Genomic DNA, 56727 nt, shown 5'->3' with positions numbered 1-56727 from the left:
AGTTTTCGAATTTATATTAGTCATTACTATATTCATCTAAAGCTGTGTATTAACTTTACAAGTCCTTATATTCTTTTCTTTGAAGGTGACGTTCAATCGAAATGTTGCAATGGTCACACACCTGGAGGGATGCATCCTGATGTACGAGCTGGGTAATCAATTAACATTCTTTATTTGCCACACTTAATCATTCTGTTTTTGTTAATGGAAATAACTGGTCGAGATATGTGAAATAAATGAATCTGAAATAATAAACTTTAAAATTACGTGACATTGTATACATGCTTATAATTAGGATTAAAGGGACAAAACCTTTTCCATGATTATAAAAGTCTACTGTAAGATTCCGACTACATCATAAGCATGTGTTTGTGTATCATAACATATCATAACCATTATCATATCAATGGTTGATTGGAACTGGGAAACGTGTTAATTCTTTTGGTATTTCACTGTTCCAGCGGTCCTTGTTTCCCAATCACCATGCCAGTAAATGAAGGACATTTCCAAAAGAACTGCATGGAGTTCAAAAGATCAGCCCCAGTACCTGGAAGGAGTGAGTATATGAATACAAGGCTGTGAAGGTTACCTCATTTCAATGTAGGATTGTTCTGTCATTATTTTTATGCTCATCTTATTAAGTAACGAAAGCAATAAACAACACTGTATGATAACATCCATATTTAATTTAAAACCATGTCACTTCCAGATACTCGAGAACAGTTGAACCTACTGACGTCCTTTGTGGACGCCTCTAACGTGTACGGACTCAGTCAGGATCAGATCAAGCACCTCAGGAACGGACGTGGGTTAGGCAATTTGTTTGTATTGATTTTGCTGATAAAACAAATATTTTAAATTTTGACAGAATACCTTAGAGAGTAATTCGTACATACAAATATATGCCGTCATTCAACTTTTCAGCCTACATGAAAACTAAGGGAGATGACCTTTTACCAGAATCCAACCAAGGCAACTGTCGAACAAGCAATACCAACGAATGGTGTTTTGAAGCTGGTAAATACAACTTATTAATGTATTCGTAGTACTATTTTCAGAGTCTGTTCATAATGTATTTTACAGAAGACTATTTGGTTCAATTTCAAATGATAATGATAAGTTATTTCATAACATTGTCACAACATCTTATTACTATTTTCATCTTCAGGAGACGACCGGGTGAACGTGTTCCCTGGCCTTGCAGTGCTACACACCGTGTTTGTCAGAGAACACAACCGATTAGTCAAAGAACTTGCTGATGTCATGCCATCGACCACTCCTGATGATGTCTTGTTTGAAGAGGCCAGAAAGATCGTGTCAGCCATCATCCAACAAGTCACCTACCGCGAGTGGCTGCCCATTATTGTTGGGCCCTTGGCCATGAGGAAGTACAGACTGACCCCTGGCTTCAGCTTCAGGTACAACTTCACCCAAAACCCCACCATCTACAACGTTTTCGCCACCGCCGCCTTCAGATACGGCCACTCCACCATTCCACGTTTCCTGACCCTCGGAGATCGACATGTACCCATAGAACAGCTCTTCTTCAGACCTTCTGAGGTCATCAAAGATCTGGACACCGTGCTCAAGGACAGACATCAGGAGGTTAACCGCTTCATCAACAGTGGGATGACTGAGCATTTGTTTGAGACATCGGGCAATAACGGCTTTGACATCGTGTCCTTGAACATTCAGAGAGGTCGTGACCATGGCCTGCCATCATACAACAACTTCCGCAAGGCATGCCAGCTATCGGAAGTGACTTCATTTGATGACAGTGTATTTGGTAAAGCAGGACCTGCTTTGAAAAGTATATACAGGTTTGTGTAATTTAATTCACTCTTTTATATGTAATTGTAGTAATTGTAACAAATCTATGAAATAAAGATACTTTAACCCTTATCTGACATTTCTCAAGATCTCCTTACATGCATATATTCTTGCTTCAGTTCCCCTGATGACATTGACGTCTTCGCCGGTGCAGTAGCTGAACAACACGTGCATGGCGGCGCAGTGGGCCCTCTCCTCGCTTGTCTGATTGGTCAACAGTTTCATGACCTGAAATATGGCGACTCATTCTGGTTCGAAACATCCCACCCAAAGAAAGGCTTTACATCAGGTACCAACCAATCGGTTTTGTTTTGTTAAAATATTTTATTGATGTCAAGATATGTACTTATCTAAATAATTAAATATGCCTTTAAGATGAGAATTTTACTATAATATCAATTTTATCGAAACGTTTACTGTTTCACTGACGATAGTTTAGAAAATGATACTCTCTTTTTCTCTGTAGTAATATATAAATATTAATTGCATTTTCTATTTCAGATCAACTGTCTGAGATCCGACGAATGCGCTTTGCCAAAGTTCTTTGCAGGAATTCAGGGTTGAAATCTATCCAAAGAGATCCTTTTACAGTGTACTCAAAAGAAAGGTAGGCAACGAAGTCATCCCGCTCCTTAATTGTCATTAATTATAATTGATCCCAGTCATAATACAGCTTAATATAAGGCAGAGAACATTGGCTTATTTTATGCCTTGATAAGAACGACATTTAGTCATGTGGTATGTCATCAAAACATATATCAGTGAACAACAATGTTTTTACAGTGTACTCAAAAGAAAGGTGGGCAAATTTCTTTTAGTTCTTGAAAGATGTAAACATGAATCATTACAAATGTTTTAGATATAACGGTTGGTTGGTCTGTTGTTTAACGCCGCACTCAGCAATATTCCAGCTATATGACGGCTGTCTGTAAATAATCGAGTCTGGACCAGACAATCCAGTGATTAATAGCATGAGCATCGATCCACGCAATTGGGATACGATGACATGCATCAACCAAGATTTGCTACTTTAATCGACTTGTGTTAGTGCATCTGATATCAAAGGTGGGGTGAAATAAGGTTTAACGTCGTTGGTATCAGATTCTTGCACTTTTTTAGCGGCGTGTGTGTGTGTGTGTGTGTGTGTGTGTGTGTGTGTGTGTGTGCGTGTGCGTGGGTGCTTGTACTAGTCCGGACTTAAGCCGATTATAGTGCTAGTCCACTGAGATACCATGCGGCAGTTTAACATGAATACCCCACTGAGACATGGTATATTGACTCCGAGCCGACCAGTCCTTGTTTTAGCCCCTTTTTGCCCAGCGCCAGTCAGGGTAACAACAAATACCATCTTTTAACGTCCTTTTGGGATCGAACCCACGACGCTTTTCCACTGGACCAAGGTGGCGGTCTATATCAAAGACTCTGGCAATGTTCTCTAAATATCCGTGTAACGGAATCAAACATAGCCGTTGTCTATCAATGGAGGTATAATCATTAACAATACATGTCTCACCTTGTTTTATGACATAAGCTCTTCGAACCGTTTTGTGGTACAGAGCGTTACAAGAACGTCCTTGTAGTGTATGTTAAGAGTATAGAATCCCAACTGTTAGCGGAAGTCTATCGTGAAATTTATATACACAAAATTAATAATTTAAAGAGAAACGTAAACAACATTTCTTAACAATTTTGAATGCAGAACGTCAACGCCTGAAAAAAAGTCTCAATTATCAGACGAATCTGATTCCATTGAGCTTAAAAGGCAACATAGCGGTGAAAATGATATGAAAGGATCACTGAACCTATCAGTGATTAATAAATGTTGGGACAAAGTAGATGTTGGTATATTGCGTTAACAGTAACGATAACTTTCTTGGTCATGGTTACCCTTCATGGGAGTCGAACCCTGACCATCGGCACTAGGAGCGGACGCTTTGGCCAAGTGACTATCATCTGTCCGTGCAATACATCAAGTATAAATTCATTATAAATTCCACCTTCTTTCATGTTTCAGCAATCCGAAGATTTCCTGTAACGATCTTCCTACAATTGACTTAACACAATGGCGCAGATGAACAGCTGTTCGATTTATTTGTTGTTTAACGCCCATAAAAATAATCGTGTATGGACCAGACAATCCAGTGACTGACATCATGAGCATCGCAATTGGGATACCAAGTCCGAACCTGACCACCCGATCCCGTTAGTCGCCTTTCACGACAAGCATAGTCGCCTTTTATGGCATCTTCACGGGTCTACCAGCTATTTGGCGGAATCAAGGTCGAACGGATCATATGACTTCCAACATATCCTGTTATCTTGTTATCACCTTTTGACAATAAACTGCCGGGCAAAAGAATGTATACACTTGAAAATTTAACCAAGAATTACAAACGGTATCAAAACGTTACAAGGCTGAAAACAGTTGCCGAAACACTGCAAACGTAAGGTCCAAAACACCACCGTGAAACCCGTAGATGTATAAAATACAACACTCATTTTCATCCACCAGCCGTCTTCAGCAACCCATGCTTGCCGTAAAAGGCGACTACGCTTGTCGTAAAAGGCGACTAACGGGATCGGGTGGTCAGGCTCGCTGACTTGATTGATGCATGTCATCGATCCCAACTGCGTGGATCGATGCTCATGATGTTCAATCACTGGATTGTCTGGTCCAGACTCGATTATTTACAGACCGCCATCATATAGCTAGAATATTGAGTGCGGCGTTAAACAACAAACCAACCAACCAATCCAATCATCCACCAGCAAACATAAGTGTACTTTGTTTTGCCAGGCAGTTTACGTAGCAAGCATTACTGTATTTTATTACATAAAGTATTTTGCGTTATCAACCCTGCCTACCTCAGAAAGGTGGGATGAAGTAGGCGGATATCAACATCATTATTTCTTTGTTGAATGTCTTTTTTTGTCCCCGTCTATAACGAATGTATGAATCAAAATACGTTCAGATTCTGTGAAGACATACCTTTTGGATGTAAAATCATTTCATATGAAAAATATTACTTTTTTGACTTGGTGCATCTGAGGTTAACGATGAGTATGCGCAATAAAACGACTTCGATCACATTCATGTCACCGTTACATGGGTGTTAGTTGATACGTAGTCGACGACCTTATGTGATCCGATTCTTGTCCGATGCTGAACATGCATGGGTCGGACGAATTATTGATTTTATAGATTTTATAGATTTTATAGATTTTACAGTTTTGTTTAATAAACACGTTTTGTATGACATAGTCTGTAGATGTTGTTTTCTTTCATAGACATATCAGCGCTAGATGTGAAGTTACTTCAACGTAAAGATCTAGCCTGTAACTTGATACTAGTGCTGGTAACAAAGTATCGCTTTAAATACTGTAAGTCATAAAGCATTTTTATCTGGCGTGTCTGAGGTTATTGTAGCCGCAGGTTTACCGCACGTGTAGCTTTTCAAAATATCGCACCAACTGTATTTACCTAGGGGCGTAGCAATACGAGTAATTTGCAAGTCATTCCGTTTGGTTGGCTAACCACGTTTATGTATCCTTAAACCGAATTGTTTTACACCACGCCAACTTACAGTATACTGTTTCTTGAATGGCTGATAACATAATGGGCGGGGCGTGTGTCTCATTTGTGTGTGTTAATAATAAAGCAGTCTGTAAACTTATTACTTTTTCCGTATTGTTTAAGAATACGCTTCGTTTTTTCGTTTATAGAGTTGTTAACGTAAATATCGGTGTGAAGTCTGCTTTTGAATAAACGATGAACGAAGGAGGGTATTCGGTATGCGCAACTACATGTGAGGCCGTCTGTGTGTTTCTCATCTTCCGCCAGTTCTAAATTACCGTCCCGCCAAAAAAATATTAAAAATATGTCTTAAATGCGCCCTCTTATATTATTATCCTGCCCTTGAGAAAAATAAGAAATTTCCCGTTTCATAAAAAAACTTTTGAAGGCTTACAAGCTATCTACGTTTTCCGTCTTTAAGCTGCAAACACAAATACGGGATATAGCATCCATTTGGTCAAGAAGGTCAGAACCGTGGTTTTTAATATTTTGTCACAAACAAAATTGTTATACACGGACAAATCGGTTACATCCCCTTTGCTAAATCCAATGATTGTTTAGGTAGTCCTTTTAAAACTCTATTGTTCGAATTATCAAATGTATTGGTCCTCGTCATATGTCGAATGGTGAGTGAGTATGGTTTTACGCTGCTTTTAGCAATATTCCAGCAATATCACGGCGGGGGACACCAGAAATGGGCTTCACACAATGTGGGAATCGAACCCGGGTCTTCGGCGTGACGAAGGAACGCTTTTAACCACTAGGATACCCGACCGCCCATTCGAATGGAAGAAAAGCCGACCTCAATCGTGGAATATATGTACCATTTAGGGTGTTATTTAAACAGTATTCATCTACCCTTTTGTTGCCCGTCAAATAACCATAATTCAGGTGCAAGTTTGAACTTGCACTTAAGATGCACATATGAATATTGACATATTCAGGAAAGAACAATTATTATATTATAGCGCTCGTATACATATGCTGAATCCACGATATTAAGATCTCAGCAAAACTTTCATGTCAGATTTGTGTGTCCCAAGTACATTTCGTATACCGTATTTCCTCTATTTGATGAGTCTATAGATAAATTTCGCGCAAGTCCTTGACTCGGCTTCTGTTCTGTTTAAACAGTGGCAACCCACTACCTTACGAACCCCAAATTCGTGCCACCCAAAGGGTACATTTGCAGAAATATCACACAAGAGTCCCGGCCGTCTATATTTTGGACAGAGTGTATACCACCGTGATACTGCTGAAATGGTGCTAAAAGCGGCGTAAAAAACACTCACTCACTCGTCAAATCCCCCCACCTCCCCTGCCACCCAACAACGCGACTCTTTCAAAACGTATTTCAAAGCATCCTTTGTATTTGAAACGGTCGTAAAATATCTGAACGAGCAACGCGTGGCAAGGGAGGTCACTCTAATTTCTAACCCCCAACTATGGACTCACACGGAAGCTATGACAACTAATCAACAACGCGACCATATAGTGTGTGATTTCTGTGAATACACGACCTCAGGTACAGTGATATGCGAGGTTTGTCTACTTAAGTACTGTGACGGCTGCTTTGAAACGTATCATCCGATGAATGGGCCGCTGTCCGAACATCAAGTTACTCGGACCCGCACAGACACCGATCAGGAAAAATGTCCTCTTCACAACGAAAGATGTTTACACTTCTGTGTCACCTGCTCGAAACGATTGTGCCCTCATTGTCTGGTGATAACGGGCTCGACCATAAATGAGTTTCTGATGCGGCCACACCAGTTTCATGACATCCTGACCACCGAGCAACACATTGAGAAACAGAAAGTAGGTGGACGTGGCCCTTTTGTTTTGTTTACTTTCGTTTCTCGTGAAAAGTATTTTTTTTCCGGATGAATTATATAAAGCTAACAGTAAGCATGATACGAATGGCACACAGTCATGTTTATGTTTTAATGCAAAGACAAATCTAATCTCAACGACAATAACACACTGTTCTTGTTACTGATTCACTGTGTTGATAAATGCCTAGGCCACCTAAGATACATATTTCGTCTGATCTTGAAAATGACTCAGTAGGGCGAATTACATTTATTACATTGTTTTTATGTTTTTTTAATTTTCGGTCGCTCTTTTCTTTTAATTACCAAAGTAACTTACCTACGTTCGTCAAGAATACGTATGGCAGTACACACATGCATTGATGATCAGGTACCGTATTTAGAAGAGAGGTTACATGATCTAGTTTTCCTATCTTACCCCATATCAACCCACCCCCACCCCACCATATAATAACCTTTTTATCATACACGAAATCATAAAAGTGTAAATGTATCTATTTGCAAGTGAGTGTTGATTGTACAACATTCACCTTGTTTGGAAGTCATTGTCACGGGAAACCAAGCGGAGATGACGAGCAGACGACGCACTAAGGGACGTAACTCTAATTTCTTACCACCCGGCTGATATCGATCGGCAATTCAAAATGCAAAAAGCGGGGAGGGGGTGGATCATTGCATAATTTGGGGGATTTGTCTTAAAGATGGAGATGTATTCTAAGACATGGTAAACCTCATTTGGTGATATATTTTAACAATACCAAATTACAAGTAACAATGCAAACGCTTTGTGTGTTGGCTTGTGATCCAAATGTGTCTTTCCTTTCTTCGCTTGTTGACATATCTTCTACTTCTGATTGCCTTCCGATATATTTATACACTGATGCAGGGTTTTAACTCGACTTACAAATTAGGAATCCACATGTCTCCCAATAATTAATTTCAAGGATCCTTACTGGAAAAATGAGGATCCTCATAAGGAATAAATTGGTGTCCTGTACAGTACTGATGATTTGATAATGCTTCAATTACATGGTCTCTATATTTCTTGTGAAAAGTCTGGTACAATGAATACTTTTGTGCATCCCTCGGGAACCAACATATTCTATTTTTGCTCCCATTCTATACATGTGTGCTTACTGGACGCATGCTTCTGCGTTCTGTCATACCCTGATGGTAGCTGCATTGTGTTGTTCTGCAAAACGTGTTGGGAAGGGCAGGATGAATGATTAAACTGTTGGGGGCCATGGTTCCGACTAACATGTACTTCCAACAAATTTATTAACTTTACGAAATGCACGCGGGAGACACCTATGTCCGCCAGTTCCAAGTTCATGGTAAGGAAAGATAGTTGAATGACGTCATCTAACGATGACGTCATTTTATTTTCTCTGGAGTGACGTCATTTGCTTCGAGGACCTCAGTATCCGAAAAAGGCTTACGTTTCTTGTTGACAAGACTGCACATGCACATGCATCAACAATGCCGACCGTTTTCACTGATCTGGATGAGTTTGAACGGAAAGTCTACCTGATGTGTTCCGTTACTGAGTACTGGTTCAGCGAACAGAATCAAATGTTGACGCAGGATGATGTTCTGGCTATGTTTCAGAAAAAACTCCTGGAACAGATTGAGAAGGTCAGTCACGCGATTGCATTGGCCGAAATTGACGAGAAAAGCATCGAGGACAGAAGGATTGAGCTTGAGGTAGGGAGGGGTTGCGCCGATTGCATCTAAGAGATTGCCGTTTTGGTAAGGGATACGCGCGAGCGTTGTCTTAATATGACATATAGATCTACCACAGAATTAGCACTACGACACGATACGAAATGACCATGGTATCGGCCATTGAATCATTTGTAACAGGGCTTCAGATACTATTTTGACATGTTGATTATTTACTCATTGGGGGTTGACAGTTTTCTTTGGGTATTCCTAACATTATACTCCCTTGGCTCGCTTTCTTGGGTATGGGCGCACGGGGGACCAAGTCGTCTAAGGCGCCGTGCAGAGTTACGTACCTTGGGAAAACCAGAAACCTATGATCGTCTGTTCAAATGCCGGTTCGCCCCGATTATAATTTTAGGTTTGTCAGCACCATACCGTGCTCGTGGGTTTTGCTCCCGGATCAAGCTGACATTCAGTGCTAACTGCATTTCTGTTCAACGCGGCGTTAAACCAAACTGACTCACTAACTCTTTTGGGTATATTTAATGTTATGAGTAGACATTTCTTTCAAATACTTCAACATGAACTACTGTTTCAGGTGACTACTAGTTTGTTTGACGTGATATACACGTCGAAGCTACAATAAGCGCCTTTGTGCATTAGTCACTGCTGTAAAATTCATGTGTGTGGTGACTTCATAGGATCCGTAAATGGAGATCTGTAAAGTAATACTGGAAAGCAACTTGAAAAGGCTACATTGAGTTATAACGCACATTGTTTCTTATATTTATTCTTTCGTGCGTACGCAAGGAAGTAATGGGGATTTCGCTTGCGTATTTTACGCAAAAACGAAGCTTACCTTGATCTCTGACAGCTGTTTTTAGAGGCGGGATATTTTTGCCTGAGAAAACCTTTTATGTCAGGACATGTCAATCAAACAAGTTTGTGTGTGTTTTTTAAAAAAATAGGAAAAAATGTTTGAAATCAATATTTTCATAAACTGTTAATTTTTTTCCAAAACATTCCTTGGCCACACACATAATAAAGGCCCAGAATATCAAATGGTCAGCCCCTTATGTATTCTGATTATTCACGCAGCTAAGGGGCTCGGACACATACAGCAAAGCTAACATGAGTGTGTTCTCCTTCAGCTATCATGGCTGTCGTACAAGCAGCAGGTGCGCCAGGAGTTCGTGTCTCTCCATGATCTCCTCTTAGACAGAGAGAAGGATCTCCTGGACAAGATGCAGAAGGTAGGGGAGATCATTCCGGGATGCCAATAAAAACCAAAGCCGGGTTCCATCTGAAACACACAGATTGACTTCAGTCCCTCTTTTCCCAAAACAAAATGAATCGGAGCCCATTGCATTTTTGTTTTCCCGCATGCATTGAATCATCTTAACTCCAAAACCATACATTATTTCTTTTCCTATAACTAAAGTGGGTTAACTGTGCTCTAATCAATATAAGACTTGTACTTGTTATATATGTCTTTAACTTGTGTTCATGGCATTAAAAGGACCGCCACCGTGGTCTAGTTGTAGAGCGTCCGCCCGGAGAGCGGAAGGTCCGGGGTTCGATCCCCGGCCACGTCATACCAAAAGACATTAAAAAATTGTACTTGTTTTTACCCTGTCTGGCGCTGGGCATAAATGGGCTAAACCAAGGAGTGGTCGGCTAGGAGTCAGTATACTGTGTCTGAGTGGGGTATTTATGTTAAACTGCAGCATGGTATCTCAGTGAGCTAGCACTATAAATCGGCATTAGTCCGGAGTAGTATAAGCAGCCACACGTACACGTGCATGTACGTCGCTATATAAGTGTAATAATCTTGGACGCGACGTTAAACCCAATTTCACCTCACCTCGTGGCATTAAAGAATGAACATTTCCAGTTTTTATTTGTCAAATGGAAATTCGAGAGATAATTAGCAGCTCCGGAAATTTGAACATGTCCTGTATGTATATGTCATTGTTCAAGGATTCCCCTGTGATATCCTTTAAGCTTTAGTGTCTCCTGTAAACTGTCACCATGTAGGATCTCACATCTAGCAAAAGGGAAACTATCTACCAGAACAATGCATTCGTGCATTATCTGGGTATGGCCACATGTCATAAACAAACACATTGAACAAACATCCTGTTGCTAGATGTGACAAGGAAATCCTGAACATTTAACAATGAAGCATACACATTCAGGATATCCCGCAACTGCGACGCTCCAAGCGAGCAAAATCGATAATTTGGGAAGGAATGTTATGGGTTTGTATGTGTGTTTATTGTCTCACGCCGCACTCAGCACAATTCCAGCAATATGACGGCGGTCTGTAATTAATCGTGTCTGGACCAGACAATCCAGTGATTGACATCATGAGCATCGATCTACGCAATTTGGATACGATGACATGCATCAACCAAGTCAGCGAGCCTGACCACCCGATCCCTTTAGTCGCCTCTTACGACAAGCATAGTCGCCTCTTACGGCAAGCATGCGTTACTGAAGACCTATTCTACCCCGGATCTTCACGGGTGGAATGTTATGGGGATCTCTTAGGTATTGCATACACCACAGGTTGGTCGATCACCATAATGATTTGTAATGTTCACCTTGTGTTGTATACATAAGTTATTGTGTTATGTGTCAGTGTGTTGAGGAATCATTGGAGTCGATGACGTCACTGGAAGATCTGCAGAAGACGTTCACGGCGCAGGAGGCAATCTTAACGGAAGAAAATATCAAACTGGTCCAAGACAGGTCCAAGGTCAGATTCCTCAATGTACGTGAAATAATTTACCAGCAGATTACCGTTAAAATCGACCCCGTTCACTTGGCGAAACGGGACCGCTACCCATTCGGGTCCACTCGGCTTATTCCGCCTCGTATGTAATACACCGGACTCAAGGGAGTAGAAATACTGCGCGCACTCTGTGTTACCGCGTAATGCCAGATCCCTCCGCATATAGTTCGTATAACATCATAGCCAATTTAAAGACATGTGCGTAACGGATATCAGTGTACACTTGAAGACAAAAGCGGAAACAATTTTAACAGTTATAATAGGTTCGTCGTTGCGGGACAGTTTGTGTTGTATCATGTGCTAGTGACGTGCACGAACAAACTCCGAGACAGTGATGACCATCACACCACTGCCACAAGTTAATTTGCATATCACGTGACAGAACTTTTTTTCTTGTTTGTAAACAAACGCGCTCATTCTTGGTTTGCCTGTTGTTAGTGTACACTGCGGTCAGCAGCATCCCAGCTACTTGTGAAATCTCGGCCAGGCAAACCATGAACCAGTGGGTGATAGCACGATCATCTGTCATCAAGGTATGATGACACACAATTAGCATTGAGGGTGTATGCCACTCTAGGATTGTTACTAATAATTAAACATTGTTAAGCAAGTGAAAATCAGTGTCAGAATTGTTTTGTTTTTCAATTGCGAGATTACCAATCTAATCATTTTCTCTTCTTTGTCCTCCTTCTGACAACTTTTTAAAAAAACAACGTAAAGTTATCCACCCCTATGTTAAAATAAATTGTTTGACTCTCAACGAAGAACACTTGTCTCTAAAACATTAATATATTCCTGCACATGTCTGACACAGTGTGGCTTTAGCCATGGCCAGATATTATCGACCCGCGGCGACGCAGGTGTTCCTCGTTATAACACAGGCACTAATTGTTGTCTTCTCTGTCTTTTTTTGTCAGTTGTGAATTTCCTGCAGGAGATTTACAACGCATGTTAGGATGAAGTGTCACTCTCTCAAAGGCTTTACATACGACATACGAGTTGTCTCCCTTAGATCACTTTTTAAGTTCCAAACGTGTTATTCATCACAGACACACTAACTGGGAAATGTTTTTTCCCCGTTTGAGTTATATCTCTTTAAGAGCGAGTAAATTGGGATATAAAGGTTATGTTTTCAGCTTTGCTTGTGTTATGGAGTATTTCTGATTGGTCAGAATAACATTTGATCAGGGCCCACTTGCACAAACCGATCTTAGCGCTAAGACTATGGTAAGCCTATGTGAATAGTCACGATTATCTTAGCGCTAACATCGCTTTGTGCAAGTGGGCCTAGGTGTCTAATTCATTAGATACCTCAAAATTAACAAACACAAACCTGCGTGATACTACATCAATCTATCGATAGCCTAAATATCGATACATATGACATCAGAACTGTATACGCTCGACGTAGGAACATTATCAGCTGTTTTTGTCCCTGACTGTTACACTCGATTGCAAATTGTAACAAGAAGTATCTAATCTACAGGACGACTACCATTTATTTCAAAACACAAATACTGTATGTTTATCTCGTAATTGGACATACGTGAATTTTATCTGGAACCGACGGCATTCTTGTATGTTTCTCCACATTGTAAAAAAAAATATCAGTACTTTTCCGCGGCACTGTCTCTCCAAGTGAACTCACGTTCACTCTTGAATGCTGTAGACCGCCACCGTGGTCTAGTGGTAGAGCGTCCGTCCATACAGCAGAGGGTCCGGCGTTCGATCCCCGGCCGCGTCATACCAAAATACGTTAAAGGGCAAGTTCACACGAATACAAACCTATTTTTCTTGTACTTTTTCATCATGAAAAGTATTTACCTAGTAGTTTCGGAGGCAAAACAATTTAAATATCACACGTATCTAATTTATTTTATTCATAAAATCGGTTCATATTTTTCACATTTACAGAGAGTTCTATTTCCATAATAAACACACCATGGCTTATGCCCCTTGCAATATGACGTCATTGGTGCCAATTGATAAAGGAATGACGTCATAAGACTTTATTAGACGCGTTTCACGTGGTGTATGTAGGTGTGTGGTTCTATCTTCTCAGATGCGCAGCCTAGCTATTGTTTTGTTCGATGCCGAGTTGTCCAAGATACAACGCTAAGCACAATTACTCTAAAATTATTTCGTTTTCCAAAATCGCGACTGAGAAGACAACAATGCACTGATAACATACTGTAAGATTCGCGATTATGGTTGGAAGGGTCCGTTGTATGAATTCAGACACCATATATATATGGTCTCTGATTAATTGCGCTTATTCGTTCATTTATGTTGCGCATATTGGCTCTTGCGGAGTTGCTGTCGTCTTCTATGAGAGTTTAGATACCTGCTGGTTCTGAAACCACAGGACCATATGTAACTAATAATAACAATAAAAAAAACTCGCCAAAAAATTATAGACGAGGCCGAAGGCCGTTTTTGTTACTATTATTAGTTACATTTGGTCCTGTGCTGAAACTGATCGGAAGCGGATGGTGTACGATCCTTATATGGAAACGGGCTAAAGGGACAGCACTCTCATCAAGACCCTGACTGGGATGTTTTTGTAAACAAACGCCGTAAAGTTGAAGTAACTCGATCAGGTAAGTTTGCTGTTTTAGTTTATTCTAACCACAGTAGTATTTAAAAATGTATTTTAGCAGGGGTAGGTTGATATTTGTACATAGTTTCACTGATAATCATGAATATCCGCGATGTTGTCTCGTTCACATGTTCACTTCCTGCATGGTTATGTCGATACTCCTGATCAGCTGATCGTTGCAGTATGCAGCAAACTCCTGTTAATGGAGTAAGTTGTGTTACGTAATGTTTCAGTTTTACAGCCATTCCCGTCTGGAATTAACACAAATCATCTCATTTCGGTAATTAATAAACCTTATAATAACACAGGAAAACAAATGATAAATTATAAACTCATTGAAATTCTGTGTGTGTGTGTTTGTGTGTGTACCTAATCTTTAAATAATCATGTACAATAATTTTGATTCAGACTGTTGAAGCAAAAATACATTGTTGCAACATGTTAATGTTTTATATTTAGGCTTTATATATTTTTTATTCAAAAAGATATCTGGTTTTGCTGGTTTGTAGCTGACAAAATATCCAGTCACTATCCAAAATCATCGCCCACCTACCACCCAAAATATTCAAATTTCATGTTCAATGCAATTTACTCACATATACAATTTATAGCACATTTATACATGAAAAAAATCAAGTTACCATTTTATATTTTGTGATAGTGAGATATAGATGACAAAAGTGTTAATGTTTCTATGTTGTATCTTTCAAATATGAAGTTTCGAGCCAAGTCATGCCAGTCCATCATGGTGTAAAGTCGCTGTCCAATGTACACCAGAAGCATGGCACACCGTGCTTCACAGTATGAGGTACAAAATAATATTTTGACAATGAATAATCACACAATGTAAATACTATATGCAAATAATTTCTGTATTGAACTATTTTGTGTATCTATTATATTCTATATTGTTGTCTTTTGTTGTAAAAGTGTAGTGTGGATGACAAATGAATGTATACTGTGAATGACATAAAAGTTTAGATCTGATACAATTTGTACACAGTTAACTGATGATATTTGTATTCAGGCACCCAGTGACATGCCTGACACTGCTGCAGATTATTACCACCTTCTTTTACAATTATTTAGTCAGTGTACATATTATTTTGACAAATCTATGTTAAAATTATTAATATATTTTTCAGGTCCCACAATGATATGGAAGAGTATAAATGTGACAAAACCCTTTCCATATTCATATGAAATCTCTGTGAAAAACAGTTGATGGTACGATTCTGACTAAATCATGAGCACGTGTTAATGAATCGCTATCAAATAGTGATAATACCAGGTGTTCGCGAAAGGTGAGAGTATCCTGCCCCAACGGTGTCACAAGAAATCCCTGGTGTTGAGATCCATTTTCATTGTGTGCAAATTGTGTTTATTTTCATGCAGTTACAAGTCATAAAATATTAGAGTGTCTTGTGAGGTACAGTGCTTCAGACAACCAGAGAGCTGTACTTTTGAAATAGTCAACCAGTGCACTAACAAGCTGCCACTGAGCATTTAGCCAGTGCTTGTGATATTTTCTTCAGTCTTTTCCCCGGCCTTTGCCCTTGCCCAAAACTACCTGATCCAGCATCAGCCATCCTGTATTACAGAAACTTATCAAATGAAACAGCAAAGGCTGATTGTTGTCAGAGACCATAAAACAAGATTTCAATTAAAAAAGTTTATTTTAATGAGCATAGAGAAAAACATTACATACATCAGATGGAAATCTTTCATGAATCACCTCGACAACACAAGATGGAATAACTTTTCTCTGATTCTTCAACTATTTCTGCAAATCCCCAAAGTGAACCTCTTGTTTATGAGGTGTAGATAGATTCTGAAATGAAAAAGTGTCTTTTATTAGTCAAGCTATGCACAACATTACAAAAAAATATCATACCATTTACATATATATTTTTGTCATTAAATCTGGAGGGATGCTTATATAAGAAGTAACTTGTATTGATGATATATGCATAATTTTTATTACATGTTAATAATTCAATAAATACCAAAACAGTATAGTTCTATCATGTTGACATGATGTGTTTATTACTGTAGGTTTGAATACTTCTTGAAATATTGTGGGCATGTTTCAATATCACTGATGTAATTTAATAACCTTGCAAGTTATATATGCTTTCACAACTTGCTGGCAAATAAACATTTATGGTACTCGAATCTCTTATTTTACTTGTCAGATTTGTATGTTGTGCATGATAGATCTTAAAATGCATAATAAAATAAATTGATGAAAGTAAATCATATTATATGTTTTCTAAACTTTATTTCAAGTGTTAATATTAAAAAACGGTGGTGGGGTAGCCTTGTGGTGAAAGCGTTCGATCGTCACACTGAAGACCCAAGTTCGATTCCCCACATGGGCACAACATGTGAAGCCCTTTTCTGGTGTCCCCCCAGTTGTGATAATGCTGGAATATTGCTAAAAGGGGGGTAAAATCCTACTCACTCACTCATATAAAAAAATGATTGCATATTTTATTTGCATTTTAGGGGGTGGTTGTTACAGACGTTTTGCTCAAAAGGTCAGGTTGGGAGGTCCAAATTTCCAAACAAAGATTTACAATTTCAAATATTTTTCACTAATATTCAACAAGTTTTACTTATAGTTTCTTAGATAATTTATATATATTGATTGTGACTGTAAATGAGCTTTTTGTAAACATTTTACATATATTTGGTCCACTCAGTTTAGCAACCCACTGTTTTTAATAATTAATTATATATTAGATATTTCTTCTTTTTTATAGTTTCTAAACATTTTTTTTTAAAAATCTGGCCCCATAATAGATGATAAATAGTTTCCCTGCAAAGTTGCAATGCATTTTCTATGAATGGTTGTCAGAACAAACCAATAACCAATTATCTATTAAATAGAATAAGATACTGTAGGCCTACTGCAGTAACTGGTTTCAAACACTAAACAAATCAATTGAGTGATCTATCTTTTCACTTTCAAATGGGGACGGTGTGAAGTTTGAAGTACGACATCCAATTACTTATCAATAAATATGGCAGGTATTTTGAACTCGGATGGGAAAAAATCAAAGAGAATCTTTCTTTCCCCCAGTACGTTTCCACTCGGCAACCGTCTTTAGAAACGTACTGGGACGTACCCCATTTTCGTGTTACTCTAAGCATATGGTCTCGTCATCAGCTGGTAGGCCTAATGTGTAATCTTGTTGAGACAACGTTTGGCGACAGATCGTATTTGTTTCTTGATATTGGCAAGAAGCATTGATCTGTAGCCTATAGGTGGTGGGAATAGTTACATCCAAACAGACAAACTCAGATTGACGACAATGCCGATACCGGCGATAGGGTCGTAACAGGGTGGGACAGGATGAATAGGCCTTCTGACGAAGCATGCGGGTCACCCGGCGTGACAAAAAATCTCTTAGAATATTACGTTTCCGCTTCTGAAAACGTAATAATGAGCATGTAGGTAATTTAGGTATACACACATCAAAGTGTTATTCTTACCACGTTGTCACTGGTAGGCCTAATTGTGTAGATGTCGAGTCGGGGTCGGGTTACAAATTAGGTGATGTGGGTCTTCTCTTGTTTCCACTTGATTTTCATCGTTTCCATACAGCGAAGCTTGCTCGTTTTGGTTCAAAATCGTATGGTTTTGCGAATTCTTGAAGGGTCAAGGGAACTTCTTCGGACCAGGCAAGGTATCGGATGCCATGTTGTCTCACCATAAACTGGTACTTGATATCTTTTGCGTTGTGACAAGACAGGGACCCAGTTAAATTGGCACCAATTACGTCATAATCTAAGGGGGATAACTCAGGCCTGTTTAGCTCGGAAAACGAGGGCCTCGTAACGGCATGACATTTTCACACTTATTGTGAGCTCGCTACATTGACTGAGAAAAATGAGTGTATATTTTCAAACACTGATACTAACTAATTCTAAAATTCCGTTTTGTTTAAAATAAGAAAGAAAGTGATTTTTGCGTGTACACTTCCCCTTTAAAAGATCGTACTTGTTGTTACCCTGTCTGGCGCTCGGCATCAAGGGGATAAAACAAGGACTGGTCGGCTGGGAGTCAGTATACTGTGTCTCAGTGGGGTATTCATGTTAAACTGAGGCATGGTACATGTATCTCAGTGGGCTAGCACTATAAAATCGGCATTAGTCAGGACATGTACAAGCGGCCACACACACACGCACGCACGCACGCACGCACGCACACACACACACACACAGAGTCAAATATGGGACCGAGAAAAAAACGATACTACTTAAGAAAAGTATCTTTACGTTGTGAAAATTCCGATAGGCCATTCAACGCAATCAGATTGCACTACTCACTCCAATTAATTTTGCAGTTAGGATTATCACAATTACCAAGTTAAACATGCGTATAAGCTAAATATGGTAGTCCCTGACTCACCATGATCCCCAGACTCACCATGATGAACCGCCGTTATATTTATTTGTCAGCACCATATCATCGGTTGTTTCACCAAGTGGTAAACGTCTTAAGACCTGCTGTGCTTCCTCCAAAAATTAAACTCACACGCCGTAAACAACTAAAATCACTCACTCATGTAATTCAGTATATTCATGAATAATTTATCAATAAGATACATTCAGTCTTCGACAAGTACTCTTCACAACAAGGCGAATAACAGTTGACGAATTATCAGTTGAGCTGGCTAGTAAAGAAGATCACTGTTAAGATAAGTCAACAAGATTACTGACAGTGTTAAGATAACTTAAGCAACTTAAAAAAGTCGACTTGAAAATGGCGTTAGAACAGAAAAGTCCGTTTCTCTGAGCAGAGAACTGCGGTTGTGAGTGACGCGGTGCACGTTGATGTATGTGTAATTGTCAATGCGACGCGTCGACTCCACACTATAGGCAACGATCAAACCTTCCATCCGTGCTGTTATTATCGACTGCACGCATTATGCAGAGTCGCGGGTTCTTAAATGCGTCTCGCGGTATGCAGGACTATATCCTAGCATCCTTCCTCAATCTGTATATACATCTATACTTCACGAACTGACAAGAGAATCAATATCTGTCTTCAGCATCCTAACTGAGCGATGTTTCCTTGCTTAATCAGTTATTTATCTGCTCAGTACTTTCTTCTCCTCGTGTAGAGGTATAGGCATGACCTTCAAGGTGTGTTTAAATAACTCCCCGACTTGTAACGTTCTTATGGGCCTTGGTGCCTACCAGAACGCATTGGGAAGCGTTGAACCCAGGCTTTCGATGAGCTGTCTTGTCGCGTGTGAGTGGATTTTATGCCGACATTTGCACTACTCCAGCCGTATTATGACGGAGGATAGCGAAGATGCGATTCACACATGTACCCATGTTGGGAATTGAACCGGGTCTTCGAAGTGTCTAACCAACACTTCAAGCCCTATTCTACCCATTTCGCCTGAAAATAAGGAGAGCAAATATCAAGTATATGATGTAGAACGTTGATCAGATGACTGGCATATTCTGTTGATATGATGATATAAAGTAGTTGCAGATTTTAAATATCCTAATGTTGTATTTTATTTTTTCAGGAATACAAGAACACTATCCAACGGTACGTGCTTCACTTCGTGAATTCGTACCTCGTTCTTCGTTGTTTTAGAAAATACACGTCCATGTCTTTGTCAGGCATTTGCACGAGTGGTAATTACAGACGTCAGTACATGTAGGCATTTCAGGATTCTTTATAAGGACACTTTATAGCACCTTTTTAACGACATGTAATAATTGAGTGAGTGGGTGAGCCACTTTGGAGAAATTAAAAACGGGCATGGTGTCGGCAAATCAAGAAACATAAACAGGGGGCATCTGGGGATCCCCCCTTTCTTGTCCTTTTGTTTTTTTCTTCTTCTAGTAGCCAAACGAAGGGCAGTATAACATGCTGCCAGTAGCCAGTAGCCAGTAGCCAAACGAAGGGTTGAAGGTATGGCAAACGTGCACAGTTAATAAGACTTCCACGGCAGGTTTGTATATGTGTAGGTGCGAGGAGCTGTATGACAACGCCCGACTGATGCCGAATGTAGATGACATCACACCAACCTTCCTCAAGATGCCCTTCAGCCTCCTGGAGGAGAAGCTACACTTGGAGAACGCACTCCAGTTTCAGGCTTACGGTATCTAAAATTCCGTTTTTTATAGTGTTTTTGCAATGGCATCATAACCAATAATATTACTGGCATCTACTGCATGATGTGTATTGCTACTCAGTCTGAACGTTTCCTTCTTTGACTGGGAAACCCAAAGGCAGAGAGATGCTACTTTGGTAGGATATGTTACAGTAACACTACGTTGGGGTTACATTTATTCATGGCATAAATTTGAAGCGCCATTTTCAGCACATAATATTAGCTGTTGTTGTTTTGATGTTGACCCCTTGGAAAGAAAACCGAAGAAGATAGATAGATCGTATCACGCGAGTGTGTTTTGGGATGGTAAATATCCTGTATTTGGAATAACGGTATTTAGCGACCTTTGTCTTATGATGCCATTCATAATTCGTACCGTTGAAACAAGTATTCTCATCCCTTACTAACGGTTCCCTAAACATGGCAAGTGTTCCTGGAATGTGCTCATTAGTATATTACGTCACAAGGTCAGTTCAGTCAGTCGGACAGTGACAATAATGTTTTATGATGAAATAAAGAAGGAATAAGCAGTGACCAAATGTTTACTTCGGGATAACCGTACGTTCGACACATCAAAGTTCGACACAACCGTGTTTGACTGGTGTTTGGCCATAACGGTGTATATTTCATTTAGGTTCATTTTTAAACGCTTGCAGACGAAGCTTGTGTGGAACCCAAAAGCCGCATGGCGTATGTCGATTCGAACGAGCTGGAGAAACCCATGAGGTGTTTCGACTTGTGGGACCCTCCTTCCAGCGTCCCCGCCTCCACCGTGTGTGTGTACAACGTAGAAGTCAGGACAAATAACTGCTCTGAAGCCATCAAGTATACGAACCTGCCCATCGACGACTTCGTCTTCAACAGTATCGGCAGGGTGGACTTGCAGCCGAGGCGGAGATACGTCCTGAAAGTAGTCCCGGTGTACACGTGTCGCGGCTGCGGAGGGACGGAGCACACCATGGATGGTCTTCCGGTTTATATCATGGTGTTGACAGGTGAGTGAGTGATTTTTGGAAGTATAAGACTTGATTCAAAATAATCGCCGAGTCACAGGCGTCTTATTCCTTTAGAAACAAAATAGATAATAGATTATTCTATAGACAGGACATTGTGACAAGTTGTCCGTTTATGAAATATTTCATGTTTATTTCATGTGGTTTACAAATGACTTTTAAAACTTTTAGTCCTCCAGATCTCCGATCGGCCCCCCTATTGAATATGACAAACATTTTGTGTTTGGTTCTTAATTTTGTGTTGGTTTTTCATGCATGTATGCTGGTGTTTTGTTTGGATTCTTCATCGCCATTGTCAAGAAATCTGTGAACATTTTTTTCCAAATCTCTAAAGCTGTATGTATATACGCTATAGATCACACTACATTCTGCAGTCTGGCTCAGTACATACAGATATTATTGATGAATAGCAAGACTCTGTGTCTCCAGTACATCAAGATGTTGAGCACTTTTATTTGGTGTTGTTATTATTTTACGATTAAATATTAATGGGAAGGTTACAGAATATTCGAATTTCTGATCGGCCGAGAGGTCAGTCACATGACCTAGAAAAAAACGTTCATAGGCCTACGAACCGCACATTTTGACATACATACACGTGCAAGTGAATGCAGACCTATGGCCCCAGCGTTCAGAGGTTGTATTCTCCTGAGGGAGCTGAGAATACTCTTTTGATGCACACTACTCCGTTGATGGGATAAAAATATATCAGACGTATAACGGAGTATCCCTTGTAGCGATTTGTACGCAGACTGTCAAGTTATATTTGGGAATTGTTGGCTCAGCTTCTAAATCTATTCCAGGTCCTCCGCCCCCGAAGTCTGATCTTCTGAAGAGGATTTCCTATTTTAATACAGTGAGATGAATAAAAGTAGTCAAATTATGAAAGATATATTTCAATGAAATATGATACAAAATTACTTTGTCGCAACCTTATTAGGGTCACGAGTGACCTAGAGTTAGTGAGTGAGTTTGTTTTACGCCGCTCTTAGCAATATCCCGGCGGGGGACACATGAAGTGACAGAGAGGTCAAAGGAGCTGCAATATTCTGTGCATCCCTAACGTGCCAGAATCCCGTGGTCATAGGTTAGAATCCCCGATCTGTCCTGTTTGTGATTCTTGGTTTGTCAGCACCATACCCTTTCTCGTGGGTTTCCCCAGTGTTAAACGTCTACAAGGAGCATCACTTCGGGCTTTCCTCCCACCCCATGGTGACGCCGTGTTATTGCTGTAATACTGTTCAAAGCGGCGTTAACTGAGCTTACTCATAACGTTCAAGCAACGTTGTGATAACTTTCTTTTTTGTCAGGGTACTGAATCCATCTGAACCGGTTGTGCTGTAACACTGTAGCCTATTGTAAACAATTAGTCGTAAATGCGTTAGTTCATATTGTTCCCTCAAACATATATTTTGGTGGGTTAACGAAACCATCTTGTGCTAAACACATAAAACAGTCTTTTACGCCTATCGATATTGATGTTGAAAGGGAATTCATATAGGCTATCGATCAACCCCGAGTTAATGCTTGTAATCGGATTCAGAAAATTGCCTTTCTGCCAAAGAAAATGTTTGTTCTTTGTGAAACATGTTTGATTGTTGGTGACATTGATTTGATCGCTATGTAAGAGTTCTATCGTCCAGACCTGCCTGAAGGATAAGGATTAAACTAAGCAGACATACAAGTATTACAAATATTGCCCGGCAGTGTTTCCATACTCCATGCCCCCATCAGATGTCCAAGTGGTCAAATCGACCAGGGCGCCACAACTCGCTACCGAGATGTTTGGTTTGGATTGGTTTAACTGCCAAAGTTTCGTTCGTTTGCTTATTTGTGTTTATCGCAGAATATTCCAACTATATGACGGTGTTCTGTAAATAATCGAGTGTGGACAAGACAATCCAGTCGTTGTTTGATACATGACATATACCATACGTAGATCGATGTTCATGATGTCATTCACTGAATTGTCTCGTCCAGACTCGATTATTTTACAGACTGCCACCATAGAGGTGGAATATTGGTGAGTGCCTCGTTACACAACATGCGAAAAACAATACAAATGCTATATATGATATAATGATATATGTTGTGCAGCATTGCTTGAAACCCAAACCAGTGTTCGGCGCCCCAGCCCCCAAATGCGACACCCAGGTGACGCCCGAGGGCAAGTTCCAGAGCAAGTCGTTATTTTTCAACCACATTAGCTTTGAGGTATATATGGTAGTTTGAAGCACCAGTGTCAAATATCATTAACATTAAATAACCCTGATTCATCGATCATGGTTGAACTAAGACAAATGTGACCATTGCGAACTACGGGTGGGTGTGATGAACATTAAGGGTGTTAATTATAGTAGCGAGGTCACTTGGATCGACAACACGTAATTTAACTGAGAGTCATGATGGTTAATAACAGTTGGTAAACCTCAATACGTATTCAACGACAGCAATACTGTTTTAAAGTTAATGGTTGTTGATGCTTTATTATGTAAGTGAGGAGAGGTTTTGCACCGTATGTGTATACCAGAACTGTTCCTGCGTGCGTTAGACTTACCAGGAACCTATGATCGTGGGTTAGAATACCCGTTCACCCTGATTATGTTTCAGGTTTATCAGCAGCACCATGCACGTGTTTGTTCTCTACGACAAAGTGGTACATGTCTAAGAACTGCATCACTTCTTGCTTTCCTCCCACACCAAGCTGACACGTCGTGATATGTCTGAAATATTTCTTAAACTGGCTTTGAAAAAACAATTCACTCCCTCATTCACCTTTCCTTAGGAGGCGCGGGTTAAAGAACAGGAGGTCGTGGGCCAGTCTGACACTGTCACCGGATGTGACGTTGATGACAAGTCTGGAACAGTGTTAGATGAAGGACGATTCCAAGTTTCTGGTAGACATATTAAGGATTTTAGTTTTGAGGTAAGACAGCTGTGCTGATATCACAAACGTTTAAGTTCGCTTTTGAATGAAACATCATCATTTCTAGACTTGTGTCATTGTCACCCGTCTAAGGTATCTTGCGGGTGTCTGTTTTGGTGACATTCAAGGGTTCTTTTCTTTTTCAAGGAAACACGTTTCCATAACACGGAATCTGAAGCAGGCGTGAATGGCCGCCATGTCAGTTTTGTTCTGGACGACAACAGGTACCAAACAGAGGAACAGTTCTTGTCTCACCACAGTTTTGAGGTACACACACGTGAGTGATCTAGATATTGTGTGATTGTGTGAGAGAGAAATAGAGAGAGTGTGATTGTGTGAGAGTGATATAGAGAGTGTGTAGTTGTGTGAGAGTGTGATTGTGTGAGAGTGATATAGACTGCGTAGTTGTGTGAGAATGATATAGAGAGTGTGATTGTGTGAGTGATATATAGACTGCGTAGTTGAGTGAGAGTGATATAGAGTGTGATTGTGTGAGAGTGATATAGAGAGTGTAGTTGTGTGAGAGTGATATAGAGAGTGCGATTGTGTGATATAGACTGCGTAGTTGTGTGAGTGATATTTAAATACTGTGCAGTTGTGTGAGTGAGTCATATAGAGTCTGCCTAGTTGTGTGAGTAAGTGATATAGAGACTGTGTAGTGTGTGAGTGAATTATACAGAAAGCGTGGTTGAGACAGAGGATGGGCTCGAGGAGTAGGACATCTAACCAGCCTTTGTCAGGACCTTATAATCTATGCGAAATCGAGATTTGTGTGATAATTAATTGTTAGATTGATCGACATTAAACATATTTGAATTCGCTAAAATTGAACTACTAAAGTGGTGTGTGAATGACTAGGGAAGAGGCTCGCTTTTGAAATGAATGTAACCTGCCCAGAACATAATCCCAGAAATATAATAAAGTCTATTCGGAAACAAGGTAACGACTAGCTGTTATCAGTTGAGGGTTCGCCTATTGTGTTGAAAATCTACATTTGTGATAATCATACGTTATCAGAAGGAACCATGCCGTAGTTTCATTTGGATGTTATGTATTGTGTTACAGGAGTGTAGGTATCACGACCTCGAGATGCTGGCCTCTACTACACCCTCTGCACTCCGAATTGGATATCAGGAACAAGGAGGTGCTTCAAGCTAAATGTATGTGATGGCATCTGTCTTTTCAGTACAACATCCGATAGAAGGAAATCTCCGGGAAGGTTTCTGGTCATAAGCAGCATCAGCCTCAGTGCCATCAGGTACACGTGATGAAGCTTCATCCACCCTCAGTACACACTGCTCATGGCAACGTAACGGCATGGTTATGAGATACGGAGATTAAGGATGAACCGGAGATCATGGTACTAAAATGAAGAGAACGTGATAGCGTTATCTTGACAGTAACCATTAGAAACATTTTTCAGCTTGATATCGGAAGAAAGTACAAAGTAACACACGATCACGGGGTGGGGTTTCCACAGGGTGGGGTTTGTCGAAAACCACTTTTTTTGTTCTTTTCTTTTCTTGGGTACTGACAGCACATGTTATTACAATAGAATAGTACCTTATGTTGGTCAGTATGCGTATGTGAAGTTAATATATTGTGGTACATATTAAACACATGTAGGATAGGCAGATTTGTCAGTACAGTATGGTTTTGCAAAAAGGTTGTGGCATTACGACCGGAAGGTCTTAAATTTATCGTATTCACATTTCGTGTATGATACATATTTTTGAGTATGATATAAGCTTAAGAGATATTTTTAGTTCGGAAATATTAGGGAAAGAATTTGAATTTTTTAAGTAGATATATTGCTCTGTTGCAATATAAATTATTTTCAAGGCGTCATTACGTTTGCTTTAAATTAAAATATATTGTGATTTTTATCAGTATAGTACTAGTTCTATTCTCCTCTTTTCCTTGTAATCGTCGAATATAACTATATTGATTAAATGAGGGCCCATATTTTGGAACAAAGCTTGTCAATATTTTGTTCAATATGATATGTATGTATGTGTGATCAAAGTAAACTTTTCACATTCCTGGCCGTTAGACATAAATCATGGTTACCATAGCAGCATGTACATCCTTTTTACCATATTCGTTACTTCAAAATGTGATTCATTTCCAAATCTCATGTCTTCTCGCACTGAATGTGACTTACCCTTTTCTCGAATACCGGGTGTCATCACTGATTGTCAGTGATCCATTCATACAATAGTCACCGTTAGTTTGCTGTCTACGCCCAGTGGCATCTGTTTCGGCGGATAATTGAGACTGGATATTCTCCAGCGTTAACGTTTAATTTCACTAACAATAGGTTGTGACGTCATTGTAAGTTCTGTACATAATTGAAACACGTTAGGATGTCACAATTGTTTATCAACTTGATGTCCCCCAATCTTCATCATGACCTTGAGAGCGATTGCGCTTGTCAAAGTAGGGTCGGGGTAAAGGATGTATGATTAGATAGAGCCATTTGTTAAACTTCCCTTCCCTGTAATGAGGCCGTGGGGCCTTTGGAACTTTGATGATACAACTTGTGATATCCCCTGACTGCAGTTTAAGGACCTTTGTCGATACGAACCATTACACGAGGAATGGTAACGTTACAAAGAGCCAAGGGAACATCCAATAAATTAGTTAAGTGTTTGAACAGGCAAAATCGTGGATTAGCAATAGGTCTCGCTTTGAGACAGCGATATCAATGAAGCTAGGCTTTCAAGTCGATTAAGAAAAGGGCTACTTTAATATATACGTCAAAGTAAGGAGTCTTTGGCAAGTTCTTCTAGAAATGTTGGGTAACATGGCTCTCTTAAATTAGCCTTTGGGTTGTTTTGATTATTGGAAAAGAATGATGCAGTTGTTGTATAAACTGAAGAAAATAAATAAGGGAACAGTTGTGAATGAAAAATGTTTTCGGAATACATATATGCATGGATAAAGCACATGATCTGTTTTGACGTCGTACTGACTGGCTGGTTAGCTACCAATTGTTCCAATGCTTTCATCTTTTGCGACGGTATTGTGACGCCGTATGAACACATTGTCGCAAAAGTTAGAGATGACTTTATCCATTCTTTATGACGTAACAAGCGTCATGTGATTGAGTTGTCTACACTTGCGATCAGGAAACTCACATTTCTTTTCATTTTGTTCACAAAAAGACCATACAGTCGAACCTCGTTGTGTAGAACTAGTGGGGACCTGAAAAAATGTTATCTGTGGTTCCCAAATGAGTTCGAGACAACCGGGAATTCGACACATCCATTTGGACAGATCCGAGTATAAATGATGATAAATATTGAGGAAGTCACAGGTACAGGAAGGTGAGTTCGAGACAATCGGGAATTCGACACATTCATTTTGACAGATCCGAGTATAAATGTTGATAAATATTGAGGAATTCACAGGGACCGGAAGGTGAGTTCGAGACACTCGGGATGTCGCAATGTCCAATTTCGACACAGCGAGGTTCGAAAGTACATAATATTGAGAATAACAAACTCGCAACTCGTATGATCGCCCCCTTCTAATTAAATGCAAGAGCTCGCAACTCACAAAATGAATTCAACCGGGGCTGATAATCTGAAAATCATCGTGGCTCATAAGTTGTCCTCTAAGCTTGTCCCTGTACCGCGAAGAAAGGCAGAACTTGCTTGAACACCTGCTACGAACATTTCACTCGGTGAATTACATGGTTGATATGAAGGATTTCTGTTGAAGACATACTGCAATAATATTATGTGTTGCCTTACTATTCTTCATCAGCATTATGTAAATTAATGATTTTTATCCATGTAGGCATGTCACTCGTTTCATTTATTTATGTATCTATTATCTGTATATTATGATATTAGTTTCGCTGGATATTCAAATATACTGTTGTTTACATGGCAGCTCTTTTAAGATTATAACAGTATAAAATTACGTAATCTGAGTTTGAGCTAGAGTTAATGTATGGTTTGTACATCATTTTGGCGTCACTGAGACAATGTGACTCCAATAAACAATTCATGGGACATGTTGCTTTATGTACTCACCGTTTCAAATGAGACATCTTTATAAACAATTTATTTTATGAAGTGTTTTTTTCAATGATTGAATAAAAGTTCACAAGTTTGTTGGGTGTTTATCTTAAACCATAACACCACGTACGTCCTGTCTGTTGCTGGACAGTCCCGTGGGCACTCCAGGTTTCAAGGTCCTCAGCAACCTGTGTTAGTCGGAAGAGAAGACTTGGTGGATCGGATGGTCAGATTCAGCGACTTGGTTGATTGCGGGTCATCGTACCCGGTACCATGGACGGTTGCTTATACTATACATGAAATTAATAATGATTTTCTGGTCTAGAATTGATTAGCTATAAGGCCGCTGTCTAACCCTGGGATAAAGTTGAGTGCGGCATGTTACTCGTACAATACAGTATAATCAATTTTATCAGTAAAACAATCATCTGTTTTTACTTGGAATTTTCCCCGTGAAGGTCTTCAGTAACCCAAGCTTGCCGTAAAAGGTGACTATGCTTGTCGTAAAAGGCGACTAACGGGATCGGGTGGTCAGGCTCGCTGACTTGGTTGATGTATGTCATCGTATCCAAATTTCGTGGATCGATGCTCATGTTGTCAACCACTGGTTGTCTGGTCCAGATTCGATTATTTACAGACTGCTGTCATATAACTGGAATATTGCTGAGTGCGGCGTTAAACAACGAACACACACACACACACACACACACACATCCACACACACACACACACACACACACAATAAGTCACCAGACTGAATGTCAATCCCACAACAAAGAATTACAAAACTGTCATTGGCGTAGTTTGGAAGGAACTCATGACTGCAGCATCATTCCAATCTGCACAATCTGAATTTTAAAATTAACTGACATAAAGTGCTAACGTGGACACCAATGACGTCATAATCAAAGATGGATAACGCATGAACTGGTTTTGGAGTTCGGCGAACGCTATAAATTGCTATTATGCTTCCTCGGTTCCAAATTTGTGTGTTGTTTAACGCCGCACTCTGTTATATTCCAGCTGTATGACGGCGGTTTGTTTGTAATCGAGTCCGAGTCAGACAAACCAGTGATTGATATCATTAGCATCGATCAAGGTAATATTGGGATGAGATGACATGAAATCAACCAAATCACCGAGCCGGTCCAACCAATCCGTTGAGTCGCCCCTCACGATTAGTCACACACGTACATGCACGTCGCAACATAACTCAACTCAAGGCAACTCACGAACCGGTTGACATTACGATCACCCGTCAATATCTCCAGGGAGCGATGACACACAACCTGCCAGGAACGTGTTCGCAATCACTATTACACAAAATACAAAAGTGGTAGCCAAAGGATTCTGATACGGAACAGTGTCTGAGTCACTGCTTAGGGCTTCCAAATTGGATACACATCCGACCATATTTTTGTGTTCCTCCTACCGCTAATTAAATCGTCCTTTCTACAAGCATGAGGTCCATTGACCCGTTCCGCAATACGACCCCCGCTCTGACTGCCGTACCGCTTCAACGTTAACATAGATTTAGTGCCGTCGCAGCGTTCAACTCGTTTTGTGAAACGGGTCCCCAGAGACGCAATTTGCCCCCAGAATCCTCTCAGGAACTGATGATGAGTTAAGGAATAGGTTTGTTGCCGTGCGTGCTTGTATTGCCAGTCCCCGAGCAGAAGCCCAATACTCAAACCCGGGCATTATCAGAAACCTCTTGATGTCCAGATATTTCAGAAAAATGGGTATCACAGTACCGATTCAGCCTGTTTGTTTGTTTGTCTTCTCGCGATTGAGGCGCTGGGTGGTGTAGTGGTTACAGTGTCCATTCAGGATAGAGCTTGAATATTGCTAAAAGCGGCACAAAACCATACTCACCCATTATCTTGTTGGACAAGCCTGTCTCCAAATCAGGAATATACTCTTAGTTTAAGAGTAACGTATTATTTGCCTATGCATGTGTTTGTGCCGGGTGCTACCGGTCTGGAGAACCTTTCTCGAACACCTTGTATCATGACTATTTGATAGAGATTAATAAACACATACCAACGAAAACGTACAATGGAATCTGAGATTTCTTATGATTATAGAAAGAGCTTTGTAGCTTTTATTGTCATCCTTATTATTTACAGATTAAAATAAAAAAATGCAGCAAAGAGGGTTTGGGTGATCCTGGGACAGTCAGAGTGGTTAGGCTACCCTGTTGTGGATAAGTGACTTGTGATTTCTCCGTCAGTAAAACCATAATCTTATTTATTCATAAGATAAAGTTGTTTGATGACAGTTGATTTTGTCTATATTTGAGTATATTTCAATGACATACAAAGCAAGTTTTCAGATTTTTTACTCAACCAAACGTTGAGTGACAGATACAAAGTTTTCTTTGTTTGTTTGTTTGTGTAACAGCGAACTCAACAATATTATGTTCCAGCTACATGACGGTGGTCTGCAAATAATCACAATCCAGTGAGTGATGTCATGAGCATCGATCCACGTAATTGGGATATGATGACATGCATCAACCAAGTCAGCGAGCCTGACCACCCGATTCCGTTAGTCGCCTCTTACGACAAGCATAGTTGCCATTTATGGCAAGAACGGGTTGCTGAAGACGACCGATTATATCCCGGATCTTCATGGGTAAGATATACAAGTGTGAAAGGGTCATTTATATAATCATATTGAAGTGCAGTCGATACAGCTAGAAGATGTCTTCTGGCGGCGAAAACAACTTTTAATGCATTTATGTGTTGGTCGTCTGTGACGTAAGAACACTTGGGTGTTAAATGTGTCTGTGGTGAATTTGTCATGCAATTACAACAAATAAAAGAAAGTGACATTTGCGACTGTCTTGACACTAATTTCTTTTTAGAAAAAGGTCATCCAACCCAAAAAACACCACTAGCAGTGTACTGCTGCAATTTACCAACTGTCATCGATCCTGTATTTTTTTACTCTGAGGAAGTTCACCATTCTTTACACCGGGACTGAAGATCCGACTTCCGAAACTTTTAACGAAGGAGGGTGTCTAGCTCCCTAACGGGACTCAGATTTGTTTATGGTATTAAAACATAATCTATTTGTTTTAGAAATAAATCGTTAAACTTGTAAAGAAAAGATATTTAAATTTCCAAAGCATACAATGCCCAGCAACCCGAACCGTCGGAAGGATATCTATCACTACAATTGCATTGATTCAGTAATTGAAAACGTCAACGCCAGAGAATAATGATCAGTCTCGATTATCTGCCGAAATATATTCCATTGGGCGAAAAAGTGATGAAAATTATATGGATGGATCACTTAAAATCAGTTACGACACCAGATATAATAGCGAAGATTGCAAGCACCTGATTTCATTAAAGTAAGTGCCAGTGAGAGAAATGTCTACCAGTAACTTTCAGGAATGACGTCACCAAGCCTTAGATGGTTAAACCTTGATTAAAGATTAGCTGTGAGCAAAATGTGTCTCTCCATGAAATTTGTATAATATGTGCATGCTCAAGCAACTGAGAAATGTGGACGCCTTAAGCAGGAGATGGTGTACATTGCTCGACAAAAAGGGGACATTCACGACTGGAAAGTCAAAATCATTCCTCATGTCATACATATAGAAAACTAAACTCGCTTCCGTGTATATATGCAATAATACGAAACTCGTGAATAGTTCTGGTATCTGACACGTATTAATTTAATACTGCACAACGGCCTTCCTAATTCAGGTGTCCGTTCCACCAAACCATCTCACCGCTAAGGTTATAATAACTCCCATTCTTTAAAATAGACTTACGATTGTCGTTGGGCTACGATCGCCTTGTGCAACGGGACCATGCATCACAAAGTTTACAATCACGTCACAATACCCTATGACGTAATTTGTGGAATTTTGTTGCAATATGCACAGGCGAAACAATGCCATGTAAAGTCAGCCTAACAATAGGGTTGCCGGGGTCATCGAATCTACATAAACTTCTCATAGTGACATATCATCTCTACACGCAATGTCGTTGAATAAGATCAATATTTGTTAGTGAAACTTGTTCCCACAGTACACAAGCACGCACTTTGGTTTCACACACTGCCAAATGCAGCTGTATGTTTATCAAACGGGTGATCTCTTCCTCTTCACGAGTGAGTAATAAAGCTTCGCACAGTTGTTGCTATCATTTTAAATGTCCGTGCCTTATTGAGATATGACGCCGAATATGTTATTTTGTCAGTTGTATCTTTGATTTCAAACTGTGGTGGAGAGATCAGGTGAAGCTACTCATCTATCTGGGTATATTTGAAAGAAATAAGGCCGCCTTCATGTATCTGAAACTGAGGTTGATTCAATTAGTGTAGGGCGGTCGGGTAGCCCAGTGGTTAAAGCGTTCGCCTGTCCCGCGGAGGCCCGGGTTCGATTCTCGACATGGGTACAATGTGTGAAGCCCATTTCTGGAGTCCTCCGCCGTGATATTGCTGGAATATTGCGAAAAGCGGTGTTAAACCATGCTCACTCACTCAACTAGTGCAAAAGTCTGCTGGGAAAGGGTCACACTTAGTACCCAAAAGTTGTCAGTCAGGAAATCTCGCAACTCATACATTTTGGGTTTATGAATATTTCTGAGTTTGTTTGTTTGCTGTTTAACGCCACACAATATTCCAGCTATATAACTGCGGTCTGTAAATAATCGAGTCTGGGCAAGATTGTCATCATGAGCATCGATCCACACAATTGGGACAACATGACATGCATCACCCAAGTCAGCGAGCCTGACCACCCGGTCCCGTTAGTCGCCTCTTACGGCAAGCGTGGGAGTACAGTTCCTTTCTCTTATAAGAACTTCTCGAACATTCTTTAAAAAAATTAAAAACATGTTTCCGAACTTCATGCTTGGAAACTGAAGCCCTGTTGAAACAGGAATGTCATTTCTCTTTTAATTTATCATGAGAGATAGTTGTGTAAAGGGTGGAAAAGTAAAAAAAATAAATCGATCTTTGAATTTTTCAAGATCCTCATAAGAGACAAGGAACTTAACTTGTCTCAAGCAATCTCTGACTATATTCATTTATGCCTTGCTTGCTTGGTATTTTGATTGAGGATCGACTTGGAGGAGGATGGGGTGGGGGTGGGGGTTCTTTGAGGGAGAGACAATATATACTGATGTTCAACTGTAATGATAGTAATGACAGGTTTCTTTAAGGCGTCATCGTTAGGACTCACTTTGGGAATCGTTGATGTTCCGAAGTTATTACCTGTTCATATTCAGAAACAGCCATTATGTTACATTTTGCATGAATAATTACCATATCATTTCTCCGATTGATATATGCCATGTTTTTCAAGTAGATCACGTGGCACAGCTAAACCATTATATCTGAAGAATGTTCAACATAACAACCACACTTTCGATACTTTTATCTTATTCTCAGCAGGCACAGCATACATAAATACATGTCGTGCCAATAAAATGGTGGTACATGTACATGGTATTCAAGAAGTGTAGAGCTATTCATACATATAAATTCTTGCCTATAAAGTCAACGTACTGTATCAGTGTATATTACAGATTGGTTTTGTGGTAGAAAAAGCAGAAACCAGAAACTAAAAAAGTTAGCAACGTTTCAATTTGTAAATGACATTACCTTTGTAGCATTGTAATAACTAATTATCTCATACTGTGTGTGTTAAAATGTAGCATTAATCTTTTCCTACATTGTCTGTATATTACTTGTTTTGTTTTTAAAAGTACAATATTCAATAGGTTGTTATGTCAGCCTTGAAATCCAAACAAAACATTTTCTCTATTCAAATCAATGATTCCTTCCACAATGGTTTTTCATCCAAATGTACAGTTTCTCCTAAATCTTTCTTACATGTTTACAGTAATATAACATATGGATTATAGTTTCAGGTTGATTTGTACAGAAAGTACACAAAGGAGTATCAACATATCAATTTTTGTTATATAAATATTTGTTAGTTGTAAGAATGTAATGAATAATCTTAAACTGAAACCATCTAATATCTTTACTTTGAGTGCATCTTTTGCCATCAATAGATGTTCTTGCCAATCCGTTTCACAAAATGTCTTATTTAGTATTCTTTCCCATTTTTCAATACCATGAAATTTAAGAAATTCCGGTGCTGATAGAGTCTTGTAGTGAGTGAGTGAGTTGGGTTAAACGCCGCTTTTAACATTATTCCAGTTATATCACGGCGTGTCAGCTTAATGTGGGAGGAAAGCCCGAAGTGATGCAGGTCTCAGACGTGTACCACTTCGGTGAGCACGGGTATAGTACTGACAAACCTACAAACATAATCGGGGAGAACCGGGATTCGAACCCACGATCATAGGTTTCTTGCGTGCCCAAGGGACACAACTCTGCACAGCGAATCGCGCCGCCTTAGACGACTGGGCCACCCGTGCCACCAATAGGGTCTTGTTAAATTCTTTACTACCTATATTTTGGTTTAGCAGATGTGATATATTGAATGGCATGGTTGGTCGGGGAGATATAGAATTGAAAACATTGTATTCCATTACCTCACAAAATTATTTGACTGCATTTACAACTCCATAATATTCTATATACTTTGTTTCGAGTCCATGCACATGCACAAAAGTATCAAATACTAGTACATACATTTTACCTTTGTCATCCACTAGATCCCCAATGACGGTTACACCTCTGCTTGACCAATGTTCCATTTTCTTTTTGGACAAGTATGTTGCCCAAGCTTCCAAAACATCCTTCCAAAGTAAATTCAGTTTCGATACTTTTGTGGCCGAACCAATCACAATGTTCTAACGCCTGTGGGCATATACGAGGGGCTGAAACGTTTTGACCTGAACAACGAAGGATGTATAGTACACCCTTAACAGTTTGCATGTATTAATAACAACATTTTCTATCCTTATCCAATAGCCGGCATAATTTCCTTTGATGTTTTAATGGCCATTAATGTCATACTCGAAAACATTAATGTCACATATGTTATATCTGAAATATCACCACACTTTTAGGGCATCGGTAAATGGTTACTCACACAATACATTGAAACAGGATCAAACGAAGTCAGGAGAAATAGCAACATTTGTAGAAATAAAATGTAGAACAATGTTGACACAAAGAGGTACCGCCATTCGTGATCTGATTAAAATGTTTGGGCACTCCATGTCAGACATTTTGAAATGAAGAATTAGATTCCGCGCCAGAAAGATTTCGTGCGGGTGTGCCGTTCTCACAGTGGGGCATGTTCGTCAGCCATTGGATAAAACAGTTACATGATTGACGCTAGACAGTGAATAGAAAATATCAGCAAGCCATCGTACGACTTGTGGCTCCGCTCCATCGTGCGCGAGAGCTCGCTGATATTTGAATACACAGCCTCGTGTCATCATGTACATGTAACTGTAACTTATGGACTGCATTTTAACAAAATACACAACCAGGGATCAAAGTGACCTCGCTGTCACCAAATATCTTCAACTGAACGGGTGAAACGCCACCAGCCAGCCATGCGTACATGATGTTAACTTTAGGTGTGATGCTCCTTCCTTTGCCACTGTTAAGACGGCGGAGTTCCAAAGGAGAAAGGGGAGCCTCGAATATTATCCAAGATCAGAAAGACCTTAAACCGCCGCCTATAAGGAATATATTGATAATATACATGCGATGATCATAGATAATCAATCACTCACTACATACCACTTAGCAAATACAGTTGGCATATCTCATGAGAGATATAAACAAGCAAACATTCTGAGGAATGAATTGGGAATGCAGGGTTCCAAAGCGTCCGACTCCTGATCAGAACACTCGTAGTTCATCAACTCTCGAGAGAATTTACGTCTTTTTGAAGCAGACCCAGCTGATTTTATTTAGCTATTTGTGACCACATATGAGACTCGGTGTCATCACTGTCAGCCAAACAAGACTAAACAACAGTCAAAACTCTCTCAAAAAAAGGTAAAATCTGTTCCATTAGTTGGCAAAGCGATGGCTTCCAAAAGATCCTTCTGATGGAGCATTAATGGCCAATATTATCTTAATCTTCTAACTAGGCAACGAGCATAGCAGTGCTGAACGTCATGGTTAGATTTACACCCATCGCAAAGTTAATGAAAACACTGTCAGACAAGAAATATGCAAATGATTTTAGCGTGTTTTTGCATCTAGGCACTACAACATCGTTGGCAAAAGTGTATGGACCTCGGACGGGGGTATGCTAAAAGTAATTCAAAACAGTCCATCATAGTTAGACTCAAAACATTCAGCCCCTCGTATAACCATTCGTCCGAATACATGTTTATGTTTATAGACTATTTAGTCCACGGGACTGTGTGGAGTCCCTCTGAACAGTAGGGTCCACAACAGGGACGTAAGCCAAAGCAAAACTGTTCATGGTACACATTGCAAACGTCTATGTGTAACAAAAGTTCTTGTTCAGGTGCACAGTGAGGATCCGGTTTAGAATTGGCCTTCAGCAGCCCATGCTTGTTGTAAGAGGCGATTAACAGGCTCGCTATCTTGGTTGATGCATGTCATTGTATTCCGATTGCGTAGATCGGTGCTCATGGTGTCAATCACTGGATTGTCTGCTCCAGATTCTATTATTTAGAGCCCACCGCCGTATATTGCAGAGTGCGGCTTTAAACAACCAATAACCAATCAATCATCTAAAGTGACGGTTTCATCTAAATATAATTATACAGAGATTAATCATTATCGAGGCATATATCCGGTTATAAGCAATCAATACATTAACACTGAACAAACTGAAAATGTTATAACAAAGAAATATGAAAATCAGTACGATGTGTTCGCAACATATCCATATCAAATATGATGAAAACAGCTATTAAATAATAATTGAGACAACTAGAAACAGTAAACGCTCCAGTCAATATCTGTCCATGGTTATATTTAGCAAACCACATTATAAAAAAGTATTCATTTGTAACCAAACAATAGGTCTCTTTAGACTGTCACGACTCACATGAACAAGAATAATTGGCGTTCTTCTACTTTTGCAATATGTAGAGAATAATTATTTCACTTACACTATTATCAAATGAAATCTAACCGATCAGTTATTATGTTGAAATTACTAATACCTAATAAAGAATATGTATAAATATTAAACGTCCACACCAGAGAATGACCAGTCTCCATTATCCGCCGAAACACAAACTGTTTGGTCAGCATCAGGTGAAAACACCTATACAAGCATCACCCTTCAAATAAATGGACATCTCTTTGCCACCCACACTTCACCATATCGTGATCTGAACCCATGGGTTCGAGATTCGCCCCTTGAACATACATCTTTCTCGCTATATCCATCAAAGTACGCGTGGAATCTGAAATAGACAGGGATGAAACACAGACGTATGAAAAGGTCCACGTTCGTTTGAAGTGCTTCATTAACTAACAGGGACCCTCTTGCATCTAACTAGCCAATCAGAAGGCCATGGATTTTCAGGCCGGAACACGCTTCCTGGATGTACATCTCCCTGTCATATGGTGTTTACCGTAGTGAGAGTCGCTACCGACCACCACGAAGTATGTACACACCGTGCCGCAAATCAAGCATATTGGAATCGGGTTCATTTGCTCTCATATTGTCACTGACCACACTTCAGTTCTTGCATTTTCGTGGCATAGCTCAAGCGGACACTTTGACTCAGGTTACACAAAGGGCATGTTATATCTATATGAATAACTTATTTTATGTTTTGTTTTCATGTTTGTATTGATACTACACATGTAGTACTCCACAAATGCCATAAACCTGTATTGATAAGCTACACGTACACCTGGAGAAAACAACATATCAGCGTGGATTGTGGCGCGAAAGATTCTTCGTTGCGATCACAATTCGATACAGTCGCGTTCTGGTCGAGTTGCATATGCCTTTCGATCGCGGTATGGTCGCGTTCCGGTCGCGGTCTGGTGCCTCCAGTTTGGCTTCGGGGAATAGAGTGATTTACGCTGGCAGTCCAATTATTAAGAAAATAACTTACGAGCTACGAGGACTTACAGATTATCTGTCCCGAGTGATGGAATGGTGAAAGCACCGAGCCATTGGGATTCCGAGTTTCGAGTAGGCGATCAATGCTGATTGTATTACAATACTTATAGTAATTTCAGAAAGAAAATGATATAAGATATGAAACGTAAACTCTGTAGCAAAAAACCTCACTCAAGTCTTCCTGTAGTTCAGATGGCCGATGGATAACGTAATATGGTATAGTTCTCAACAATGACGCAGTGTGCAATATATCATCTCGCTCCAGTTTGCCAATCAGGATTGATTATCCCAAATATTCACTTTGCAAATATCTGAAACCTTGCTGATTAATCATCACCTGAAATGCTTACCAATAAAAATTTTCAGGCTCCCCGGACTGTGTTGAATTGTCGCTAATCACAATAAGAAATCACACCGCAATCATCGTAGATGAAATATAATACAGCAACACCAATAAATTGGACTGCAAATAATGGAGCCTCGGCTTCATAAAGAGGTTTTAGGCCTTGTTGAAATTTAACTCACTGTCTGAATTATGTTTCAAATTCTACTCAGTTATAAAACGTAAAATGTAAGTTGCTCCATTATTAAAGTTAAATACACAACCCTTGCATAATCCAATACATTCACCAAGAATAGGGTACTGGTTATGTGAAGTAAAATGCCTTGCAAAAAATGCATCAAGGATATTATCGAAACATCTGCATTATTGTCAGACAACTTGACAACCTTCAAAGTTATATCATTTCCTTGATGCAATTATGCCATAATCATAGGTCAAACGCATTTACAAATTGGAAAAAAAGATTACATTAATCAGCGCACGATGGCTATATTTAACTGACAATAATTACAGTTTTTCAGTATTCTTCATGTTGATGAATAGTGTTTAAGTAATGTCCTTATTGCCCAACTAGTGCAATTCTAATCCCCAGCTATTGAGAAATGGGAATGCCAATAGTAGGCGTAATGCTGAAGGCTCACATTGATGCACTATTTCAACCTGGTAACCACCACTGTAATTTCTGGGCCGATGAAAGGGATTTAATTTGAGGCTTTTGACCTACATCATGCCCCGGACGTTTTGGAGTCCAAGTACTTGACCTTTGAACGGTCATCAGCCATCTTGTGAGAAGCAGCCATGTCGGAAGTCCGCGATGAAGCATGCAAAGTGATGCTAGATTTAGATTCATGGAATGATATGGATTTGATATATCGAATGTTTTATAACATTGCATTATAGATCATTGTGAATTACCTTCGATTACACATGATGCGGCTATTCTGAGACGGAGGACAGCCATTGGGAGAGATCTATGGTTTGAGTCGTGCTGTAGCGAGGAGATCTCGTGAAACGTGGTCAAAGTCGGCAGATGCGGCACTGTTCAGGGAACTGAGGGGATTATCTGAAGAGTGTTCAGTCTCTTAGACTCCTGACAGTTCCATTAAGGTTCTTTAAAAGAAAACCATTCCTTTCTTGTTTGTCTATGGGAATCGTTCGTCCATGTTCTCAAGCAGTGAACGTTGGCGAGTGTTTTCTTTGAAATAGGAAATAAGAGAATAAGTTGAAATACTGTACACATCAGGTGCTTTGACTTTGCAACAGGACATCTTTAATTTGTAATGTGAATAAAGCGTGGCTTTTAAAACGATTTAGTTATGTCTCTCGTATGATCTACAAAGATTTAGCTGCTCAAGCTAAAGTCGGTTTGGCTCTCTGTACAATATATATACTAACCGAAAAAAGAAACGCGAATACCATATGTAGTTTCATATACGAAGAATTACTCATATTCAAAAGATATTGGATTGGTTTGACGCACAAACGAACATACTGGTATGTTGTGTGAACCGACGTTCATCAACGCATCACATGTGACGTCATAGATCCATTTGACTCGTGCAGGATTAGCGTGTAAAGTTTTTGAAATCTCGTGCAACACATCGTGATAAGTTTTAAGACACTGCGGTGACACTTTACTGATTGTTAGTTTTATCATTAAGTGGTACGTACACATTGGAAACATCCCTTCTTACCGTATATTCCTCGCTATATGTTTCTATGTTTCGCGTTTCTTTTGTCGGAGTGTGTGTTTTCAGTAAACCTAACCCTAATGGTTCTTCGGCGGCCAGTAAATAATCAAAACTGTTCTCGGCATAGGTTGATAACGAAAGCAACGATCCATAGCGTAGAGGTATGAAGACACATGAACAGCCAGGACAGACAGTGTTAATATCCGATCCTCATTTATTTCAACATAGGTTATAGTGACTTGATGCATTTTGGACATTAAAGCTCTCTAATTTGGCAAGTAGTGTTCTTATTATTGATTATTTAGTGCTATTGATTGATTGGGTTCCTTCGGTTTAACGCCTATTGGAACAGCATTTCAGTAATATCATTGTGTGTCAGGTTGCTGTGGAAGGAAAGTCCGATGTAGTTCTTATACGTTTTTCACTTCTTTAGATTCACGAGCACGGGCATGGTGCTTAGAAACCCATTCACATAATTAGGCCGACCCAGAAGTCAAACTCTCGATCAAACCCTCGGCATGCTTAAGGGACGCAACTCTGCATAGAGAATTGTGGCGCCACAAACGACAGGGCCTTTTGTACCCCCGTCATATTTATATTTGATTTCAACACATAAAACACAGAACTCACACTAACGCTTGCTTGATATCACCTGTAAGAAATTCTCACGGTGTTTCGCAGGACCTTGACAGACCTGGATTACTTTTTTTAATACTCGATTCGCCCGGCATACAGAGCTATGCATGAACGTAGATTATGCATTGTATGATGCTGTAGGAATCGTTACGATTGAGTCAGCTTTGAAATACGGATCCTTAAAGTAAAGAAAAGCATGTTGTTGGAATACATAGCCCACAGGGTGATACAGTACAACCGGAAGTGCTTGAGTTATCTCTCTTTCCCCTGTTTTGACGTAATGTTCTTGAGTTGGACGTTATTGATATCATTGTCATGGTTGTGGACACTAAGCAAATGTTGATTCCGGAATCATTATAGTGTTAAGATCATAATCTGACGTATAGGTATTTGGTATGAGCAAATATGTGATAATAATGATCAATTCAAACGAGGTGTTTCATCAACTATAGTTGACAAGTGGTATGTTTACTGTCAACTCATCCTCTGTTGATCGTAAAACGTTCAGCCTATAACCTGTGAAAGAAGCCTATCAAAACCTTGTGTTCTCTGTTTGTGGTGATCTTGTGACGAGGTCTGTTTTGTTCTGTCGGGAACATCACACACCTGTGTAAATGAGAGCTAGATTATGCCTTTAGTTGTAACAATCCATGGACACTGATCGAGTATCGTTTAACAGTTGTGATAAATAATAATATAATTATTAGGCTTTAAAAACATGCTCTTGGAAAACTAATCCGGACGGGCGGCCCTTTTTTAGGTCCAAACTTGTCCAAAATTGTGTACAGTTAACCTCGGAAAGGTCTTGCTCACATGAATGAATTTCTTGATGAGTAAGGTCCTGATACATGTGTACTATTGTAAATCAAAGAAGTTAACTCATAGAACCTTCATGTTGTTCAAGAGAACTAAAAACATCTTCAATGTTTTATAACTAACCACATTTGTGTGCTTTAATAGCCAATCCATATATCTATCACCTTTGCCTCATTTTTAATAGCATTAGTATTACTTTTCACAAGACATTATTTACAATCTACCTCAAAATACCCTACCTCATTTAACATCAATAAGAGTTATTCAAGTAAAATAAAAACAAAAATGGGTGCGCTGTAATATTTGACATCGGTATTTTGTGTGCACTTCCAAATTGTTACAGCTGCTTGTGGGTGTGTGGATGTATGTGCGCATAATACATAATATATACAATGAGTTACGACTTTGTTTCATCAAAATACATCACCGTGAGCACGTAACATCGGAAATTTAATATTTTCATTGACCAAGTGTGACAAGCACACACAACATGCTTAACTCCACGAATGTCTGATTACTGAATTCGTAACTGCGCGTTACATTGAATCTCGTTATTTTACCATTGCAGCATTTCATTGCCGAGGTTATGTATTCAAGACACTGGAATATTTACCGATTTCCTTCTTAGACATGTTTTTTTTAAAGTGAAAATAGAAACGAATCTTGCTGCGCACTTCATAAATAGCGGCGTTGCCTGAGAACCAGGACTATTGTTTTAGCCTTATTTGCAGGTTGGTTTGAATAGAACTACATTTTGAAGTTTAAAAAGTTTTTTAATTTTTTTTTCAAACTTTACACAACTATCCTTCTTAATAAGTTGAAAACGAAATTACATTTTCGAATCAATTCGGCTTTTTTTTCCAAGAAAGGAGTTCGGTTAGTTTGTTATTATAAAAGTAATGTACTCTTTTCAGAAACGTTATAAGACGCCGAAATATTTGAGTTGCTGGATTTCGTGATTTGACAATACCATTGTCAAATTTAGGGATAGAACATTCAGACAAGTTGAAAGAGTTCCCGTGGACACTACATGTAATTACGCCCCTCTCCTAGCTGATCTGTTTCCCTTTGCATACGAATAGGATTTTTGACTACTTTGGTTAATCAAAGAAATGACACGTTGCTAAAAAGTTCAACCTCAGTTTAAGATGTACAGATGTCCTCATTTCTTTCAATACTGCCAAGATACTTGATTATCTTAACCTCATCCATATACCAGAGTTAGAAATCAAAGAAACGAACTGAAAAACCGTATCCAATGTCCTATCTTGATCGATACATAGACATTAAGAAAATGTCTGTGTGACAAGAGGGATAATTTCGAATTTTCAGAACTGGAATTTCACCTTCATGTCGAGCAATACACCATCAGCTCCAGCTAAAGGCGTCTGTATGTCTCAGTTGCTGAGGTACTTAAGGGCATGAACATGTTACTCAAGCTTCATGGAAAGACGCATTTTGCTTACAGCTAAACTTTCCAATCAAAGTTCCACCACCAAAGGCCTGGTAAAAATCACTCCAGATATTTTAAGATAAGCATTTTGTTTTACAAAACAGGACTCGTTCCTTGTCAAGGTGATATACGATGCTATCCAATTCTAGAAGCATTACCGTTTTTCTACTCTTTATAATTACTCATTGGCAAATGCTTTAATGGATCGACTGGTCAGACTTGGTGACTTGTTAGTGATACTTTTCACTGGATGTCTGGCCCAGACTCGATTGTTTACAGGCCGTCATCTTCTGGCAGGAGTATTGCTGAGTGCGCATTAGGCACCACTCAAACACTTTTGTGAGGACATTGTGTGATTGGCGGATGGTACCTGTAGAGCAGGAAATGCTTTCCCTTTTCGCGAACACCTTGTGTCATCACTGATTTTCCATGTTCCATTCATAAAATTTGCATAGCTATTTTGCCTTTGGGGCACGATGGAATCTGTTTCGGCAGATAATAGAGACTGACTTTATTTTCTGGCGGTCGGGAATTATATACTCCTCGCCACAAGAAACAGAGAGGTATGTACGTTAAGAAGAGATGTTCCCAATGCGTACCAGTTCAAGGCAAAACTTACAATCACTTAAGTGCTATCACGAATTTCTGCACGTGATTTCAAAACTTTACACGCTAATCCCGCACGAGCCAAATGGTGCATCTCGAGTCATGGATCTAAGACGTCACATATGATGCATTCCTGAGCATTGGTTCACACAACGTATCAGTTTGTTCGTTTGTGCATCAAACCAATCTAATATCTTTCGAATATGAGTACTTCTTCATATATTATACAACATGTATGGTATTCGCGTTTCTTTTTGCGGTGAATTTTTAAACTGTACAACAAGACATTGATATATTTTTAAAGATCAATACCATAAAAGCTCTGTTAGACATAGACAATGAAAAATATATAATGCAGTTCAACAGATATACAGCTTAACGTGCAAATTAGCATATATATATATTCGTATGAGGAACATATACAATAATGGATCCCAGTTTTGTTTAAAAAGACTGACGGGTCAACTACACATATAATATAGTGATAGACAAGAGGGCTGCGGTATTGTTCAGTTAATCCACTCTGAGAAATTTGACATTTAAAATTTCATGATTAATTTTCTTGATTTCATCCTTTAATATCGCACTCGAGGACTTGAATTAAACTCCACAGACGGAGTGATATTGATTAAACTGTACAAAGAACCAACACATATCCAGGAATGCTAATTCCGCGGGGATTATGTGTAATTGGAGCCCACCAAACCAATCTGGTACAAGCAACAATGCGTTACCAAGCTGAATCTCTAGAATGAGGGCTAGACTATCACAATAATTGAATGTCTATCTAAAACGTGCTAGTTCTCTCTTAATGCACATTAGCTCATGCTTTCGTCTGGAAAAAACATATACGACATTGCTGTGACCATAATATGATCAAGGCATGCACGTAACAGTACATGTGTAATGCGCAGTTAGAATGCACTTAAAATAATATTGGTCTTCAGCAACCCATGCTTGTCGTATGGGGCGACTGACGGGATTGGGTGGTCAGGCTCCCTGGCTTGGTTCTTGCATATAATCGTATCCCAATAGCGTAGATCGATGCTCATCATCTCAATCACTGGATTGGATTGTCCATACTCCATTATTTACAGACCGAAGTAATATTACTGAAATATTACTCAGTGCGGCGTTAGACAACAAACCAACTTAGGAAACCACAGGTCGAAAGCACTTAAAATTATAGCTGCTTCGGAACGAAGAATGCGAAATACTTACTTCAGATTTGAGCGTGTAAAATTGCCATGAATGAGATTAAGAATGTAGAATTTCTGCTCGCTGATCGTCCACCTTTATTTCAGAAAGTACAAAGCGATTAACTGCGGATAGAATGAAGTGGGATAAAACCAATATCGGTTATAACGGATAATATTTCTACCCCCTAAAACAAAAGTAAATAAATCTATCCTCATGATAGATAAGTGGTTTAAAGTCCGTAAGAGTGAGTAGGGTTTTACGCCAAGTAGGGCTGTACGCAATATCTCAGTCATATCAGGTTGGTGGGACAATAATTGGGGTTCACATATTGCATCCATGTGGGAATCGAACCCAGGTTTTCGGTGAGACGAGCCAACGACTTTATCACGAGGCCACCCCATCGGCTCATATCGTTCATGTGGAATTCCAAACATTGCGAACTAGGAATGACCTTTGAGCTGCACGTTGTCTTTGCACCTCCTAAAGACTTGAAGGGGCGGTCGGGTAGCCTAGTGGTTAAAGCGCTTGCTCGTCAAGTTGAAAACCCGGGTTCGATTCCCGACATGGGTACAATGTGTGAAGCCTCGTTCAGAAATACAAAATTTCGTCTAAATTTAGTTCAGGGTATGTCTTGTATTGGGACCTTTTATGGCGCATATAATGTTTTTGACATAATTCGCACTGATTTTGATCGTTGGTCTGTCAGTGCCTTACAGGTGCTGGTTGCTTTCATGGAAGTGGAAATGACGACATGTATCCCATCGGATTTTCCTCTCACATGATGTTGTCTCGCCGAGACATTACAGACTTACTGACAAATACAAATAAACAGCGTTAATCTCATCACTCACATACACACTAGCTATTGCCTCAAGGTAGCAGAGCGCACATAAAGAAAGACATATACACGCGACGACTATGATTGTCGTCGCACTACGATATGTTTGTGTAAGTGGTTTCAGTTTTGTATATATTGACTCTGAGATATTTCACAATGGTGAATTCCATCTAGCTATCGCTTGGACCCCAAGGAAGCTTTCATTTGAATTGAAGACCATGATGGCACCAGTGGTACACTGAGATGAACAAGATGTTTCAAAATCGATTTTTACAATTTTTTGCCTAAAGCCTAAGGAATTCCGATAGGCGTCTATTAATGTGCATACATATACTCACCATCTTCGGTTCTCGAGTTTTTTTATGGCCAAAGTTTCATGTTGTCAGGATATCTGATATATTGGATATATTTATATGAATTCAAAACACTCAGCTCAACCTTCTGAAGGGGCGGTCGGGTAGCCTAGTGGTAAAAGCGTTCGCTCGTCACGCCGAAGACCCGGGTTCGATTGCCTCCATGGGTACAATTTGTGAAGCCCATTTCTGGTGTCCCCAGCCGTGATATTGCTGGAATATTGCTAAAAGCGGCGTAAAACCAAGCTCACTTACTCACTCAACCTTCTGAGCAAGGATGTCGAGGGAACCTTGAAACACGAATCCGCTTTTTCGTTAAAGATAACGTAAATCAGTATTAAGCTGGTCATGTATTAGGGTTATTCGACTTTGTTACGGCCGAACGTAATAAGAATAGAAAGTGACAACGGTACAGCATTCGTGTATATGCATAACATATGTTGCACACTCGGTATTTCATCCCAGACAGATCAATTTTCCAAATGCATGTCAGTTTCACCCGAGGAGTGAGAATAGAAAAAAAGAATTCGGCGCATCAATGCTCTTTGTATCGTCAAAGAAACATCCCACCCAAATAATTCCACATAATAAACGTGTACTTTATTGACAGACTGCAATGAAAGTAATTGGTCATGATTAAAGAACGCTGGCTAACTGATGATAAGGGTTGTGTCGAACTCAGCTGTGATACATTACACATAGCGTATTCCTAACATGACAGTTAATATGTCAGGCAAAAGGAGAGATAAACTACAACTAAAATCATCCTGCTTGGAACTACTGGTTATTCAAAAGTTTTAAAATGTCCATATAAATCTACATAAAAACATTTCCTGAATCCGTTCGGATTTCTATGCCCTATAGCTATTAAGCACCTCGCATACCATAATTAGCAATTCGATCGCACGGGAAAGGGATGCTTTACTGATAGTCAGTGTCCAGATTTCACTGTAATACCATCAGATGGCTCCATGTATGCCTAATGTGCGAGTCAGTGGATAACAGGCATATTCCTTTGGGCTCGGCATAAGGGTATTCATTGACTCTTTCCAGGCCATTACCTTCTTATATGGCAATCTGGTCTTAACATTAGAGTCCATAAAAATATCCTGTTTCTATTCATTACTGAAAAGAGAGTGTAATGATATGACTGCGTGTGTTGTTGAATTGCTTCCAAACGAACCATGTCCGATGCTTGAATTGACGGACCAAGTAATTTCTTGATTCTGTGATAGTTTATAATATGATTTTTTCTCTACAACTGAAGCTTTTCGTGGTGTCCTTTGGTCCATGGTTCTATTTTGATTGATCGTGGTCGTAATGTTTTTAACAAATACTTTCTAACTGAAAGCCATTGACAGCTCATGCCCACGCGGACCAGCACCAATTCTCCATCAAAGCAACAGAAAAGCTTTGTTGTATCGTTTTCCGACCTTGGACCTAAATTTAACAGCTGAGAACCCAATGACATGTAACGTCATAATTCTTCTTTATTCACTCATAAGGCCAATTGTGAGTGAAAACCGATAAAATTGATAAAAAATAAGATGGCTGTGATGTCATGAAACGTTAAGCGGTAATGGGATCGGATACTTTTATACCGTTGCAAAACCAACACGTACAGGAACAAGTGCAGGACATAATGTCAACAGTATTATGCATTAAGTATTTAGCGTCAAATAACCGTTGCCTATTTTGGACTGGCGTATGTTGTCAACATCTTATGCTTCATGGACGTGTGTTACTTAATATGATTCTCCTTACAAAGGCTTATGACAAAATGATTGCTTACATGGCCTCTGAATGTCTCATGTTGAATGATTCAGGTGTTCAAGCGGTCTAGGTGAGACGTGGAACATTTCTCTGACTCATCCTGTAAATATAAATATGTTTCGAAAGGCATCTAAAGGAATGTATTGATTTTTTGTGTGTTTTGTGAGTGTTATAAATCACACATGTCTTGGTTGTCACAGATACACGTACTTGAAAGACACTAATGGTTTGACTGAATATGAGAAATTCAGCACTCTGTACGATCAAAATTTCAGCTAGTTCGGTTATTTAGGGTTTGGCGTTGAACAGTCTCCTGTGCAGTTAAACCTTGATATTACCATGTACTGTGGACGATCGAGTTATCCGTAGTTCGTCAAGCGGCCATAAGGCTGGCAGGACCATATACAGTTGTCTTAAACGACATATCGAGTTTTCGGTGTTCGAGTTAACTAGATTTGTAGGTGACAAGGAGGATAATTGTTATGCCTCACAGCTTCTTCATTTTACATCTGCATTGTTTCAGGGCAACGTTTTGCCCTTCATCACGTGAGTAGGGGAACATGAAATGTATATACATACAAACGAGCAATATTCTTTGATTTTCATTGATGAAGAATGGCAAACATATGTAGAAGAAACACAATTATGTCACAAGGAGTTTTTGAATTACAAATCCATTTATAAAAGAATAAACCAAATATTAATTGATAAATTCAATAATTAATTGCGATAGACTTTTTGATTAAAATATAAATGGAGATACAACCACTGGCTATTCTTTGAATTCTCTTTGTCTTGTTTAGCATTGCTGTTCTTTCTTCACGATATTAACATAATATTCATAATGCTTTAACGACAAATCGTTAGATGTGTACATGTCCTGGTGGCATGCACAAGCACGACTTCATTTTTAAGGAAACAAGCAGTGAATGGTCATGCCCCAAGGTGCATCACTGGCCCCTTGTGTATTGCCCAAATCAACTTTGATCGCCCCGTTACACGGCTGAATGATAATTAAAGTGTCATAACAGATGGAGATGTTGATTAAGCCGTCATCTGTAACGTGTATGACAGCTCCGTATCGACGCGTATTCACCACGAGGGTTCTTCTATACCATGACAAGGTGGCAGAACAAACGCCCTATCCATCTCCAAGTGTCTACTTCAAAGCTGAGACTACTTAAAAATACATGACGTTGTTGGTAGGCTTTAAATTGTGAGAATAACAAGCAATTACACCAGCGTTAAACACAAGCCACATGTGTCTCGTCGCCGGTGTTGCAAGTGGTCGGTGTGGAGATCGATATCGCTGCTCACGTTGCCTGGAGCTTTGATTCTTTGCTTGAGGACGACTAGCCTCTTGTCGACTGGTCATCTAGAATTGGAGGGGGTCGGGCCAAGTATGGATGACCGGACTAGTCGGAACATCAATACACAAGTAATACCACAACCGGTGGGCGATCGATTGACCAAACAATACTGCCTTATTGACCGTAAACTTATAAGACAAATTGGTAGCGATTGATCCCATGAAGCTACTCATTGTAAAACCTGCTGCCATATTTTGTCCATGTGTAGCGTTGTGTCAGTCGTGCTCGGCTCCAGACCAGGAAATGTCGGCAGACAAGCCTGAGAACTAAATCCCACCTGCTCATTTCCGTATTATCGACCCCACAATCTTTCAGCTATCACCAATCCGTTTGAACCATGGAGAATCCATTTTGAGAGTGTGACGTCATCAATACGTGTGTACGTACACACTCTTGCCAATGCCCGGTGTTGCTATCTGCGAGTATATCTCTTGCTCTCCCAGTTCGTTCATTTCCTGACCAACACTGACTTGGAGATTCCTCAGGGAATAATTAAACGTGTGAATGGAGTAAGGGTGCGTTATGTGGTTGGCAGACAACGATATTGGAAAAGTTTTGCTCTCTTAAACGAGTTTTAATTCGCTCTTGCTTTGGGGAGCAAATATTTGATACAGTTAGTCGGACGAACTTTTCAATTCTCGGCTGCCACGGAATCGGACCCCGAGGGTACCAATGGCCCGAGTTAGTCATTCCGAAACTGGATTACTTAAGAAAATACTGGAATCAGACGAAGTTCGCTATAGTTGACGGATCGTTGCTTGGAACGTTAACAGGTGTCATACTGGATTAACTAATCTGGAATCGGTTAGAGACAGTACATACTGACTGGATACATAGACGAGATTATATTAGTCACAGCGATGATTCTAGAATCGGTTTTTAACTCTGGATTGTGGTGTGTGCAAGCAGACGACGGTTGAGATGATGAGATGTTTCGAAAGGGCTATTGCCGATGTTATCTGTGTTTCAATTGAATTAACAGACGGGACAATCGTTCTGTCCGCTACCAATTTCCCCTTTTGATGATGTTCGGGGTGCCCTTGATTTGATTATTGTGGGACCATGCCTTTCACTTGCTCAAAACACCGCAGGATAACGCTCGAGATTAAACTGAAGATTGAGTTTCTCCGATCAATTGTTGGTCTCTCAAGAGCGGATCTGGAGGTAACCTTATAGAATCTTCCCAATAAAGATCTACAAAACTGTCCATTTACCCCGTCAGCTGTGCACAACCTTCATTGTACTCCGGTAAACATGACGACCACGTGCGACGATACCGTGCCTCCCTTGACCAACCCGTCCACCCCCGAGTCCACCTACACCCCCTCTGTAACTCCCGAGACCCCAGTGTCCCCCCTTACCCCAATGACCCCACTGACCCCCCTCTCGACTCTCACGCCCAGTACCCCCGGGGCATGTTTTGATTGTGGTCATCTGCTGCCAGTGTTGGACACAGCTAAAGTTACTCCTATAACAATCGAGGTGGACCCTAAGATCACAGCTGCGGCAGACATGGGAAGGTAGGTGACAGTTTTGTTATATAGCTTTGAGGCTTCTCGCGTTAATATCTTCTATTGCTTATGAAAATTTCAATAATATATAACTTTAAATCATCAAAATGAATATTAATAAAAATAAAAATTGAGTCCCTGGAGCATTTCATACTCGAACGATCAATGTCACCTGGGAAGTACCACACAACATTGATGATTGTTAAAGGCATACCGTTTCCTCATATAAGCAATGGAAGTGTTATAGGAAGCAGTGTTACTTTCGCTTTCAGGCTTATAATTCAATGGAACTTGTTCAACGAACCCGGAAGTCTGATGATTGATGGTGACGGCTGAGAACTAAGCTGTTCAATCCGCTGTCAACTCCTGATGCAACTAAATCTTTTCTTTTGAACATCGGCTGTATCCAACCTTACTTTAACCTCCGATGATAGGTAACAAGCAAAAATGTTCAGAGCACTATTCAACCAAGCGGTGTTAGCAATAAGTCCCATATTTAATACATAAATCCACTCAAGGATCATCATTGCGCTAACGCCGCATTTTGGAAGGGGTCCTTGGTGTGTAGGACCTTCGATGTAGAGAAATTATCTTAAGGTCAGTTATATGTTAGTTATGTTCGGAGTTAACGCTATTGTACTCAAGGATTATAAGGCCCGAAACCTTTGAGACTGGTTCAAAGGTCAGAAGAAGGTCCTGATTGTCCATGTGTGTGTCATACGAGGGTCCTTGTGGCTGTGGTTTCCAGGCACACCTGCCTTCGTTATTACGCCGTGATGCCATCATCACATTCGCACCTGTCCGGCAATACAATGGGTTCCGTCTGACCACAGTTACGAAACACAATTGCCCAAGCCTATGTAATGGCTAATGAATGGATTCATTCCCTTGTATTGTTCTTTTCAGCTTTGCTCTGTCTTCTATTTCAGAATGTGTGGTCGATTTCAGAAACGTCTGAAACATACGTTACGTGTGTATATATTCTTTCAAAGTATCTGTATTTGATTTAATCAGATACGGAAGATACGGAGTTTCGAGATCAATGGAGTAATATTGAATTGATGAAGTCTGAACTGGAGAAATGAGTGTCACGATATAACGAAAGATCGAGAAATCGTGTGTCAACATTGCACGATTTAATCATGCTGTCTGAAATACAAGTCAACTAATGTTGGAATGGCGATGTTTGTAGACAGAATTGGAGACAAAATATTTACATTTTACTTACGTTAACGTGTCAAACAACAAGCATATCAATCCATTCAGGGAAAGATACGTGGTCATGAAACACTGTCTTCATAATGGATTGAGAAGCACGTTTTGACTGTCAAACATCTGTCCCTGTATGTAACTAAATAATCACTGCATTATCGATTTTAATGTTAGATTTTTAAACATATTATGTTGGCAGACAATGTACGCAAGATATATTGAAACTTGTCTAACATGGTTCTCATACGTTCATATCGTCTTCAAACGTTATGATCTAACACTTTCCTCACATCGTATGTATGCATTTATATGAAAAGATGCCCCTCTCCGTTTTTCACATATATCTGTTTTTAACGTCGCAATCACTTTTGCTATTTCTATTTCTATATATTTTCTGTCATTCGTTACGAATTTGATTTCGTTTTATCTTTAATGCATCCCTTGTCTCGGGTACAAGGCAAATAGTGGAGTTTGTATTGATCTTGAACTGTCGCTGGCCATGGCGTGAAACTGGCAGTCCACAGTTGTTACTTCTGCTTGGACGGTTCTGGCTTTGAACATACTTTACTTCTAAATTAATTTCACAGCATTGACGAGAACACCAAGGCCTAGGAGACCGATAGAATTGGGGACTTTTGAAATTAGCATCAGTCTTTATGAGTGCCGCAGTTCGAACGACCAGAGTTGGACAATGAAATGGCATGCACCTCGTTTAAAAAATACACCATTCTGATGCATGCGGAAGGAAAATTCATTCAAAGCATTCAAATGCATGCGAATCCATCTTACCCTAAAATGCCTTGATTAAATGTTTTTTGTGTTTGTCATTCGTACATTTATATTAAAAGATTAATGCACTGGAAGGAAGATGGTCCGATAAACATTGCTAGTTTCTTATAACGAACAACAAGGGACTTAAAATTAAATTGAACAATAAAGTATATACTCAATGCTTAGACATTTACGTGGGACATAAAATAAGATGCTTTGTCTCAAAATTAATTTATAGCCAATGCCAAGCTATTTACAGGGACTTAAATTAATTCATTTGAATAATAACGTATACTTCTCAATGTGATTTAAGGATCACCCTATTTGTTCATATGACTACAGTTAATCTGTCATGGCAAGACATATCAATACCAGTAATATGAACACTTTTCAGTAGTCTATATACCAATGGTCTGGCAATTACAAGGGACTTACATAAAATGACAATTCTCCAAATTAATTTGAACCATAACGTATATCAGAATGCCATGCCATTAAATGACTTTGAATTCGTTGTATCCGGAATACGCTGTACAACGGATAAGTCGAAGCTGTACCATCTCGACGTCCGTCCTCAACGGACTTGACGATTTGACATCTGTCGTCCTCTCAGATGTATCTTAATTAATAACGTTTTTCTGTCAGAATATCTGGCATTACACTTGACATTTTCAAATCAATTTAGCTGTATCTTTGAGTACATCACAGGCGTTATGACAGGCAGGATTAGATGAAGAAGAAATGTTCTGTTATTAAGAGCCTACGCTTAGCAAGACAGTTTTCCAGACATCAAGGGACATATTTGCGGTTGATATCCTTCATTATCGACGTTAGGTTACTAAACAGATACTTCGAGTTATGTATGGTTCTTGATCGATGTTCCTGATCGATATTCGTCTTGCATGATCATCATTAGTAACAATTTGTGGGAACACAATTAGTCACTTGTCTTAAAGTATAGTTTGGACAATAAGCCTGATGTTGTTTTATTCTTTTCATGTTGACCTGATATTGAAACGATACAGAAACTGACATATAACGTCAAGTCGTAACGTAAAAAGAGATATATACAAAGACGTACAACAACACAGAAGCGACAAATCCAAGACACCTAAATTCACGAATCAATGTAAACACACTATACTGACACCTGGTGTTCGCGAAAAGGCTTGGCTTGTCCTGTGCAACGATGGCAACTATCTTAGTCCAGGAATTTTATCCGAAAATAAAACATTGACAGGAAATGCTTAGGAACTGAATTAATCAAGGAATCAGAAGGGCGTTGTTATAACTACGGTTTAATAGCGGAGACCACAACGATGTGTGATAGTAAGGAATATGGATAATTTCATAAGCCTGAAAAGAGGACCCGATTCGTTGCCCTTCCTTCAAACGCGGAAATTTTAATTTCAATGCCGTGATCGCTTTTCGGAAATGACGCCTCGGCCTCGCGGAAAACATTTTGTTCGAAACAATCTAAACTCTAAGGGCATGTCATATCGGTAATAATGGCTCTGCCTCACATCAACTCTTACATTTAGATGTAAGGACTAGATGACGACAGCTGTCCACTTTCAAAAAGAACAGTTAAAGCTTAGCCAGGGCAGGGACTAGACCAAAACAGCTGTTCACTTTCATATAGAACAGTTAATGCTTAGCCAGGGCAGGGACTAGACCAAAACAGCTGTTCACTTTCATATAGAACAGTTAATGCTTAGCAAGGGCATGGACTAGACCAAAACAGCTGTTCACTTTCATATAGAACCGTTAATGCTTAGCCAGGACCTGACTAGACAAAGACAGCTGTCTACATTCATTTAGAACTGTTAATGCTTAGCCAGGAGAAGGAAACTGTCCACTTCCATATAGAACAGTTATTATATAAAATAGACAAGAACTAGACCAATATAACTTCTGTTTTCAAACAGAACAGTCTGGATAAGGACCAACCACAGGTACCAGATGCGGAAACACATTTATCAATTACATAACGTAATTACGGCATTTGATTTGCTAAAATCATTGTGTCGAACAAGGCCATAAATCAGTTAGAATTATTAAATTACGTTAATGGCTCACATAATCCCAGATCCGCCATATAACATTGTAAAAACTTCAAAGGGACGACTTTATGTAAAACACAAATATTTTCCAAACAGCGAATGTGAGAAGTGACAGGCCTTTTGTCATATTAGAAGAAAGCAGTTGGATGGACCAGTGATTTAGTCCTAGAAATAGGATTTATTGTTTATGTTATCTTTAGGCTATAGCATCGTAACACCAAGTTGACAAGCAGCATCGGAAGTTGTATTTCAGGCCCTTATTAATAACCTCAAAGACCATAATCACGCATAGCCACGTGATGTTGTGTGTTTATGTCAAACTATTGAGACTCTGGCAGGTTGTAACGCCCTCGGTGACATTTCCACTGGGGACGTTCATGACGTCACGCCAACCGTGGCGATCAATGACGCCGGGCGAGTGTCTTATAACTTCTTTTAAGCTGCCATAAATAAAACTAACAAGTGTCGTATCAAAGATGGTGACCCTTTAACCAAACGCTTTGGGTGTTTCAAATGCAAACCCAAACTTAATTTGGTAGATGGGGTTCCTCATATAGGTGACATGGCCGCGTGAACATACGGGCTGTGGGTGACTTGTAGACGAGACATTCTGTAACATGAGACATTAACTTAAATCAGGTCCTTTGAAACTCCAAATTTGTGGAAAAAGATTCTTTGAACCACAACATGACTGAAACTCTACAAATGCAATCTAATTTAAAGCGGGGAGTTGCATTACCTCTTTTGGTTCTGCCACCTTACAATCGCTTAGAGAGGCGGTCGGGTAGCCTAGTGGTTAAAGCGCTCGCTCGTTACGCCGAAGACCCGGGTTCGATTCCCGACGTGGGTACAATGTGTGAAGTCCATTTCTGGTGCCCCCCGTCTTGCTATTGCTGGAATATTGCTAAAAGCGGCGTAAAACCATACTCACTCACTACAATATGTTAGCCTCGATCCAATATGTGATCTGGGACCAGCATTTACAGGAATTCATATCGGAACTATTCACACTCACATAATGTAGGCCATGCTATTCTATTTGCGCTTCTCTCTCTAAATTAAAGTGCATACATACCATACACTTGAAAATTGGATTTGCCCGAAATATTACGAATCTTATCAAAACGTTACATGGCTGAAAACTGTCGCCGGAACACTGTAAACTTGGGGCCCAAAAAACAACTATGACACCCATATAAAATACATCACCATCGAATAAGCAATTCTTGTTTGTTTTATTTTTATCCACCATCAAACATGAGGTATACTTTCTTTTGCCCGGCAGTATATGATTTCTTTTAATATTTCCAAAATATTTTCAAAATTGTCATGTTTCAGTAACTCTTCGAGGTTGGACTTGGGGTTTATCACTGTGTTCCTTCTTTTCGCGAACACGTGGGGTCATTACTGATTTTCAGTGGTCCATCCATATAATAGTCACAGCTCTACTTTGCTCTTTACTCCAAATGGAATCTGTTTCGGTGGACAATCTAGACTTGTTGTCCTCTTGCATTGATCATTTATATATCCTCTATTACTCTCTCTGTCTCTAAAATCTCTTCCCCCTGAAACTCTCTTCTCTCCCTCCCTCCCCTCTCCGGATACAGCATTTGCGAAGAGCCATACGCTGCATTAATCCAAGCTATGCATGCCAAACCTGACGTTA

General features: G+C 39.7%; 2 protein-coding genes across 7 annotated transcripts; both read left to right on the top strand.

Moving 5' to 3' along the window:
• The first annotated feature begins 696 nt into the window (after positions 1 to 696).
• On the top strand, positions 697 to 2441 carry LOC124141291 (peroxidase-like protein 3). Its single transcript, XM_048393849.1, has 4 exons — positions 697 to 805; positions 1169 to 1820; positions 1950 to 2119; positions 2332 to 2441. The coding sequence occupies exons 1-4, from the start codon at positions 697 to 699 to the stop codon at positions 2439 to 2441; spliced, it is 1041 nt and encodes a 346-aa protein (XP_048249806.1).
• Positions 2442 to 6833: 4392 nt separating this feature from the next.
• Positions 6834 to 28501, top strand: LOC124141239 (E3 ubiquitin-protein ligase TRIM9-like). Of its 6 annotated transcripts, none has more exons than XM_046509186.2 (12): positions 6834 to 7222; positions 8845 to 8940; positions 10053 to 10154; positions 11546 to 11662; positions 19847 to 19869; positions 20295 to 20428; positions 21097 to 21435; positions 22257 to 22309; positions 23551 to 23667; positions 24239 to 24379; positions 24527 to 24646; positions 25445 to 28501. In XM_046509186.2, exons 1-12 carry the CDS (start codon positions 6869 to 6871, stop codon positions 25535 to 25537), a joined length of 1689 nt encoding a protein of 562 aa, XP_046365142.2. In that variant the 5' UTR covers positions 6834 to 6868; the 3' UTR covers positions 25538 to 28501. The 6 variants fall into 6 exon arrangements, with proteins under 6 accessions (XP_046365142.2, XP_046365141.2, XP_046365143.2 ...); XM_046509185.2 differs by having other exon boundaries at positions 11546 to 11677; XM_046509187.2 differs by having other exon boundaries at positions 11546 to 11677; positions 24527 to 24656.
• Positions 28502 to 56727: the final 28226 nt, after the last annotated feature.

Source organism: Haliotis rufescens, unplaced genomic scaffold (assembly GCF_023055435.1).
Source record: "Haliotis rufescens isolate VD_foot unplaced genomic scaffold, xgHalRufe1.0.p SCAF_12, whole genome shotgun sequence".
In the NCBI taxonomy this organism is placed as follows: domain Eukaryota; kingdom Metazoa; phylum Mollusca; class Gastropoda; order Lepetellida; family Haliotidae; genus Haliotis; species Haliotis rufescens.
The sequence above is the reverse complement of the archived record's forward strand: the minus strand, read 5'-3'. Positions and strand labels throughout refer to the sequence as shown.

What these genes read in the sequence shown, in the direction of transcription:
- LOC124141291 (XM_048393849.1), top strand. Translation starts at nt 697, where the DNA reads ATGTCACTTCCAGATACTCGAGAACAGTTGAACCTACTGACGTCCTTT. An exon ending in GCTTTGAAAAGTATATACAG is followed by an intron (nt 1,821 to 1,949) that starts GTTTGTGTAATT and finishes TTCTTGCTTCAG; the next exon opens with TTCCCCTGATGACATTGACG. An exon ending in AAAGAAAGGCTTTACATCAG is followed by an intron (nt 2,120 to 2,331) that starts GTACCAACCAAT and finishes TTTCTATTTCAG; the next exon opens with ATCAACTGTCTGAGATCCGA.
- LOC124141239 (XM_046509185.2), top strand. Translation starts at nt 6,869, where the DNA reads ATGACAACTAATCAACAACGCGACCATATAGTGTGTGATTTCTGTGAA. An exon ending in TCCTGGACAAGATGCAGAAG is followed by an intron (nt 10,155 to 11,545) that starts GTAGGGGAGATC and finishes GTTATGTGTCAG; the next exon opens with TGTGTTGAGGAATCATTGGA. An exon ending in ACTCCAGTTTCAGGCTTACG is followed by an intron (nt 20,429 to 21,096) that starts GTATCTAAAATT and finishes AAACGCTTGCAG; the next exon opens with ACGAAGCTTGTGTGGAACCC.